We start from the raw sequence: 72,089 nt of genomic DNA on the forward strand, positions 1-72,089 counted from the left end.
ATCCACATTCCAGTAGAGACAGTTGCGCTTGCAGCTAATCCGGAAGCGATGTTGAAATCGAGGGGGGTACGAAGACAGACGACAGTAGGCCCAGTAATGCCAGTCTGGTTTTAAGTGCTGCATTGCAACCATACGCGTGCTAAGAGGAGTTTTGTTGTCGGCCGCGATTGTTTTCTTTCCAGTTTTTTTAAATGCCGTTAGTTAAAGACAACTGACACATAATTTCGGCGAGGATATTTTTATCACCGATGGTGTAACGTGGAGTGAGGTAAGTCTGTATAGCCTGTCATATATTTTAGGTACACATTTTTCTTATTACCGGTACCTCTAATTCGCGTGCCTAACGGCAAAATTCTCTCTTTTTTCGTTTTCAAGTGTTGCAGCGATCACTCGCGCTAAGAGGTTCAGTCTAACATTTTTACAAATTTTGCTACAATTCGTTTGTCCTGAGCTTTGCATCAATGTCCGTTTGAAGATGCCTTCGAGCACGCCATGATGTATCTGTGTAGTAGCTGTGATATTTTAGAGTGGAGGAAAGAGCGCGCCACGCGTTGTGTTAGTTACTATCAAATAGCTTAATATAATAATATTAGTGATCGTATCTTAATAAAAATTGTAGACAAATTCGGGGAATAAGTCGCTATAATCAAGGCCATAAATAATTTTATTTACTCTGCGTTAAATGGTACTTTAGAGGAAGGCCTAAAATTTAATTCTCAAATATTTGTTATTAGTGGTCGTATCGATAAATAAATTTCCGATCATTTATGTCTTAGACAGTACATTGTTACCGTACCGGCGATTATCACAGACGTATTCATGATTTTGGATATTTGTTATTAAGTCCATATCAGCGCCGAATGAAGAGATGACGGGACGAGAAGTGGATAAACAGAATTGAACGAAAATCGGTAGTATGTAAAGTCGGAGAATAATTCTACGCTATAAATGATTTTATAAGACGCACTAATATGTCAGAGTCGAAAGAAAATTAAATGTGAAGGCCTACAATATAAATAAGCTCATAAGATTGATCAACAATAACATTACATTGACCATTGTTTGTTGTAATGTGGTATGTGTCTTCTGTTGCCACTCATCTCTGATAAACAGGATTACGGCTGCGTACCGAGTCTTTTTTATTCTACGTCGCACCGACACAGATAGGTGTTACGGCGACGTTGGGATAGGAAAGGGCAAGGAGTGTAAAGGAAGCGGCCTAAGGTACAGCACAATGCTCATTCCAATCAGTGCCTCAGAATAGGGATTGAATAGTTCGAATGTTATGATGAACCAGTGTGTGGCGTGCCTGGTGTGAAAATGGGAAACCGCGGAATACCATCTTCAGGGCTGCCAACAGTGGGCTTTTGAATCCACCATCTCCCGAATGCAACCTCACCGCTTCGTTCCACTAACCACACGGCCAACACGCCCGGTAGTACCGTGTGTAACAGCCTGCCTGAATGTTGGCGGAAGTCGTTGGGGAATTAGATAACTTACTTCTTAAACATGCCATTTCTGTGGTTCATACATTTTCTGATACTACTGGTACGACATACAGTGTTTCATCATAGCATTCGAACTATTCAATCCCTATTCTGAGGCACTGATTAGAATGAGCAGTGTGCATATTTAACGCAATAATGGCAGAGGAGTGTTTACGGCAGTCTGCGGCCTGACCATTCCAGCTCTAGAACTTTGAAATGTTAGATCGGCACCGTTCATTAAAATTGAGAAAATATGCGGTTTTTAATTTGATTGTGTATTGTATATGATAAAATTGCTTTTAATCGCTACATTCCTACTGAAGTATGGGCGCCCTCGTTCAGTTAGGGAAACCACGAAGTTAGTATTTCCTAGAACCCGTAGCGAAGCACAGGTACGCTAGTTCAATTATATTATACGAATTTTTTATTATTTATTCGAAACCCGCTTTCCGCTCTTTGTTTCGATTAACAAAGTTTCTACTGTGCCTCGTTTTCAAACTCACTGAAATGACAGCTGACTACGCCAGTAATAGATCCCGCAACCTTGAGCACTGGTAACGAGTCCCTGACAAAGTACGCTACAAAACCAGTCGAAAAGGAGCGAGTGAGGTAACTTTCCTTACACCGCAGGAACCCCTAGCACACTAGTACAGTGGTATTCAAACTTTTTGTTTGGTATACGCCCACAATACGAGTTTAATGGGATTATACCGGATTGCGCTGGATGCCAAATAATATTTTAATAATATTGAAAATGAAAATCCTCAGCCTGTTTCCAGTCATTCGACCGCATCAGGAATGGAATGTATGAAGCCCCCATCTAGCGGCGAAGATATGATTTTTTGCCCGCTGCCGAAGCCTGTCGCACTCCTCTGGGGCAATGATTAACGAATGACAGATGAAATGAAATGATAATGGAGAGTGATGCTAGAATGAAATATGACGGGGATAACCGGAGTACCCGGAGAAAAATCTGTCCGCCTATGTTTTGTCCAGCACAAATCTCATATATAGTACCGGGATTTGAACCACGGAACCCAGCAGTGAGAGCTCGGTCGCATTTTTAATAATAATAATAAAGAAATGAAAAATGAAATGGCTTTTAGTGGCGGGAGTGACCGAGGACAAGTTCGGCTCGCCAGATGCAGGTTTTTTTATTTAACGCCCGTAGGCGATGGCGGTGGTGGTGATTATTGTTTTAAGAGGAAGTACAACTAGGCATCCATCCTCAATATAACACTAATCAGGGGGGAAATTTGGAAGGGATCCGACACTTCGAAAAATGAGGATATCGGCCAAAGGAAGACAAGGGCCACGAAGGGCGTGAAAATGAATGACTCCCTAGCCCACGCAAACCTAGAAGCGTCGGGGTCAGAAAAGAACAAGAGTTGACCAAGAGAGGTCGGATAGGATAGATGAAAGTGAGGAGCCTGGCACAAGTATGTTGAAACAATGCCAGGACTCAGCTAAGGACCCCGTGGTCGCCAACCCACGCTCCAAAGTTCAGAGCCCCTGGGGCCCCTTTTAGTGGCCTCCTACGACAGGAGGGGATACCATGTGTGTTATTCAACCGTCCCCACCTGTAGGAAACCATAGGCGACCTGCGCGTCGTGATGAGGATGAAGACGACACATAAGCTACACCCAGCTCCTGTGCCAGCGATATTAACCAATTATGGTTAAAATTCACGACCCTTCGGGGAATGAACACGGGGCCCCTGTGACCAAAGACCCGCACGCTAATCATTCAGCCATGGAAGCGTAAATAATAATAATAATAATAATGGAAGTCGTAAAATTTAAAAAACGAGATTTCTACGTCCGGAGGTGCATATGGTCCTGAGGTTCACTCAGCCTGCACCAAAAATGAGTACCAGGTTAATTCCTGGCGGCTAACCACTCTACCCCATCAAGTGCCGGGTTGCGGATAGTGCAAGCCTTTACCTTCTACCCTCTCCAAGGGCCTTCATGGCCTGTACGGAGAGGACTTTTTTTTAAATTAATGTTATTATTATTATTATCTAGACATTCTAGATCGTTAAGGCGTCAAGTCTATATGTTGGGTTTATTTGGGTTGCTTTATTTGTATTTAAATTTTTTTGATTATGAATTGTATTTTAGTATAGTTTTTTTAACATTTTCTGTTTGTGAGGGGGCTTTGGGATTATCTGTGTTTGTTTCTATAATTCGAACTCATGGTAATGGTTTTTTTCAAACATTTAGAGTTTTACAATGTTAAAGTTTATAAGTTCTGACCCCGTGGTAAGCCGGTTCGAGACCCATTGGTCGAATAAATTTTCACCATCAGAATGGTGGCCGGCGGGATAGAAGAAGTGGTGGTATACAATTTCTAATCACTAGATTGCGTGCCAAAAGTCTGGATTAATTTCCAAATCTCTCCGCGGTGCTCGTATGGAGTGGGGTCATATGACGCTGTTGATGGTGATTCGTCCGTCGGATGGCGACGTCAAGCTTTGAGCGGAACCCTTGGTGCTATTCCACAGGAGTAGGCTATGTGCTGGCACCGGATTTCACCCTCTCCTTCCTACTCTCATATATCACGTAATTCATCTCATTAATTTCTCTGGTGAGATTGGCGTCAGGAAGCGCACCCGGTCGTAAAAAATCGCCACGAACTTTCGTTTCACTTCATACCCGACCCAGCAGAGAAATGGAACAAGGCTTGAACATGTACATACATGATAATTAAAAATGAGGCACATGATCTTGATGTTAAGGCCCTAACACATCGTAACCAGTTAATATCACATTTATAATTAGTTATAAATTAACTTCATGTTTAACGGAAATAATTACGACGTGTGTGGTGTTTCAAAACCACAGAAAAGAATTTTTAGAGTACATACCTTTTTAATGGTTAGAGCACATGTTTCAACCAATCAGGTTAACCGTTGCCTACGAGAAACATAAGTCCGGGATATACAGCACACAATCGCCGCTAGAGTTCTCTTTACTGAGCTTTCGCCCGCACATTGCAACACGTTCCAGTAGGAACACCTATAAAATTCATTGAAACTAGCAATTTTAGAAGACATCGAACAGATGTGAGATAAAACAATAGCCAAGAGCAGTTGTCCCACTATCGGCAGCCCTGAAGATGGTTTTCCGTGGTTTCCCATTTTCACACCAGGCAAATGCTGGGGCTGTACCTTAATTAAGGCCACGGCCGCTTCCTTCCAACTCCTAGGCCTTTCCTATCCCATCGTCGCCATAAGACCTATCTGTGTCGGTGCGACGTAAAGCCCCTAGCAAAAAAAAAAAAAAAAAAGAGCAGTTGTATGACTTGTTTCCTACAACGTATTTCTTACACTTTGCTTAAACGAAATAAGTACTTCACGAAATAAGATGAGAAGTCCATTAGCGAGTTTGTCACTTCTTCCCGATTTCTCTAATTCTGCCTCAGTTTATCCGATAAATTGATCGAGATTGCGCTCATAAATAAGTTTGGGTTTAATCACAATCTTATAAATTATCGGCTATCCAACCTTTTCCTCCACACCTCTGATGTTGTGACATTCGTATCGAAGCCGCTGTTTGAAGAGCGATGTTATGCCCGTTTCGCCGTTAGAAAATCCTATATAATTTTTCAGCTTCTTCTTATGTGGTACAGTTAGGCATTGCAAGGATCTCATATCTGTAGTCGGTAGGTGCTTTCCTATGCCAGAGGACGCAAACTTTGTGTCGTTTCTCCGTATTTCACTTTTTCTTCCCCTAAGATTCAGTTTTTTCTAACAGGAATTAAGCTCCTAAATGATAGTTTGTACCAATATTTTTAAAATCGTTTACTTTTTGGTCAAGTTCAGATACCTTAAATATTTTTTCTGATTTCATTACCGTATTCTGCTTCTCAATTTAAAGACTGTTTTCCGTAATCTGGCATTTGAAATCTCATCATCATCAGTATATATTTAGATTTAACATTGATACTCGTAGCCTTTCCTTCACATAGAAACGAGACTTGTAGGTACTTTTTTGTTTGTGGGTGACGTAGATCAGTTATATGCTGAAGGTATGGTATATTCATCATTATCTGAATAAGAAATTTTACTAAACTTTAATGGCAATACGTCATTTCTTGGAGCTGGAGCTTTCCTGCGTTTGACGCTTGTGTGTTGTGAACAGGATAAACACTAAAAACAGAAATAACTTCGTTGGGGATAATTCGCTTGATTGATGTGCTTACACAGAAATCTGATGTATTAAAATGCAAGCTCCATACTCGTGCCTCGAAATAGCTTGCCTGCATTTCTCTCTTAAACCTCACTCCGAAGGAAAATTATGGAACGTCATATTTTCTTGCTTTTTAGCGGTATCCGATGTACGTAGAGGTACACAACAGTGCACCATGCCTTAACCTCACGGACACTCACCGACAGAAACAATACGCACAATAAATTGCTTAAAATCAACACATCACAATTACTCCGTACATCAGAATGTTAAAGTTCGCCAAGAGCCAAGGTCTGTCTAGGGAGGTCAAGTCACGAATGCTACTTATGGAGCCGCCATATTGGGTCTTTATGTGAACGTAACCAATGGCAAGTGTATTCGAATTTAGAGGATTTATGCATCAAATACTGAACAAAAAACAAACGAACAACTAATTCTCATCAGAATTTAACTGGGCATCTATTTTTCATGTACAGTGGTGGAAATATTTATTGCATCACCTTCTATAACTGACAATTTTTGTTATAATCATTGAATAACTGAGCTGAATTGGCCTTATTTCTGTCTATTTCTATCAGAATTGAATATATGATATAATTTTTGTCAATTATATTTTGTTCTTCATGTTTGTTTTTATAAAAAGGTTTGTTTTTTATAATTTAACACTTTCCTGAAAAATGGATGTAAGTGGATATGTGAGCTATTCTGTTTGCTCTTCTGAATATGAATACTAATTTCGAAAGAAACACTGCATATTAATGTTGTAACATAACAACGATTGATTTTAGTGTTTGTAAATGTACAGTTGCCTCATATGAATGCACTGTTGCCATTTAATACTTTGTTGTTCCACCACGCACTTTAATCACCGCTTGGCATCGTGAAGGCATTGAAAGGATTAACTTATTAATGTAATCCTCATTCAGTTCATGAAACCACGCACGCACAAGGGTCTCCAGCAGTTCCCATTTATTCCGTGGCTTCTTTTTGATGACAGCATCTGCCATCACCTACCAAAAGTTCTCTATAGGATTGAGATCAGGGCTATCTTCAGGCTACTCTAACACTCTAATCCCATTTTGTTTAAGGAGGGATTTTACCTGAAATGTAGAAATACGATGTAATTAACCCCGTACGTCATCTGCTGCGTGCTTGATACAAATATGCATCACAGGACTCTGTGGCAAGGAGCGGAGTCATCCTGAAAAATGTGAGTGGAAACATCTCCAAATTGGTCTCTTTTTATTGGCATTAGCTTCCTTTCTAGAGTCCTCACGTTGACAGTGCCATTTATGAAGTCCATATGACCTACACCGTGACTGGAAATGCACCCCGAGACCATCCGTCCGTGTGTGTGTGTGTGTGTGTGTGTGTGTGTGTGTGTGTGTGTGTGTGTGTTATACATGATGGCAAAAATCCTTCACCATTCCTTCAATGCACAAACAATTTTCCTTCTGAGCCATGCAGGTCAAATTTGAACTCGTCTGAAAATATTACTCTGTTCACATCTCTGGTGTTCATGTCGCATGTGCTTTTGCCCATTTTAGCCGCTGTTGTTGCATTGTCTTGGTAAATAAGGGCTTCTTTCTAGGATAACGGGCTGATAGTCCAGCTCCAGGTAGTCTATTCCTTACAGTTATAGTGGTTAGTAAGATGTCGCATATTTCTTCCCAGTCTCACTTTAGTTCAGCTTATGACAGGCGACGATCCTTGAGCGAAAACCCTTTCAATACCCTGTCCTGATTGGCAGTAAACGCCCTTATCCGACCTCTTCCTTTCTCAATATCAGCATTTCCTTTCTCCCTGCATTTTTAATAACCTCAAAATCGTAGACTGATTAAAACCTTTCTTAGAGGCTATCTTTCGGCTGCTGAGACCAATAGACGAATAAGGAAGTACAGCAGCTTTCATTTCTGGCGTTAATTCAGCTGACCTACCCATCTTGTCGCTGCAGTGACTCAACTCAAAATGACTGTATAAACGCTGGCTTCATTGTAAAAACAAACAAAAACAACAAAGAGTTGTATATTGTTGGAAAAAACATGAGAATAAGTCAAACTATCAAGGTAAGAATATGTGAACAAAGTTTAACAAAAAAGGGACTGGTATAAACTGAAGCAAACAGCGGTCAAAGACAAAAGTACAAAGTATTTAATGGTGATGCAATAAATATTTCCACCACTGTATATATAACTGTACAACTCGTAAATGACATGAATGCATTCACATCTATTTGAATAGGAAGATAATTGAAACTAAATTTCGTTGTTTTTTTTTTTTTTTTTTGAGAAACATGAATCAGGAGAAGTGCTCATGTATGCTTTTTCTCTGCTACATTACTCGATGTTACCGTGTTTCTAATCAATATCGTCTGTCAAAATACGTAACCTCATTGACAGAAACATATAAATCTGTACAGTACCTCTATTATATCATGAATAGATGAAATATTGAACTTAAGTGTATTTAAATACAGTTGTAGTAAATTTCCTTGAGCATTTCCTTTATTATTATTATTATTATTATTATTATTATTATTATTATTGCTATTTGCTTTACGTCGTGCGGCTATTTCTAGCCGAGTGCAGCCCTTGTAAGGCAGACCCTCCGATGAGAGCGGGCGGCATCTGCCATGTGAAGGCAACTGCCTGTTATTGTGGTGGAGGATAGCCCAGCCCCCGGGCCAATGAAATTAACCAATGAAGATTAAATCTCCGACCCGGCCGGGAATCGAACCCGTGACCCTCTGAACCGAAGGCCAGTACGCTGACCATTCAGTCAACGAGTCGGACAACGATTATGATGAACCGGCACAGAAGAATACTTAAAATGAAATGGGTAAATCGTATAGCAAGTAATTATTATTATTATTATTATTATTATTATTATTATTATTATTATTATTATTACAACTTCCCCCATGCGCAGGCTGCCACAAGGACAAAGTATGTCGACTACACAGTATTTTGTCTTCTAAGTTACTGTTGACTTTGCTAGTGTGCCAGGTAGAAGATTCCCCAAAAGGCTCAGGAATAGATTTGCAATACGGTTCGTCAGATGTTATATAGATGATTGCGGAGTATGGTCACTGAACCTCGTATTGCGGCGATAGCGATGTCGTGGAGTCGTGTCCGGCTGAGACCGAGAGAATCCCATAGCTGTACAAGAAATTTAGGGATTGTGCCTCGAGCTCCGATCATGAGTCCATGGACGGAAATATTGTCTAGGTGATATTTATCTTTATAGTAGTTTACAGTTGGCTGGTAAATTGACTTCTTTTCGGCGTCCACCTCTTCGGCCTGGCCAACGTGCGACTCGAAGCGTATTGTGGGATCTAAGATTAGTCCTTGCTTGCTAGCTGGTTGAAAGGCTATCATGTCAATACGTCTGTTACTCCCGTCGGTAGCTAGGCCAGAGACCTCTTCGTGCACCGTGAAACCGTGATCCCTCAGCGAGGTCGCAATCATGTGTCGTATTGTATGATGGCGGGAATTTCTCAATACCTCCCCGTGAGGGCAGGCTCCCAGGACGTGGGCAAGGGTTTCGTGCTCTCTGTGGCAACGCCGACAGAGGGTGTTGTCCTGGGACCTTCCTGGCACGCAGCGAACGGCGCACACGTTCGCTGTCATCTTGATGGCCTCTCTCCATTCCGCACAGGATAAGCCTCGGTGATCTCTTATCCATTTGTTCGCTGGCGTGTATTCCTGGAAGAGTCCGACGCCCTTTCCTTTGTGCGGCAACTTCGTCCATGACTGAACTTCTGTCTCGTAGTATCTGTCGGACCTTCCTTACGTTGGGAAGATGGCTATTTTTGGACATAACTCGATCATTCATTTCTATGCCTAGATCTTGCAAACAAATTGTACGCTCTTGTTCAAAGTTTCTAGTTGCATTAATGTAGCCGTTATTTGCAAGCGATAATTTATTACAGATGTTAATATGCTGTAGTTTGGCTTCCCAAGTTGCGCGAAACAAACCGAGGCCTCAATACTTCCTTTCGGAGTATACCATGTGATCCGGAACGTCTGCTGGTAGTTGTAATAATTCTTTAGTTCCACTCGTTAATATTTTATCCGCATCTGATAGAAAAGATTGAGGTATCTTGTTTAGGGGAGTAACTTGGAGTGGATAAATAAGAGTAGGTGATATTGAACTGTTTAAAATTGAAAATTTCTGGTCAGATTGCAGCAATGGTGAGCTAAAAAGGGTGTCAATCTTGTTTCGCGTCTTTTCAAGTACGGCTTGTGGATCCAGTTTAATTTCATTGATGAAATTCACACCTAAGTAACGAATTGCACTTCCGTTGCACTGTGATTTAATTTCACAGTCGTCATTAATGATGATGTTCTCCTCCGTTAGCCGACCTTTCTTGATAGAAAGACAAGCTGATTTTGAAGCGCTGATGTGCAGGCCGAGTTCCTTAAATCTTTCTATGGCGATCCTGGCTAGTTCGGCAGCAGATTCAGTGTTTTTCCCAAATATTACCGTATCGTCGGCGAAACACATTATAGTGAGGTTAGGCTCCTCGTTTGCAATCGAGTAACCGTAATTCCTTGCTAAAGAAACTTCAGAAAGTTCTTCCACAATATGATTGGTAGCGATATTAAATAATGCCGGTGACAAAGGGGAGCCTTGTTTAAGTTGGTCACAGGGGAATTTGAACTGAAGAATATTGAATTATTCGGGGTTTTTTTACGGAAGTGTAGGTTTGTATGAATGGTGTGTGTAAGCCAGGACATGAATGTGATGAAGAGATTAGCGTAGATATATGACGCAGTAGTTCAGTAGAAATGAAAATTAAGCCTAGTGTAGCGTGGCATGGAAGGCTGCATCCGACAAACCTATTTAACGATAATTCAAACAATACCTTATTCTTATTATTCTATCGCCGCTTTTCCCACACCCTAGTGGGGTCGCGGGCGCGGACTGTGTCACACATGTGGAGTTGACCGAATTCTGCGGTCGGCTGCTCTTTCTGACGCCGACGACATGTGAGGGACGTATCCATTATGACGTGTTCTTGTAGTGACTGGTAGTGTGATGTGTTGTGTGTATACGATGATGAATATATTGGAACAAATACGAACACCCAGTCCGCAAATAGGTGGAATTAATGAAATGTGGTTAGAATCCCATACCTGGCCGTGAATCGAACACAAGGCCCTACAATAGAATAGAATATATATTTATCACCTACAGGATGTCCCAATTACAGATGAAGTAATAGAAAATTAAATAAAATATTTAATTAAATAATTAAATAAAATAAAATTATATATATAATCTTCACGTGTTTTCTACAGATTATTGTCCGGCTCCATATCTAAATGGTTAGCGTGCTGGCCTTTGGTCACAGGGGTCCCGGGTTCGATTCCCGGCAGGGTTGGGAATTTTAACCTTAATTGGTTTATTTCGCTGGCTCGGGGGCTGGGTGTATGTATCGTCTTCATCATCATTTAATCCTCATCATGACGCGCAGGTCGCCTACGGGAGTCAAATCAAAAGACCTGCATCTGGCGAGCCGAACTTGTCCTCGGACACTCCCGGCACTAAAAGCCATACGCCATTTCATTTTTTTACAGATTATTTACATAATTTACAAAGTTATCACGTTCCACCCTTCAGAAGAACTTTCCGAATTGCAGTGGGTGGGTGGTGAAAGATGTCGAGTGACCCTTCCAGCTGATTTATGGTCCTAAGGGCTTGCAGGAACCAAGAATTTTCATGTGCAACCGTCCTGCATTTGGGCAGGTGGAATGTACATTTCTGCCTTGTTCTTCTGCTTGGAACATGAAGTGGGATCAACCCCAGTATAGCCGGACAGTCCACTTTACTCTTGTGATCAGCACGGCGAATCCCCTCGGCCGTTATTTTTGGCTTCTTAGACCGGGTAGGCTGTGTCCCATTTGCCATCACTTTAAAATTATCAGCAGCCTGTTGGGGTTTTCCAACGGCCATGCAGCCAAAGAAGTATTAAAATTTACATATGATAACAATGACATTTACAATAAGATACAAAAGTTGAAAACTAGAAAAGCGGCTGGAATTGATCAGATTTCTGGAGATATACTAAAGACAATGGGTTGGGATATAGTACCATATCTGAGGTACCTATTTGATTATTGTTTGGTCAGAGGAGCTATACCAGATGAATGGAGAGTTGCTATTGTAGCCCCTGTGTATAAAGGAAAGGGTGATAGACATAAAGCTGAAAATTACAGGCCAGTAAGTTTGACATACGTTGCATGTAAGCTTTGGGAAGGCATTCTTTCCGATTATATTAGACATGTTTGTGAAATTAATAACTGGTTCGATAGAAGGCAGTTCGGTTTTAGGAAAGGTTATTCCACTGAAGCTCAACTTGTAGGATTCCAACTAGATATAGCAGATATCTTGGATTCTGGAGGTCAAATGGACTGTATCGCGATTGTCCTTTTTAAAGCATTTGATAGGGTGGATCGTGGGAGACTACTGGCAAAAATGAGTGCAATTGGACTAGACAAAAGATTGACTGAATGGATTGCTATATTTCTAGAAAATACATCTCAGAGAATTAGAGTAGGTGAAGCTCTATCTGACCCTGTAATAATTAAGAGGGGAATTCCTCAAGGCAGTATTATCGGACCTTTATGTTTTCTTATACAGGGTGGCCCACTTAAACTTTTCACCGCAGATATATCTGGAACAACAAGATATATTGAAAAATGACTTTCACAGGCATGAAGGCAGGGAAGGGGCTAATTAAAGTAAATACTATGAGCCAGTCAAAAACGCAGGAAAATAGTATTTTCAACATCAACTTACGTTGTTTTAAGTGGACACTCTGTATTATTTCGTAAGCAATCGTTAACATGAAAAATCACATAAGTAATGGCGCTTGTTTCATCGCAATAGGTAAATTACATCCCGAGATATTGCAACGTGAAGTTGACGCTTGAGATAAACGAAACGCGCAGCAGTTGCACATCGCGAGATTCCAGCAGGAATCTCACGGTCCTCTTACTCGCGATATGATTGCCGTACTACAATGCGACAGGCGCTATACTTAATGCTATTTGCACTGTAATCAAGAGGGATGAAAATAAGAGAAGGGTTTCCTGCCACAGCAAAACGATATGTAAATAACGGTTTCTCTTGCGTGTTTTATTTACCTACACAGTACATTGCAGTACTCTGTACTGTACTACTTCAGAATGTACATAATTCGTACAGCAAAGTTACTGTTACAAAATTCTCTTATTTTCATCCCTCTTGATAGCAGTGCAAATACCGGGCGAGTTGGCCGTGCGCGTAGAGGAACGCGGCTGTGAGCTTGCATCCGGGAGATAGTGGGTTCGAATCCCACTATCGGCAGCCCTGAAGATGGTTTTGCGTGGTTTCCCATTTTCACACCAGGCAAATGCTGGGGCTGTACCTTAATTAAGGCCACGGCCGCTTCCTTCCAACACCTAGGCCTTTCCTATCCCATCGTCGCCATAAGACCTATCTGTGTCGGTGCGACGTAAAGCCCCTAGCAAAAAAAATGTTATGGAGGGCAAGAGAAGTATAGGTATACCAAGATGACGGCGATTAGACTCAGTTCCTAACAGTTTAAAGATAAAATGTATAGAATTAAACGAGGCCACCGAACTAGTTTCATATAGAGGACTGTGACAGCGGTTAGTAAGTTCACAGAGGCTTGCAGACTGAAGGCCGAAGGGCATGACATCTATAATGAAGATGTATGTATAAATTAATATTTCATACGAAAATATTCTGTGTAATATACATAACAGTCTATTCGATACTTACCAGTATCTGCATCCATTAAAACATTAATAATCACAAGAAAGGGGAAGTCGATATGAAACACAGCTTTGGTTCTAGGGGATACCCAAATCACAGTGGTCGCATGGATATGCGCATATTATATAATCCGACATGTTTTATTAATGGAAAAAATACCACGTCGTAAAGTGCAAGTTTCACTCATATTGTTCTGATATTCTAGCCTGAGCATTTGCTCAAAGCCAACAACATATCATTTCCAATAGGAATTAATAGAATATGTGGGAAAGAGGGGATAATAATAATAATAATAATAATAATAATAATAATAATAATAATAATAATAAACATCGAGCTCGATAGCTGCAGTCGCTTTAGTGCGGCAAGTATCCAGTATTCGGTAGACAGTGGGTTCGAACCCCACTGTCGGCAGCCCTGAAGGTGGTTTTCCGTGGTTTCCCATTTTCACACCAGGCAAATGCTGGGGCTGTACCTTAATTAAGGGGCGACATAAAACATTTAACAAATAATAATAATAATAATAGTTAACGCATCAGTCTCAAACGGTACATGTAAGTAATTTAATGAGTTTCAAAATTCGATTCATAAAAACCCTGTACGAATTCTTCAGTTGGGAATTGCCCCACAGCAAACTGACCCTTTGTATGTCAAGAGTAGCTGCGTTTCATTTCGTAATTAGTTTACATTGCAGTAAGGTTTTCAGTGTGGACCTGACAAACATTAGAGTGTGATAAGACAACTTGTACCATAGGATAACATCACTCCAGAAGAGGGAAGTTTAGCACTAGAGTATCAGCTAATATGAAGGGTACAGAGAACCCACAGACTCAAGGAAACCACATTTTCAAGGAGATCATTTTTTAAATTTGAAACGCTTTTATGATTGTAGTTTTGAATATATCACAGTTTTAAACATTTCGTTGGGTGTGTGAACTTGTTGGTGATAAGCTTTTAGTAAAACACATCATTATTGGAAGTTCATACAGTACAAAATAATTTTTTATCCATCTCTACATTGACTCTGATCGTTCTTTCTCTGTATCACTAGGTATAGAGATTGTAGATCACTCAAAATACTAGCAATAATTTCTGTTATTATGTTAATGATAGCAGTTATAAACTGAGGATTGAACTACATCTATATATATAAAATAAGAGTTTTGCCTGTACATTGCTCAGAATTTGAAAAGAATGGTATTTCTGTATCGGTCATGTCCACAGTAACAAGAAAATGCATTTTTTACTTTTCCGTAATTTCTGTCTGTCTGTATGCATGTATGTACACGCATCACGAGAAAACGGCTGAAGAGAATTTTATGAAAATCGGAATGTAAAGTCGGGTGATGAACCGCTACAATCTACGCTAAAAATTATTTTAATCACTCTGAGTGAAATGGTATTTTTTTGGGAAGGCCTGAAATTTAATCTCAAATATTTATGTTATTAGTGGTCGTGTATTAATGATAATCGCTAGAAAAAGATGGAAAATAAGTCGCTACAATATAGGCTATACACGCTGAGAGAAATGGTAGTTTAGGGGAAGGCGTAAAATTTAATTGTCAAATATTTATTTTATTAGTGGTCGTATCTTCACGAAAATTGGTACGCAAAGTCGGGGAATAGGTCGCTATAATCTAGGCTATCAATAATGTTATTCGCACTGAGTAAAATGGCAGTTTAGGGGAAGGTCTGAAATGTAATCTATACATAAAATAAGTGTTTTGCCTGTACATTGCTCAGAATTTGAAATGAATGGTATTTCTGTATCTGTCATGTCCACAGTAACAAAGAAATGCATTTTTTTACCTTTCCGCAATGACTGTCTGTATGTATGTATGTACGTATGATTCTACACGCATCACGATAAAACGGCTGAAGAGAATTTAATGAAAATCGGTATGTAATGACGGGTGATGAACCACTTCAATCTAGGCTACAAATTATTTTATTCACGCTGAGTGAAATGGTAGTTTAGGAGAAGGTCTGAAATGTAATTCTCAAATAAGTTATTTATGTTATTAGTGGTCGTATCGATAAATACTACATAACTAACCTAACTTTATTTATGTCGTATGTTAGTAGTCGTAGTAGTAGTAGTAGTAGTTATGTAAGAAGTTATTCAATTTCCGATCATTTATGTCTTATACATTGTTACTGTACCGCATATAATCGGAGATATTCATGAATTTGGATTTTTGTTACTGAGTCCATATCAGCGCCGAGTCACGAGAAAATGGGTAAACAGAATTTAGTGAAAATCGGTGTGTAAAGTCTGAGAATAAGGAACTACAGTCTACGATATAAATAATTTTGTAAGACACCCTAATATCACAGAGTCGAAAGAAAACTAATGTGAAGGCCTGCAATATAGAAAGCTCATAAACTTTATCAACAATAACACTACATTGACCATTGTTTGTTGTGATGTGCTTTTTGTCTTCTCCTTCCTCTCATCCCCGATAGATAGCATTACTGCAGCGTACCGAGGTTTTTTTTAAATTTGCTTGACGTCGCACCGACACAGGTAGGACTTATGGCGACGATGGGATAGGAAATGAAATAGTGGTGTGAAGGAAGCGGTTTTGGCTTTAAGGTACAGCCTTGTGTGACTGGTGTGAAAATGGGAAACCACGGAATACCATCTTTTTCTTTTTTTGCTTAGCGTCGCACCGACACAGATATGTCTTATGTGACGCATGGGATAGGAAAGGTCTAGGAAGTGGAAGGAAGCGGCCGTGGCTTTAATTAAGGTACAGTCCCGGCATTTGCCTGGTGTGAAAATGGGAAACCACGGAGAACCATCGTCAGGGATGCCGACAGTGGGGCTCGAACGCACCATCTCCCGAATACCATCTTCAGGGTTGCCGGCAGTGGGGTTCGAATCCGCTATTTCCCGGATGCAATCTCACAACTGCGCGCCCCTAAGCACTCGGCCAACTCGCTTGGTCGTACCGACTGTAACAGCCTTCCTGTATATTGGTGGGAAGTAGCTGGGGTGTAAGATAACTTTCTTCTTTAGCATGCGATTCCTCTGGTTCATACATTTTCTGATATATCTGGTACGTAACACACTGGTTCATAATAGTATTCGAGCTATACAATCCGTACTCTGAGCCACTGATTGGAATGAGTAGTGTGCATATTTAACGGAATAATGGCAGAGGAGTGTTCACGGCAGTCTGCGACCTGGTTATTCCAGCTCTGGAACTTTGGACTCATAGAACGGCACCGTAGTACTGTTCGTTGAATGTGAGAAAGTGTGCGGTTTTTCATTTGATCGAGTATTTTATATCATAACATTGCTTTCAATCGCTACATTCCTACTGACGTTTTTTGTAATGACCTATGTTGAATTCAGTTAGGAAAACCACCAAGTCAGTCTTTCTGAGAATCCCGTAGCGAAGCACGGGTACATCAGCTATGATATTATAACTTGAATGTTAAATTTTCCTTTAATGTCCATGTGTTCTTTCTATCTTACTACTGTTTTAGAAGAGACGTCTTGATTTTTGTGTCTGAAATGGAAAAAAAAAATTAATATTACTTTTTAGTCTGAGAAGTTCCGAGTGATGAAGAAGCGAAGAGTGACGTAAAATTTCATACCTCTAGTAATCGCTGTCCCTCTCCTCTGGGTGGTTCTTCTCAGTTCCGACATGTGTCGAAAAAATGGTGTGCTTTGTATATGCAGAATTTATTCAAGGATTTAATGTCTCTGTATTTTGCTGCATTCAAAGGAATACGTTCTTTATATAACATTTCGGGTTCTATGTGCCGAACGTGATCAGGCTGTTTGTTACTTTGTTTACCTGTTTTTTTACAATGACTATCGATCTCTATGCACTTGTCCCGATGCTGAATCGTTTGAGTATTTTCAGCTGTAACCACAATCTACATTATAGGGCGTGTAGCAACTGCAAACTTCTTGCTGTAGGTTTGTTGAAAGGCATTTCCTCAAGCTTTGAACATTTCCGAAGCACATTCCACGACCCCAAAGGGTGTTGGTTTGACCCTGGCAATAGAAATTGCGCCCGCCAGTCTGCTGGAGTTTTCTGGGGCGGGGGGAAGGTGTAATTTACTTACTGGGGAATTATATGAGTCCTCCCCCGCCGGGTACTGCTAAAGTGAACAAAGACTAGTAGTTAAGCCCTATGTTTCGTACCCTGATTTCATGTCACCAGAAACATTTGCACGACCTGAGGAACCATAACTGATTTAATGAGCCATTCGCGGTTTCACCTTAATTTGGCTTGCGCTGAGACATGCATGGCTTAATCTTTGAGACAAGCATATGACTACTGGCAGGATCAACCAGGGAGCTGGCTGGCTCGAGAGTCGAAACTGACGTCGTGGCCATAGACTTGCTTTGCTTCTTTCCCTCGCCCTGGTCTATCCTTTCCAACCTTCCCGTCCATATTTCATTAATGTTCCTTCTTTATAATCATGTAATATTAATTTCATTTGAATTTATTATAATTTGTGGCAATTATTGTACATTATGCCCCACAAACACCTAAGTTGTAAGTTATTCATTATCTAAGGAGTAAGTTCATACGAATTCGCATAAAATATCAGGGTCATTTGCCGGGGCTGACTAGCTCAGCTGTATAGTAGAGCGCTGGCCTTCTCAGTTCAATTGGTGGCTTCGGTACCGGCTCAGACCGGTGGTATTTGAAGGTGCTCAAAAACATCAGCCTCGTTCCAGTAGATTTTACGGCACGTAAAAGAACTCCTGCGGGAAAGTTTGACAGTGCTTGAAGTGAAACCACTCTCGTAACTATCTGATTGTTTGAATGTTCGTATGTGGTCTTCAGAACAAGTGTCCGGCTCGATTGTTAAATAGTTTGCGTGTTGGCCAGTCCAATGGATCCCGAGTTCAATTCCCGGTCCGGTCGGGGATTTCAACGATTGGCTTCGTGGTCCTGTAGGCCGGGAGTTTGTTCCGTCTTCAATATTAAAATTCATCAAGGTAGGGCTAGGCCCATATCCTCAGAGACGCGCAGGTCGCCTCGAAGGTGTCCACCAGAACTTTCTGGAGGCCGTACGCAATATTACATTATCAGAAGAAGTGTACGTCAGATTACGCATCCACTGTAACCGTAGCCTTAGCTAAATGAAGAACCTGGCGAGTTGGCCGCGCGGTTAGGTGCACTGAGCTGTGAAGTTGCATTCGGGGGATAGTGGATTCGAACCCCAATGTAGACAATAGGAAGATTGGAAGGGATAGACAGGGAAGAGGGAACGAAGTGGCCATGGCACTTTGAGGATGGTTGAGGTGGAAATCCAATCTCCCTGTATCAGTTGACCTCCCAATGCTGAGTTGACCCAGTTCCAGTCCTCGTACCACTTTTCAAACTTTCATGGCAGAGCCGAGAATCGAACGCGGGCCTTCGGGGTGGCAGCTAATGACACTAAAAACTACACGAGCCACTTAAATCCACGGAGTCTCCTTCCCACGTCGACGTAAAAACTATCGGGGTCGGTGCGACGTAAAGTAAAATTGTTAAACAATGTAATTTAAAATTGTAGTTATTCGCTCTGAATGTACTCAAACCGCCTGTGTGGTGTAGTGCTTGGTGTGAAAGCTGCCACCTCCGAGGTCCGGGTTCGATTTCCGTCTCTGCCGTGAAATTTGAAAAGTGGAACGGGGTCCACTCAACCTCTGGGGTCAAACGAGAAGAGGGGGGGGGGGGGGGGGTTCGATTCCCACATCAGCCATCCTTGAAGTGGTCCACTGGAGGAGGAGGAGGAGGTGATCGACTCGAGTTCCCTACTCGTAGAAAGAATCCTGTTTCGCTAATATCGTGTAAGCCAATGAGCATTCCACTTTCAAATGCACTGAAATTTGGCGCTCTAGTTCGCCCTTCCTTTTCCATTTCGCTGATACTGCTAACCTAAACTAACCTAACGAAACAAAATGAATTAATCTTACAAATGAGCGGCTGTAATATAAGTTCTGATTAAAATGACCACAGTGATTGAGGGAAGGAAGAATGTTTATAGGCCTACAACTTTGTTTATACAAGTGAAAAATAATTAAAATATTATTCGACCTAGTTCCGGACAAAACGTAAACAGCTCGAGTTAGGAACACGTGACGGTGGAAATTGTCACTGCCTTTTGGATAAATTAAGGACAAGTGCCTGTCGAACTGATCACTGTCCTCTGAATACTACTTTGAATTGCTTGAGGGGAATAATAGCGAGGAAAACGATCACCAAGGAACCGTTGTTTCGAAGACAAGGATTAGCAATGGTCCAACAGGTTAATGACTCGGATGTTTAAGACCTAAAAATAGCCCAAATATGACCTCAAAAATGAGGAAATATGACCTCAAAAGTGACGAAATATGATGTAAAAATGACAAAATATGACCCGAAAATGATTAATCAAAATGAGGTCATTTTAAAATAAAGTATAAATCGGAACGGCAATTCCTCTGATACATATTTGTTAACTAAATTCTTTATTCTTATTTTAATACTTTAATATTAATATTATAAACTAACCGCCTGTACAGGAATATTCTTCTCCAAATTCCTTAAGAAAGCTTCGTAAATTAACACTTGCAGAGGACTTTTCCCAGGGTGCGAAATCGGAAAATAGTGGTGGGCGGGGGCAGAAGGATCATTGGACTTAATACTAGTGTTTATTTCAAGCAGTACCCGGCCTGGGAAGGGTAAAGCTGTATAATTCCCTTGTAAGTAAATTACCACCTACCTCTGAAAAATATAAATTTAAAATATTTCTGTTTGAATTCTGTTGTTATAGTAAGAATGATATTCAATGTAAATTATTTCCAGGTTTCAGATGGACTTGCCAGAGTTAAATATGAAAAATAGGCTGTATGTGCGGAGTTGCCACCTCTACTTTGTTTAATTACTCAAAGTGTGGCAGTCATCCTGTTATTGCTATCTTATGTGTACTGGTATTATTGTTGTTTTTATGAAAATATTCACAGTAAAAACACTGATTTCAGTGATATACCGGCATGTTAAATATTTTCCACATTTTAAAACGAAGAATCCCCCATGGGCAATTTTAGTGGTGGGGGATCTTTGTGATAAAATCATTGGGGGTGAAAACCCTCCCTCCCCACCGCCCCCTCCGATATTTCGCACCCTGGCTTATCCTTAAGCATACTGGAATGTGTGCTGCCATACGGTTTACTATAAACTAAGGCTTCTGTAAGTGAAAGGAGGTGAAGGTTCTAATATCTGAACAAAGACAAGTGAGCGATTACCAGAAGTAATTAGCTCACTCCTGGGACGGGATTTTCCGCATTATTTCTGTCGCTACCTGGGAGACCGGGTTGTCGAGTACAGCGGGTTGGTTATTCGACTTGTATCGACAGGGTCATACCGAGAAGCAGTTTTGTAAACACTAGTTCGCATTCGCTAAGTTGAAGATGATTTCGCACAACTACAGCTGTCGTCAAATCGCCGAAATATGATGTTTCTAGTAAAATAGCTCAAAATATGATCTTATGGCAAAAAATAGCCAAAACATGCATTTATATGACAAATGAAAATCACTTAATTCTGACGATAATCACCTGATTTACACCGAAATCCAATCAGGCGAGAAAATAGAGTCAAAGCAAAAAAAAAAAACTTTTACCAAGATTTCGTAAAGCCTGATATTTACCGAGAATGGTGCACCCGGGCATGAATAATTTATAATACATTTTATGTTTAAACTTAAATACGCCGCAAAAATATATGTTTCTAACTTTTGTTTTTTAATTATTAACACTCTACTGTACTCTTGTTAGAGGCTAAAGAAACTGGACCGCGCGGCGTAATTTCTGGGATGCAAGGGCATTGAAGATTTCAATGGCATCAGTGGATGTCATATTCAATGCTGAAGGGGCTGAGTTCGTTGAATCTCTCTTGGGTCATACCATTTCGCAAGTAGCTCTTTATAAGTCTGCGTTTCGAATTTTATCATTTTCCTGAAGAAACTTTCATTTTTTATTCTTTACGTCACACCGACAGAGATGGGTCTTAGGGGGACATGGGACGGGAAAGGGGAAGCGTGGGAAGGAATCGACTGTGGCCTTGATTAACGAGGGAAACCACGGAAAACCATTTTCAGGTCTGCCGACAGTGGGGTTCGAACCTACTATCTCCCGATTACTGGATACTGGCCGCACTTAAGCGACTACAGCTATCGAGCTCGGTGATAATAATAATAAGGAAATGAAAAATGAAATGGCGTATGGCTTTTAGTGCCGGGAGTGTCCGAGGACAAGTTCGGCTCGCCAGATGCAGGTATTTTTATTTAACGCCCGTAGGCGATGGCGGTGGTGGTGATTATTGTTTTAAGAGTAAGTACAACTAGGCATCCATCCTCAATATAACACTAATCAGAGGGAAAATTTCGAAGGGATCCGACACTTCGATAAATGGAGATATCGGCCAAAGGAAGACAAGGACCACGAAGGACGCGAAAATGAATGACTTCCTAGCTCACGCAAACCTAGAAGCGTCGGGGTCAGAAAAGAACAAGAGTTGACCAAGAGAGCTAGTATAGGATAGATGAAAGTGAGGAGCCTGGCACAAGTAAGTTGAAACAATGCCAGGACTCAGCTAAGGCCCCCGTGTTCGCCAACCCACGCTCCAAAGTTCAGAGCCCCTGGGGCCCCTTTTAGTGGCCTCTTACGACAGGAGGGTGATACCGTGTGTGTTATTCAACCGTCCCCACCTGTAGGAGACCGTAGGCGACCTGCGCGTCGTGATGAGGATGAAGACGACACATAAGCTACACCCAGCTCCTGTGCCAGCGATATCAACCAATTATGGTTAAAATTCACGACCCTTCGGGGAATGAACACGGGGCTCCTGTGACCAAAGACCCGCACGCTAACCATTCAGCCATGGAGGCGTATATAATAATAATAATGGAAGTCGTAAAATTTAAAAAACGAGATTTCTACGTCCGGAGGTGCATATGGCCTTGAGGTTCACACAGCCTGCACCAAAAATGAGTACCAGGTTAATTCCTGGCGGCTAACCACTCTACCCCATCAAGTGCCGGGTTGCGGATAGTGCAAGCCTTTACCTTCTACCCTCTCCAAGGGCCTTCATGGCCTGTACGGAGAGGACTTTTTTTAAATTAATGTTATTATTATTATTATCTAGACATTCTAGATCGTTAAGGCGTCAAGTCTATAAGTTCTGACCCCGTAGTAAGCCGGTTCGAGACCCATTGGTCGAATAAATTTTCACCATCAGAATGTTGGCCGGCGGGATAGAAGTGGTGGTATACAATTTCTAATCACTAGATTGCGTGCCAAAAGTCTGGATTAATTTCCAAATCTCTCCGCAGTGCTCGTATGGAGTGGGGTCATATGACGCTGTTGATGGTGATTCGTCCGTCGGATGGCGACGTCAAGCTTTGAGCAGAACCCTTGGTGCTATTCAACAGGAGTAGGCTATGTGCTGGCACCGGATTTCACCCTTTCCTTCCTACTCTCATATATCACGTAATTCATCTCATTAATTCCTCTGGTGAGATTGGCGTCAGGAAGGGCACCCGGTCGTAAAAAATCACCACGAACTTTCGTTTCACTTCATACCCGACCCGGCAGAGAAATGGAACAAGGCTTGAACATGTACATACATGATAATTAAAAATGAGGCACATGATCTTGATGTTAAGGCCCTAACACATCGTAACCAGTTAATATCACATTTATAATTAGTTATAAATTAACTTCATGTTTAACGGAAAAAATTAGCGTCGTGTGTGGTGTTTCAAAACCACAGAAAATAATTTTTAGAGTACATACCTTTTTAATGGTTAGAGCACATGTTTCGACCAATCAGGTTAACCGTTGTCTACGAGAAACATAAGTCCGGGATATACAGCACACAATCGCCGCTAGAGTTCTCTTTACTGAGCTTTCGCCCGCACATTGCAACACGTTCCAGTAGGAACACCTATAAAATTCATTGAAACTAGCAATTTTAGAAGACATCGAACAGATGTGAGATAAAACAATAGCCAAGAGCAGTTGTATGACTTGCTTCCTACAACGTATTTCTTACACTTTGCTTAAACGAAATAAGTACTTCACGAAATAAGATGAGAAGTCCATTAGCGAGTTTGTCACTTCTTCCCGATTTCTCTAATTCTGCCTCAGTTTATCCGATAAATTGATCGAGATTGCGCTCATAAATAAGCTGGGTTTAATCACAATCTTATAAATTATCGGCTATCCAACCATTTCCTCCACACCTCTGATGTTGTGACATTCGTATCGAAGTAATAATAATAATAATAATAACTTAAATGTTTCCACCTTTTCAATACAATATATTCACAAAATTACAAAATTATACGGTACTAGTTTCGACCCATTATACAATATTATTGTCTTAGGATTTCGCCACAAATGATCTTTGCTCCAATACGGCTGATGATGACCCCTAGATGGGTCGAAACTAGTACCGTATAATTTTGTATTTTGTGAATATTTTGTATTGAAAAGGTGGAAACATTTAAGTTATTATTATTATTATTACTTATATATTGTTCAATACGGACCAAAAACATGAAATTCGTATCGAAGCCGCTGTTTGAAGAGCGATGTTATGCCCGTTTCGCCGTTAGAAAATCCTATATAATTTTTCAGCTTCTTCTTATGTGGTACAGTTAGGCATTGCAAGGATCTCAAATCTGTAGTCGGTAGGTGCTTTCCTATGCCAGAGGACGCAAACTTTTAGTGTCGTTTCTCCGTATTTCACTTTTTCCTCCCCTAAGATTCAGTTTTTTCTAACATGAATTAAGCTCCTAAATGATAGTTTGTACCAATATTTTCAATTTCGTTTACTTTTTGGTCAAGTTCAGATACCCTAAATATTTTTTTCTGATTTCATTACCGTGTTCTACTTCTCAATTTAAAGACTGTTTTCCGTAATCTGGCATTTGAAATCTCATCATCATCAGTATATATTAAGATTTAACATTGATACTCGTAGCCTTTCCTTCACATAGAAACGAGACTTGTAGGTACTTTTTTGTTTGTGGGTGACGTAGATCAGTTATATGCTGGAGGTATGGTATATTCATCATTATCTGAATCAGAAATTTTACTAAATTTTAATGGCATTACGTCATTTCTTGGAGCTGGAGGCTTCCTGCGTTTGACGATTTTGTGTTGTGAACAGGATTAACACTAAAAACAAAAAGAACTTCGTTGGGGATAATTCGCTTGATTGATATGCTTACACAGAAATCTGATGTATTAAAATGCAAGCAGCATACCCGTGCCTCGAAATAGCTTGCCTGCATTTCTCTCTTAAACCTCACTCCGAAGGAAAATTATGGAACGTCATATTTTCTTGCTTTTTAGCGGTATCCGATGTACGTAGAGGTACACAACAGTGCACCATGCCTTAACCTCACGGACACTCACCGACAGAAACAATACGCACAATAAATTGCTTAAAATCAACACATCACAATTACTCCGTACATCAGAATGTTAAAGTTCGCCAAGAGCCAAGGTCTGTCTAGGGAGTCAAGTCACGAATGCTACTTATGGAGCCGCCATATTGGGTCTTTAAGTGAACGTAACCAATGGCAAGTGTATTCGAATTTAGAGGATTTATGCACCAAATACTGAACAAAAAACAAACGAACAACTAATTCTCATCAGAATTTAACTGGGCATCTATTTTTCATGTATATATAACCGTACAACTTGTAAATGACATGAATGCATTCACAGCTATTTGAATAGGAAGATAATTGAAACTAAATTTCGTTTTTTTTTTTTTTTTTTTTTTTTTTTGAGAAACATGAATCAGGAGAAGTGCTCATGTATGCTTTTTCTCTGCTATATACTCGATGTTACCGTGTTTCTAATCAATATCGTCTGTCAAAATACGTAACCTCATTGACAGAAACACACAAATCTGTACAGTACCTCTATTATATCATGAATAGATGAAATATTGAACTTAAATGTATTTAAATACAGTTGTAGTAAATTTCCTTGAGCCTTTCCTTTATTATTATTATTATTATTATTATTATTATTATTATTATTATTATTATTATTATTATTATTATTATTCCTATTTGCTTTACGTCGCACCGACACAGATATGTCTTATGGCTTCGTTGGGGGAGGAAAGGCCTAGGAATGGGAAGGAAGAGGCCGTGGCCTTAATTAAGGTACAGCCCCAGCATTTGCTTGGTGTGAAACTGCGAAATCACGGAAAACCATCTTCAGGGCTGCCGACAGTGAGGTTCGAACCCACTATCTCCCGGATGCAAGCTGAGAGCTTCGCGCCCCTAAGGGCACATCCAACTTGCCCGATGATTTTCCTTCGGGCATTGCCACAGACACCCTTCATCTTCACAATAAATCACCACACGTTCTGAAGATAAAGCGTACGCGTACAACAGTTCACATCGAGGAGGAGGTATAAGGGTTCGACGTTGATTGGTTCTCGCATATGTCTTCGAAAGTTTGAGGGGTTGAAGGCTTCGAGGTCAAATTGTTCCTTGTTTCTCCTGACGGAAATTTCCTAAGTACCATTTCTGGTGACTTCCAAGAATTCCCATTTTCGTTCGTGGGGTAAACAGATCTTGAGAAATGGGAAGATAATACTGTCGAGCATACCAGTAACAATATAATGCACAGGAAGAAAATTGGCTTCTTTAAAATAGATTAAAAAGGCATCAAGTAGGCAATTATACTCCAAATAGGCACAAAACCCTGAAATAGGCATTTATAGGCACAATAACACCAAATAAATCTAGCTTAAAGGAACCTTAAAGGAACCTAAAACGGATCTCCTTGATATATCGAGTTTGTGCATTCTGTTTAAATTCGTTATAGGCAATTGTGACTCAATCAATCAATCACTACTGATCTGCATTTAGGGCAGTCGCCCAGGTTGCAGATTCCCTATCTGTTGTTTTCCTAGCCTTTTCTCAAATGATTGCAAAGAAATTGGAAATTTATTGAACATTTCCCTTGATAAGTTATTCCAATCCCTAACTCCCCTTCCTATAAACAAATATTTGCCCCAATTTGTCCTCTTGAATTCCAACTTGTATCTTCATATTGTGATCTTTCCTACTTTTACAGGCACCATCCAAACTTATTCGTCTACTGATGTCCTCCCACGCCATCTCTCCACTGACAGCTCGGAACATACCACTTAAATACAAAGTACAAGTGTTTATTTATATATCCACCTATTCATTGAATATATGGATATATATGGATATATAAATAAACACTTGTAACATACTTTGTATTTACGTACATTTCAATACGGACCTAACATGAGAATTATAACATGTAACATACCACTTAGTCGAGCAGCTCGTCTCCTTTCTCCCAAGTCTTCCCATCCCAAACTTTGCAACATTTTTGTAACGCTACTCTTTTGTCAGAAATTGCACAGAACAAACTGAGCTGCTTTTCTTTGGAATTTTTCCAGTTCCTGAATCAAGTAATCCTGGTAAGGGTCCCATACACTGGAACCATACTCTAGTTGGGGTCTCACCAGAGACAAATATGCTCTCTCCTTTACATCCTTACTACAACCCCTAAATACTCTCATAACCATGTGCAGAGATTTGTACCCTTTATTTACAATCATATTTATGTGATTACCCCAATGAAGATTTTTCCTTATATTAATACCTAGATATTTACAATGATCCCCAAAGGGAACCTTCACCCCATCAACGCAGTAATTAAAACTAAGAGGACTTTTCCTATTTGTGAAACTCACAACCTAACTTTTATTCCCGTTTATCATCATACCATTGCCTACTGTCCATCTCACAACATTATCGAGGTCATTTTGCAGTTGCTCACAATCTTGTAACTTATTTATTACTCTGTACAGAATAACATCATCTTTCAAAAGCCTTATCCCTGATTCAACTTCTTTACACATATCATTGATATATATAACAAAACATAAAGGTCCAATAATACTGTCATGAGGAATTCCCCTCTTAATTTTTACAGGGACAGATAAAGCTTCACCTACTCTAATTCTCTGAGATCTATTTTCTGGAAATATAGCAACCCATTCGGTCACTCTTTTGTCTAGTCCAATTGCACTCATTTTTGCCAGTAGTCTCCCATGATCCACCCTACCAAATGCTTTAGACAGGCCAATCGCGATACAGTCCATTTGACCTCCAGAATCCAAAATATCTGCTATATCTTGTTGGAATAATACAAGTTGAGCTTCAGTGGAATAACCTTTCCTAAAACCGAACTGCCTTCTATCGAACCAGTTATAAATTTCACAAACATGTCTAATATAATCAGAAAGAATGCCTTCCCAAAGCTTACATACAATGCATGTCAAACTGACTGGCCTGTAATTTTCAGCTTTATGTTTATCACCCTTTCCTATATATACAGGGGCTACTATAGCAGCTCTCCATTCATTTGGTAAAGTTCCTTCATGCAAACAATAATCAAACAAGTACTTCAGATATGGTACTACAGGGAGAATAATTTAAGTGTTCCGACTTCTTCTCGCATGCCGGGGAAGTCCTGAGCCACCAGCAGTGCCTATGCAGTGGCCTCCACAGTATGCACTAGCCTTGCTTCTTGGGTGGTGTTCTAAGTCCCAACTGATGAGCCTAACTTAGCACACGAGGGCGAAACGCAGGCAACCAAGAATGAGTTAGCTGGAAAATTTATAATGTCCAATAACGGACCATTATATTGGTATTATAAATTTACTCATTAGGGACAAATATTTTGAATTCCCTATGGGAATCAACATCTGTATTATGTGACTCTGAAGTCGAAAATTCTCATCTGCAGCAATAGAGTGGCTGGGACATAAGTATCATAATAACAGTACCGGAACTATTACTGTCATTCTCTTTCATAATATTGATCAAGGCCCAATACTGCCATCAAACTTTGATACTGAAGCACACCCTATAGATTATTTATTTATGTAATTTGTGGTGAGCGAGGATTCAACTTCTACGACCATTCTTTGACTAATTTTTCCACTTTTTGACAAGCAAAGTCACAAAGCGAAACCAAGTCACTGAAAGAAGCTATCTGTACATATATTTCATAATAGTGGACTAATGTGTAATGAGTGCAGTAGCCGAGACACGAGTTCTTGAGAACAATTTTTCGAGATTTCCCATTCTCACTCCCAGGCAAATGACCCCACAACAGCAACGTGTAAGGCTGGCCTGGAGTCGAGAAAGATCGACGTGGATCGACGGATGGCATAGGGTCGTCTTTAGTGATGAATCACCCTTCTGTCTTGCCCGCCGTGATCACCAGAATCATGTGCGCTGACGTACCGGGGAGAGGGGCCGCCCAGATCAGTCACTATCAGTCACTAATGATCTGCATTTAGGGTAGTCGCCCAGGTGGCAGATTACCTATCTGTTGTTTTCCTAGCCTTTTCTTAAATGATTGCATAGAAATTGGAAATTTATTGAACATCTCCCTTGGTAAGTTATTCCAATCCCTAACTCCCCTTCCTATAAATGAATATTTGCCCCAATTTGTCCTCTTGAATTCCAACTTGTATCTTCATATTGTGATCTTTCCTACTTTTAAAAACACCATTCAAACTTTTACATCTACTGATGTCCTCCCACGCCATCTCTCCACTGACAGCTAGGAACATACCACTTAGTCGAGCAGCTCGTCTCCTTTCTCCCAAGTCTTCCCAGCCCAAACTTTGCAACATTTTTGTAATGCTACTCTTTTGTCGGAAATCGCCCAGAACAAATCGAGCTGCTTTTCGTTGGATTTTTTCCAGTTCCTGGATCAAGTAATCCTGGTAAGGGTGCCATACACTGGAACCATACTGTAATGGTCATAGCGTCCACCATGTCAACTGGCAGTGGGCCCGGCCCCATATAATCCCACCCCTTACGCTTCAACTGCGCCAATCACTAGCAGTGCTAAGTGCTAGGCCATCCTCACTCGCTTCTGCTCGTGGTCCCATAGCAGAGAAGTATGGAAATGACTCCACGATTAATCTGGAGTGTTCCATCTCGCGATGTTCCTGGATCCATCCAGCATCCGGACGATTCTAGAAGAGCCAGCGCAGGTATATAAGAGAGGAACGACCTGCCTGGAATTAGTGAGAGACTGAGTTAGAAGTTGGTGTGGTTCAGTCATGAGCGACTGCCAGTATAGTGAAGTATGTGAACTGCCGTGATAATCGGACTAGTGTGTTACAGTGCGGACTGTCGGCGAAGGAGAGAACGTGTAGCCGAGCAACGCGGGACCTTGTGTGTGGGTGTAAAACTGTGTAGTGTGAGAACAAGTGAGAAACGAAGGGAGAGAGAGCCTATGAACTGCGTACGTGTGTGTTGTGAACAACAGTTGTGTGTAGTTTTAGTGCCTAGCTAATAAATCTTAGTATTGAAGCTACCAGTCTAGTGTTAATTGTTCCTACTACCCTGCCAACTCGTTACAATACTCTAGTTGGCATCTCACCAGAGACAAATATACTCTCTCCTTTACATTGTTACTACAACCCGTAAATATTCTCATAACCATGTGCAGAGATCTATACCCTTTGTTTACAATCATATTTATGTGATTACCCCAATGAAGATCTTTCCTCATATTAATGCCTAGGTATTTACAATGATCACCAAAGGGAACTTTCACCCCATCAACGCAGTAATTAAAACTGAGAGGACATTTCCTATTTGTGAAACTCACAACCTGACTTTTTCCCCGTTTATCATCATACCATTGCCTACTGTCCACCTCACAACATTATAGAGATCATTTTGCAGTTGCTTACAATCTTGTAACTTATTTATTACTCTGTACAGAATAACATCATCTGCGAAAAGCCTTATCTCTGATTCCACTTCTTTACACATATCATTCATATATATATATAAAACATAAACATCCAATAATACTGCCTTGAGGAATTCCCCTCTTAATTTTTACAGGGACAGATAAAGCTTCCCCTACTCTAAATCTCTGAGTTCTATTTTCTAGAAACAGAGCCACCCATTCAGTCACTCTTTTGTCAAGTCCAATTGCACTCATTTTTGCCAGTAGTCTCCCGTGATCTACCCTATCAAATGCCTTAGACAGGTCAATCGCGATTCAGTCCAATTGACCTCCTGAATCCAGAATATCTGCTATATCTTGCTGGAATCCTACAAGTTGGGCTTCAGTAGAATAACCTTTCCTAAACCCAAACTGCCTTCTTTCAAACCAGTTATTAATTTTGCAACCATGTCTTATATAATCAGATAGAATGCTTTCCCAAAGCATACATACAATGCATGTCAAACTGACTGGTCTGTAATTTTCAGCTTTATGTTTATCACCCTTTCCTATATATACAGGGGCTACTGTAGCAGCTCTCCATTCATTTGGTAAAGTTCCTTCATGCAAACAATAATCAAACAAGTACTTCAGATATGGTACTACAGGGAGAATAATTTAAGTGTTCCGACTTCTTCTCGCATGCCGGGGAAGTCCCGAGCGAGCGCCATATAGCTTCTGTCAACACGGCGAGATAAGAAGTGTTCACTGCAATGCACAGCTGTTTAGCACTCTGTCCCTCAGTTAGTTAGAAAATATTGGACTTTTAAGGTGTGTTGTGAAGTTATTATCACAATGGTTAAATACACTATAGAGCAAAGAATATTTTTGGTCGAGTGTTATTTGCACAAGAAGAAGAAACCAGTTAAAATGTACCTTCGGAAATTCCGTAGACAATTTCCCGGTGCGACAGTACCATCAAAACATTATGTGCATCAGCTCGTTTACAAGTGCCGTAGTACTGGTTCCGTAAGCAACAAGAAAAAGAAGCGAAAGAGAACAGCCCTCACACAAGAGAGGTTAGAAGATATACAGGCAAGACTCCAGGTCAGTCCACATAAGTTGCTTAGGAGATTAGCTCAGGAAAGTGGTATTTCACCTTCTTCAGCAGGTAATGCAACAAAATTGTTATGTTTATGATCTTATCGGACTCATTCAGTCCATAACATACTGCCTACAGATATCAATGCAGGAATACGATTTTGCAATTGGCTAATAAATAGTGTCCACGACGGTGTTGTGGATCCAAACTTTCTTTTTATGAGCGACGAAGCCTGATTTCATTTGAGTGGATATGTCAATTCACAGAACAATAGAATCTGGGATACAGACAACCCGCACATTTTACAGCCGAGACCTCTGCACGATGTGAAGGTGGGTGTGTGGTGCGCTATCAGTGCCCGACGAATTATCGGTCCGATAATTTTTCAGGACACGATTACTTCTGACGTTATATTCACAACGTTCTGGATCCATTCTTTTTGCTGAACTGACTGAAGAAGAGAAAAGGTACAGCTATTTCCAGCAGGGCCGGGCTGAGTGGCTCAGACGGTTAAGGCGCTGGCCTTCTAACCCCAACTTGGCAGGTTCGATCCTGGCTCAGTCCGGTGGTATTTGAAGGTGCTCAAATACGACAGCCCCGTGTCGGTAGATTTACTGGCACGTAAAAGAATTCCTGCAGGACTAAATTCCAGCATCTCGGCGTCTCCGAAGACCGTAAAAAGTAGTTAGTGGGACGTTAAGCAAAATAACATTATTATTCCCAGCAGGATAATGCAACGGCCCATACGGCACGTAGCTCTATGCGACGGTTACGGGAAATATTCGATGATGATCACATCATCAGTAAAGGCTTATGGCCCCCTCGGTTGCCTGATTTAAGCACATGTGATATTTATCGATGGGGAAATCTTAAAGGTAAAGTTTACGGGATAATCCTAGAACTGAAGAAGAATTAAAAACTGAAATTAGGAACATTGTGCGTTCTATCTGTGTCCATGAACTACAAACTGTGTTTTGAAATCTCGTTACAAGATGTGAAGCTTGCATTGCAGCTGAAGGAGATCACTTTCAGCATCGTCTGTAAATACTGGTGAGTTCAGTTTAATTTCCTAGGATTTATTTATTTATTTATTTATTACTGGCGAATTCAGTTTAATTTCCTAGTTGATTTATTTGTTTATTCATTTACTTATTTGTCCAGAGCATCTATGTAGCCGGCGAGTTCTGTTTCGTTTAGTTTCTATAGGCATAATTATGCCGCTTCTTTGAGCCGACTATGTCTACTTGTCATGGCGGGCACTCTCTCCTCTTCCCAGCGCGCCTAATCCTCGGCACTCCGCTCTGTACTTTCAAATTAATCACCCTGTACATCCCAACCCATTGTCTTTAGTATATGCCCCGAAACCTTATCAATTACAGCTGCTATTCTAGTTTTTAACTTTTGTATCTTACTGCAAATGTCATTGCTGTCATAGGTAAATTTTAATACTTCTTTAGTATCAGTCACCTCCTCTATCTGGACATTATCCTTGTAACCAACAACCTTTACATACTGCTGACTGAATACTTCTGCCTTTTGAAGATCCTCTCATACACACTCCCCTTGTTCATTAATGATTCCTGGAATGTCCTTCTTGGAACCTGTCTCTGCCTTAAAGTACCTATACATACTCTTCCATTTTTCACTAAAATTAGTTTGGCCACCAATTATGCTTGCCATCATGTTATCCTTCGCTGACTTCTTTGCTGGATTCAATTTTGTAGTAAGTCAAGGTAACTGGAATATAAGGTAAGCTACTCCGGCGGTTGAAGCTTCCATTGGCTCGAGCGCTCTGACGTCACACGGTATGAACGACAGCGAGTAAGGAACGCAGTCGCAGTACAGCAAGCCTGTGCATTCTCATGCCTGTGAAACATCTTCTCAATCTTTCATCAAAGGCAAATAAGACTGCCAAACCTTCGAGCTCATAGATGGAATACTTGGCTTCTTGAGCCGATAGAGTCCTAGATGCATAGGCGATGGGTCGCCTCCCTAGTTCAGTCTCTTGAAGAAGGACTGCAGCTACCGCCGACGACGCGTCGGTTTGGACGATGAATTTCTTCGAGAAATCGGGCATAGCAAGGACAGGGGCATTACAGAGAGCTAATTTAAGATCTTCAAAAGCAGCTTGTTGAGAAGGTCCCCACTCAAATTTGATGCCTTTCCTACGAAGAAGGTTCAAGGGCGCCGCTCTATTAGCGAAGTTAGGAATAAACTTCCTGAAGAAATTCACCATACCAATAAACCTGGCGATACCTTTGATGTCCTTGGGAGGTTTAAAATCACGGATGGCCTGTGTTCTAAAATGATCGACTGCAACACCATCAGGTGACACAATATGCCCTAGGAATGACATGGAGGGTTTAGCGAAGGCAACCTTGGACAACTTAACAGTTAACCCAGCCTTACGAAGGCGATTGAGAACTTCTCGCAGATGATCTAGATGTTCTTCAAAAGTCTCCGAAAATACGACGACATCATCAAGGTAGTGATACAAGTACTCGAATTTGATGTCAGAGAAGACCCTATCTAGCAGCCTAGTGAGTACAGCTGCTTTCGTGGGGAGCCCGAAAGGCACGCGGTTGTATTCATACAAGTTCCAATCTGTGGCAAACGCTGTAAGGTGTTTAGACTCTTCCGCAAGGGGAATTTGATTATAAGCCTGATTCAAATCCAAGATGGTGAAGAACTTGGCCTTACGAAACCATGAAAAACAAGAATGAAGATCAGGAAGGGGCACAGATTGTAACACCACCTTCCGATTGAGAGCCCTATAATCAATGACAGGCCTGAAGCCACCTTGGGGTTTCGGGACTAGAAAAATAGGCGAAGAATACGCCGACTTAGAGGGCCTAATAATACCATCCTTCAACATTTGATCAATAATTTCTTTCAGAGCCTTCATTTTAGGTGGAGACAGCCTATATGGTGTAAAACGGATAGGAATCGAATCCGTGACCTCAATTTTGTATTCAATAAGGTCAGTAACACCAAGAGTATCAGAGAACACCTCTGGAAACGACTGACACAACTTACGAATACTATCAGCCTGCTCCTCAGGTAGATGTCTAAGGTCTAACAACATCTCATCCTGGGTAGGCGAAATAGAGGAACATGGTACAGAATTACACTTTAACCTCTTCAGTGGCACGCCCGAGAAATTCTCGGGTGGCGCACGCCTGCCCATAACGTCGCCGCCCGAGAAATTCTCGTTTAGCTGCAGTGTTCATTTCGCGATCGCCCAATAATTTCTCGGATACTCTAATCGTTTGGGAAAATGTTTTCAAGTATTCTCAACAGATGGCGGGAGGATATCCAGCTCTATTCACGTAGCGTCTGGCTTAAAATATGCCTTATCTTCTCTACTTTACATACACAACCTCCAGCCAGCTGACGAGGTAAACAGAAATGGCGAGCGCGAAACGGAAGAGAAGTTTGTCTGGAGACAAAATAAGGAACTACATCAAAGATGAATCACTAAGTGACATTAGTATTTCTGATAGTAGCTATAATGATTCTATTGATTCTTCAGATGATGACCTTAGTAATTCTAGTGAAAGTGAAGAAGATATTACGTCAGGCGCTAAGGTGATGGTAGATGTTGAATATACATTCGTTTGGAAAAAGTGTAAACCTGGGGATAGTGTGCGACCTAATATTATTCCATTTACGGAAAATCCTGGTGTGAGGCTTAGCTTATTACCAGAGGTGAGTGCGATTGACTGTTTTGAACTGATTCTAACAGATGTTGTAAATTTGACAGTGACTGAAAAAAATTCGTTGGCCCTATGCTAAAAGTGCATTGAAAAGCTTGTAAATAAATCTCCGCATGGAAGGGTACAGTTTTGGAAAAAAGAAGCTCTTACAAAATTTGGCAATTTATTGCGTTAGTATTGCTGATGGGAATAATACAAAAGCCTGAAATAAAAATGCATTGCTCACAGGACAGTATAGGCCCTACTCAAAACACCAATATTTTATGAAACTATGTCACAGGCCTACTCTAAAAAGTGTAAATAGAGTGTAAAGTAAGTTTTTATTAACCTTGAATAATATATGAATGTGTTCCCTTAATAATTGTTACTCATTCCTTGCTTCCTAAAAATAAATAAATTCCTCCAAAGAAACCTCACTTTTCTGGCACAGGAGGTCTGCCAAAACCCGCCACCGAAGGGGTTAACAAGGGGATTTTACAGTTGGAAGCAAATTTGAATGTGCACGACTTACTCTGAAGATCGAGCACTAGACCGGAGTGAGAAATGAAGTCAGCTCCCAATATAATGGGGCAAGACAAGTGCTTGGCCACAAACAATTTAATTTTCCATGTAAATTTAAAAATACGAATTTTGACATTTAAAGAACCTAGAATTTCTAATGGAGATGAATTAGCCGAAACATATTGGACTGCAGACAAACAATAGTCAGGAAGCTTACAAACAGATTTCAATTTTGAATACCATTCAGCCGAAATAATTGAACAAACACTGCCTGAATCTAAAAGAGCTGTTATAGGCTCATTATTTAACTCAATTTTGAGAAAAGGCACAGGTGCGGGGGTATCCGCCGCAATCCTAAGACATTCTTTGGGGCATTCAAAGGATGAATTTGAAGACTGAATTTTCCCTGAATTTTCGACCTGTTTACCAGGGGCTGACCCTTGGGAAGCTGAATTAGTCGACTCAGCCGAAGCCGCTAGTCACTTATTGTTAGTGACATTGGTGGAAGTTGCACCAGAAGTTGAGCAGGAGGGGGTGCTATTCGAATTTGGGCAATTCTTGGCGATATGTGAGAAAGCCCCACATTTAAAACAGCCTTGAGATGACCCTGCTCCATACCTTGTCCCACTAGACTTGAATGATGGGCACTTGTTCCGAAGATGGTCCGGCGACCCGCAAGCATAACATTTACGGGGTGTGACTGGTCGGCGAGGTGGAGGCCGAGGATTACTAAAAGAAGGAGGGGGTTCTTTCGCGACACGCAAGGAATCGGCGTATCTAACTCCTTCCGCTGAGACGGCCAATGCTTCAAGTTCAGAGAAGGTTTTCGGGCACGCCGCGAAACACAAATATGACCTATAGGATGGTGAAATGCCTTCCACAATAGCCTGTACAATCTGATCTTCAGGGAAGTGAAGAGCAAACACCCTAGTATAGAACTTAATATCTTGGATGAAATCTGCCAAGTTTTCATCCAACCGCTGTACACGATAATAGTACTTCTGAATAAGTGAGGACCTTGCCCTAGCCGGGATGAAGTTCGCTAGCAAGTGGGCGTGGAAGTCTTCAATAGATGATTGCTCGGCAATGGCCCTTACTATTTTGTCTGAGAGAATACCAATTGCATAGGGATAGATGATTTGCAAAATCTGACATGGAGAAAGAGAAAAAACAAGAGCATGGTCCTGAAACTCAACTAAAAACCTTAAGAATGTAATTACTTCACTGGTGGTATTAACAGAAAACTTCGAGATACCTCTGAGCAACATTGCTAATGGATGAGGCAAGCTGCTGAACCCAGGTGACATAGTAGGTAAAGGTTTAAGTGGCAAAGAAGTTAATTCAGAACGTACATTATTCAACGAGGTACGGCGTTCAGACTCGTTGTCCAATGGGGCAGAGGTTGTTTGAGCAGCAACGGTTTTCCTATTGACTTCTCCCTTAGGAGGCTCTTCCTCGCTACCTACATTCACCGTGGTGGGATGATCAGTTTTGGGAGGAACTTCCCCAGTTAACAATTGCGTAACCTTACTGGACAATTCAGAAAGATTTTCAAGAACCACACTAGCTTCCTTCCTCTGAACGTCATTCAACTTCAGAGACAACAGATCGTTAACTCTATTAGAGAAATGCAATAACCTGGCTTGCACATGTTTAATTTGATTAGGAGAAGGATCATTTTCTTCAAAAAAACTAACTACAGATGCTAGCTCAGTAGTATTGTCAGTGATCGTGGAAAGAGAGTCATCAATTTCTTTCTCTCCCAAAGTGGGGATGGAAATGGGCAAATCAAGGGACTCTCTAAGCTTATTTGTGTCTATCGCAACCGTGCCTCCAGATTGCACATTTCTAATAGATAATTCATAGATCAACTCCTCCTTGTGCAAATAGTTAAGATGGAGAACATAGCGAGGGTGGGGCATTATGACAAAACAATTTTGAAAAAGGAAAAATTAAAAATTCCAGCAACTGAGAAAATAGTTAGAGTTGTAATCAAAGCAATGTTTAGCCGTCAAAAGGGGCTAAATTTGACCCATTCAACCACGCTCTGCTACCACTTGTTCCGAGGAATCAGTGGAACAGCAGAGGTGAAAGAAGGTGCGGGGGTGAACAGGTCTCAAAATACGAAATTAAAGTTAAGATAAAATTTAACACGGTTATATTTTCTTTGCAAAATCAAGAAATAACAAGAATGGCAGGTACAGAGTAGCAAGGCAACAAAGTACAATTACAGTATTTACAGGATTTGGGCTTCGAGCCCCGGACTCACAATTCTTGGGCAATTAGCCCAACTTTACCCAAAACAAGATTCAACAGAGGGGCAGAAAACCCCAATCATGCCCAGGAGCACTTGCTCCAAATTACACAGTAAAGCCTCCTCGAGGCACGCAGAACCAAACTCAATTTCAAAAGAGCAATCCGCTCTCAAAATTTAAACCTATCAAAGGCCACACCAAACTCGACTTTCAAGCTGTCCTCCAAGGACTTATACACAGGGGTAAAAATACCCAACCTACTGAGGCCTATTCAGTGAAGAAACAAAAATATTACATGGCCTCGACCATACCAATTGAGAGGAGGCGAAGCTGCACTCCTAATACACTTTATATAAAACCTACTTGGCACTAGGCCGTTACTTCAAGGGCTAGTCCCATACTAAAGAGGTGACTTTTAGAAGGAAACAATTTACATTACGTTAAGAAAGAAACGGTTGTGAAAATAAGTTCACCTCAATGCAATATGAGTGGGAGCTCGAGAGGGTTAAGCACTCTCTATCCCAATTTGTAGTTTAAAAAGATAGAAAAGATACCAAGTGTTTTTACATTTTAGGGGGAAGTTACATGGTGAAAGGCTTCGGACCTGCCCCGAGAGTTAAACTGCTGAGCTAGCAAGAAAGTTATTAAACGGCCATTACCTGGTGGTTGAACTGCTGCCCGAAGAAAGAGGCGCTTCCCGCCCCCTGCTACGTACTTTACACACTAAAAGATGTTACTGAAGTGGCGCAAAGACCCGAAAATCAGCAGTTTATATACCCTCGTGGAAGGTTCGAGGCGTTTCAGGAATAAGAACACCCGCCCACAATCATTTTATTGGTTACCGAACACAGTTACAGAGCAGGTTGGGGAAGAAGGCCCCGATTGGCCGAAAATTAATTTAAGAAATTCGGGATTGGCTAATTCAAAACAAGGGGAAAGGGCAGGGTTATACAGCCAACTTAAACAATAACAGAAGGAAATTTAACAAGAAACAAACTTTAGAAATCAAAATTTCTCCAAAAAAACAGTTCTTTCACTTCGCACTAGGGTGCACCATTGTAGTTCTTCAGTAGTGTCCTCTAGAAGAGAATGTTCACACTTCTTACTACAGGCAAAACAAAAATACATCGAAAACACCCCGTTTCAGAAACTTCAAAATTTCCAAGTAGTGACATCTTCTGAGAAACTTGAAAATCAACACATTAGATAAAGTTCAGACTTCCTCCAGTAGAGGAGTTTCAACAGGCGCAAGGTTTGAATTAGCGGTGTGGAGTTGTACCGCCCGGTACAATTATTATTGAATGTGCTAGATTTTCAAAGTATATTTTCAATATAATGTTAATGTAAACAGTGGCAGAAATTTGAAGATTTCAAAAATGTTACCAAAAATGTTGAAGTTTGTCATATTTTAATACATTTATGTCATAAATGCTTACATATTTTAAACATTTTTATGTCATAAACATCTGGGCGTGGTTCATGTTTGTGGGTTACTGTAGTCACGTCCTAGTTCGTGAACCATGGGCAACGGCTGAGTGGTCTAGTAAGTGGTCCTGAGAGTCGGGATACCAGTTGCTATGGAATGGGAGTGGGCATCTCGGACGTATTCTGAGTCCTGGCCCTCCTTGTGCTCAGGCGGCTAGGACTATACAATTCACCGGTGGTCCATAACCCGTTAGAGGAGAGATCCTCACTTGGACTATGTGCAAGTAGGGCAGCATCCTGCTTCATGAATTAACCGAGCTCAGAACACTTTAAGCAAGCCTCGGACCTATGGGAGTAATGGAGTCCCACTCCCATTTGACAGGCGAGGGACTCCTTGGAAACAACTTGGCGAACGAAATGGAATTCGATGGGGAGCTATCAATATTAATGGGGCTTATGGAAGAAAGAAGGTAGAACTGGCTGAGTCAGCAAAGAGGATGCATCTGGATGTGCTAGGAGTAAGTGATATTCGGGTAAGGGGAGATAACGAGGAAGAGATAGGAGATTATAAAGTGTACTTGACAGGTGTTAGAAAGGGAAGGGCAGAGTCTGGGGTAGGGCTCTTTATCAGGAATACCATTGCACGCAACATAGTTTCTGTTAGGCACGTAAATGAGCGAATGATGTGGGTAGATTTGTCAGTGGGAGGATTTAGGACAAGAATTGTGTCCGTGTATTCACCATGTGAGGGTGCAGATGAGGATGAAGTTGACAAGTTTTATGAAGCATTGAGTGACATCGTGGTCAGGGTCAACAGCAAGGATAGAATAGTGCTCATGGGCGATTTCAATGCGAGAGTTGGGAATAGAACTGAAGGATACGAAAGGGTGATTGGTAAATGTGGGGAAGATATGGAAGCTAAAAGGGAATGGGAAGCGTTTGCTGGACTTCTGTGCTAGTATGGGTTTAGCTGTTACGAATACATTCTTCAAGCATAAGGCTATTCACCGCTACACATGGGAGGCTAGGGGCACCAGATCAATAATAGACTACATCTTAACAGACTTCGAATTCAGGAAATCTGTTAGGAATGTATGAATTTTTCGTGCATTTTTCGATGATACAGACCACTATCTGATCTGTAGTGAACTAAGTATCTCTAGGCCTAGGGTAGAGAAAGTGACATCTGTCTGCAAACGAATAAGGGTAGAAAATCTCCAGGACGAGGAAATTAGACAGAAGTACATGGATATGATTAGTGAGAAGTTTCGAACAGTAGACAGTAAGCAGGTTCAGGATATAGAAAGTGAATGGGTGGCACACAGGGATGCTGTAGTAGAAACAGCAAGGGAATGCCTAGGAACAACTGTGTGTAAAGATGGGAAAAGGTGAACATCTTGGTGGAATGATGAAGTGAGAGCAGCCTGTAAACATAAAAAGAAGGCTTATCAGAAATGGCTCCAAACAAGGACCGAGGCAGACAGGGATTTGTACCTAGATGAAAGAAACAGAGCGAAACAAATAGTTGTTGAATCCAAAAAGAAGTCATGGGAAGATTTTGGTAATAACCTGGAAAGGCTAGGTCAAGCAGCAGGGAAACCTTTCTGGACAGTAATAAAGAATCTTAGGAAGGGAGGGAAAAAGGAAATGAACAGTGTTTTGAGTAATTCAGGTGAACTCATAATAGATCCCAGGGAATCACTGGAGAGGTGGAGGGAATATTTTGAACATCTTCTCAATGTAAAAGGAAATCATCATGGTGGTGTTGCAAACGGCAAAGCTCATCGGGAGGAGGAAAATTACGTTGGTGAAATTATGGTTGAGGAAGTGGAAAGGATAGTAAATAAACTCCATTGTCATAAGGCAGCAGGAATAGATGAAATTAGACCTGAAATGGTGAAGTATAGTGGGAAGGCAGGTATGCAATGGCTTCATAGAGTAGTAAAATTAGCGTGGAGTGTTGGTAAGGTACCTTCAGATTGGACAAAAGCAGTAATTGCACCTATCTATAAGCAAGGGAACAGGAAGGATTGCAACAACTATCGAGGTATCTCATTGATTAGTATACCAGGCAAAGTATTCACTGGCATCTTGGAAGGGAGGGTGCGATCAGTGGTTGAGAGGAAGTTGGATGAAAACCAGTGTGGTTTCAGACCACAAAGAGGTTGTCAGGATCAGATTTTCAGTATGCGCCAGGTAATTGAAAAATGCTACGAGAGGAATAGGCAGTTGTGTTTATGTTTCGTAGATCTAGAGAAAGCATATGACAGGGTACCGAGGGAAAAGATGTTCGCCATACTCGGGGACTATGGAATTAAAGGTAGATTATTAAAATCAATCAAAGGCATTTATGTTGACAATTGGGCTTCAGTGAGAATTGATGGTAGAATGAGTTCTTGGTTCAGGGTACTTACAGGAGTTAGACAAGGCTGTAATCTTTCACCTTTGCTGTTCGTAGTTTACATGGATCATCTGCTGAAAGGTATAAAATGGCAGGGAGGGATTCAGTTAGGTGGAAATGTAGTAAGCAGTTTGGCCTATGCTGACGACTTGGTCTTAATGGCAGACTGTGCCGAAAGCCTGTAGTCTAATATCTTGGAACTTGAAAATAGGTGCAATGAGTATGGTATGAAAATTAGCCTCTCGAAGACTAAATTGATGTCAGTAGGTAAGAAATTCAACAGAATTGAATGTCAGATTGGTGATACAAAGCTAGAGCAGGTCGATAATTTCAAGTATTTAGGTTTTGTGTTCTCCCAGGATGGTAATATAGTAAGTGAGATTGAATCAAGGTGTCGTAAAGCTAATGCAGTGAGCTCGCAGTTGCGATCAGCAGTATTCTGTAAGAAGGAAGTCAGCTCCCAGACGAAACTATCTTTACATCGGTCTGTTTTCAGACCATCTTTGCTTTACGGGAGCGAAAGCTGGGTGGACTCAGGATATCTTATTCATAAGGCCTTTCCTATCCCATCGTCGCCATAAGACCTATCTGTGTCGGTGCGATGTAAAGCCCCTAGCAAAAAAAAAAAAAAAAAAAAAAGTTAGAAGTAACAGACATGAAAGTAGCAAGAATGACTGTTGGTACAAACAGGTGGGAACAATGGCAGGAGGGTACTCGGAATGAAGAGATAAAGGCTAATTTAGGAATGAACTCGATGGATGAAGCTGTACGCATAAACCGGCTTCGGTGGTGGGGTCATGTGAGGCGAATGGAGGAGGATAGGTTACCTAGGAGAATAATGCACTCTGTTATGGAGGGTAAGAGAAGTAGAGGGAGACCAAGACGACGATGGTTAGACTCGGTTTCTAACGATTTAAAGATAAGAGGCATAGAACTAAATGAGGCCACAACACTAGTTGCAAATCGAGGATTGTGGCGACGTTTAGTAAATTCTCAGAGGCTTGCAGACTGAACGCTGAAAGGCATAACAGTCTATAATGATAATGTATGTATGTATGTAAACATCTGGGCTCCTAGTAATAGCACAATTTGTAAAGGTTTCTTATTTATAGGTGGACAGATTAGAAGGAATGTAATGTGTAATTGTATATTAACCATAGCTCTAATTATTACAATTCTGCAATGTGTGTTCTATCAACGTTGGATGTTTCATTATTGGGAAGAAATGTTAATTATCTTTTCCTGAAACAATTTTGGGTACAGTTTGCTGGTGTGATTTTTGAGCATCACACAGCAGGGAAAGCTCTTGTTTCCCCACAGTCTCCCTGATTTTTGGTTTTTACATTTTGGCAGATATATATTGATATGCATACACCAACCAACCCTATGGCCCGGTTTCTTCAACTCTATGTTAAATTTTGCTTAACAAATGTTAACTAACAATTGTTATTAATTTAACACTGCGTTTAAAAGTACCCTGTTTCACAAACATATTTCCTACATTTGTTACGAAACTATTGTTAAAGACAAATTAACACATTTCCGTAAGATTTCTGAACGCGTTTGGTAGTGAGCGTCTTTTGTTTCTTTACATACAGCTCTCCTAGTGGCGTGTTGAAATAGTATTTTGTCACACAGACACACGGTTGACATTATTATAGGTTATGGTTAGCGGAGACCGCTAAGAAGTAAACATGTCAAGTAAGAGGCAACAACAGCGTTATTATGATGAATGCGAGACAAATGTTGTTATAGTTTTAATTTAAAATATTGCGAGTGTGCTTAAAAATGAAATAACGGACTGTTATATCACAACATTCTATATAGCCTATTCTTGTAGGAGTGCAATCTAAGGTTCCTACATCACCGGGAAAATGTGATAATTGATATGTTTTGAATGATTTTCGGGAATTCTTTTATTGCGGGGAAAATAATGTAGTGCCTTGTTAATGCTGCAATGGCAGCAAGAATTCCTTGTAGAATTCTACACATGCTTTTCTTGCCCTCGTGAACATAGTCGCCTACAATTAGGCCTTTTTTTCTATTTTTTCGGGACGTCGACCTATGAAGATCTTTTGCCCCTACAATTAGGCCTACATGGAAATTGTCTCGAGGTCAGATGTCATCACTAACCTCCGCTTCGGACGAAGTGGAGGTGATATAACACTAAAGGCGAACAAATTTTACTTAAACATGTCAGGTCCGCAACCTAATAACTTCTGAAAAATTGATGAAACCCTGATTCCAATGCAAGGCGTATATATTTAGGAGTTGTGGCATAGTGGTCATCGCACTTGTCTGCGAGCGTCATAGACGTGAGTTTGAGTCTCGTTTCAGGGAACGTTATTTAAAAATTGGAACAAAAATATTACGCAAATTGCAGTACCAGTACACTTTGTTTTCTACCTGAAATTAATATACGTCTAAACGTTCTCACAGTTACTGCTGGATCTCTTCTTAATCTGTGTATCCTCCAGGGTCGGTTTTCCCCTCGGAATCAGTGAGGGATCCCACTTCTACCGCCTCAAGGGCAGTGTCCTGGAGCTTCAGACTTTGGGTCGGGGATACAATTGGGGAGAATGATCAGTACCCCCCCAGGCGGCCTCACCTGCTATGCTGAACAGGGGCCTTGTGGAGGGATGGAAAGAAGATTGGATGGGACAGGGAAGGAAGCGGCCGTGGCCTTAAGTAAGGTACCATCCCGGCATTTGCCTGGAGGAGAAGTGGGAACCCACGGAAAACCACTTCGAGGATGGCTGAGGTGGGAATCGAACCCTCCTCTACTCAGTTGACCTCCTGAGGCTGAGTGGACCCTGTTCCAGCCCTCATACCACTTTTCAAATTTCGTGGCAGAGCCAGAAATCGAACCCGCACCTCTGGGGGTGGCAGCTAATCACGCTAACCACTACACCACAGAGGCGGACTATATTAATTTGAGGTAGGAAATAAAGTTCCACTGCAATTTGATCATTACTTTTATTCGCATTTTTACTTTCACATTCCCTGAAATAATTAATTAAATTTGTATTTTGAAAAAGGTAATCCAACGCAGGACTCGAACTCTCATCATCGTCGTTCGTAGACAAGTACGATGACCACTCGGCCACTGCTGCACTTGACTAGTGTGCAACTTTTCAAGTATATACGCGGTGCTTTACAATCGGGAATTCGTAATTTTTTCGGATATTATTAGGTTGCGGACCTAACAAGTTCAAGTTAAATGTGTTCGCATTTTAGTGTTCTATCCCCTCCACGTGGTCCGAAGCGGATCCTGCCTCATGACATTTTTCCTCATTTATTTCGAAAACGAAACTGTATGGTATTGACCCAAACCCTTCTACACGAGTTACTGTTGAGTATCCCCCAGCAAGTACATTAAGCTAGTTTAAATCGATTGGACGCAGGGTCTGACCCATCCTTGTAAAATCTATAAGCAACTGCTGCACTGGAGAGATTGGTAAGTTGCAATCTGTAGGAAAAACTAACCTATATCGTCTAGTAGGTACCATGTTCATTATGGCTTCGGTAATTAGAAATCTTTATTCTGACAACTCTAAAAGGTCGTTATTTCTTAGTATGGGTCGTCCTTTGCCTTCTTCAGTTTATAAATAGTCCTCATACAGCAGTAAAGCTTCAAACTTACGTCTTCTACATGTCTCCATTTTGAAATTTTAGCAACTGTTAAGAGGTTTAACACAGGGGTGCTGCTAGGTTAATTTAACACAAGATTTAACAATTGTTAGAGTTAACAATTCTTGATGAGACAACCATTTTGCTAAATTGTGTGTTAAGTCTCCTTAACAGCAGTGTTAACACTTAACATTCGTTGAAGAAACCGGGCCTATGAGCAACACTTTAGCACAGTTCATATCAAGGACTAGCTGGGTAAGGAATGATGATTTTAACATTTCTCATACCTCAGTTTCATCCATTTTGCCAAAGCTGTGCATGAAACTGAGACACATTAATGAAAGTAACAAATTCATTGTAGTTCGTACTGGACAAATGGTACACTGCGAACACTATGTGGACCTGGGCTTATAAGAAACAGTATTATTACTGCATCAATACAGTATTATAAGATAGAAATTTCATGACAGTTGATCATTTATTGAATTGTGATTACAATAATAGTTGAGTATTTTATTTATGGTTCCACCTTTTCAATATAAAGTTGTGCAATATGTCACATTACATTTCCTTTGGGACTAGTTTCAACCTAACTGTAGGCCATCATCAGCCAAGACACAAATCACACAATTAATTACATCAAATGATCCAAAACAATGTACAAGCACAGTGTCGTTATAATGTGTGTAACCCTTGGGAATTAAAATTAAGACTAGTTATTTGAATGCATTCTGTTAAAAGTACAAATGATTTAAGACTTAAGGTAATGATAATACATTAAAAATGCTTAAACTATATACATAGCATGTGTGCCTCTAGGCACTAGAATGTAATACGTTTCAGTACAGTCTGCTGCCTTACCGACTTTCAGCAGCAGAAGTTAAACATAGGCAAGAAAATTAAAGGCAACAGCAAAAATAATTCATTAACATCAAACACTTACTGCTACATTAGTTAAATCCAACAGTTACCCAGAGACCATGAACCCAAATAACCCCTGGTGTGGCAATAAGTTGTTTTAACTCTACCAAGGAAAACAAGAAGTTCATTGAGAACAAGGTACATATTATTTTATTCAATAAATAAGAGTGAAAAGGGAGACGTAATTAGTATAAAATTAAAGGAATGAACGTCCTCGAAATGAAACCAAAAAGTATTGAAAATCAAATAGTGATGTATTAATTTAAAGTGTTCGGCTAAACGAAAAGGAAAAAATAAAAGAAATAATAGTTTTTCTATATTTTTAAACATCTCCAAGAAATTGAGCACTTATTAACCTGTTTTACAATCCACCAGAAACCATTTCTTTGCTTAAGTTATTCTCTTCCATAGTTTCAAGCAATTTAATTTTCTTTCTTTATTATTATTATTATACTTGAACAGCACCAACAACCATCACAGAGATTCCACCAGAATTCAGTTTGTATCTTACTGCCGGAAAACGTAGTATAACATACAACCCAACAGGAGGGCAGAATAAAACCAACCCCAGCAAAATAAAGAAGGGAAAAAAGAAGGAAAAGGCAACAAAAACAAGTTAATACAGCACCGAAATGTAGGGACCACCAAACATGAAATAAAAACCAAATGCAAAGACCGAGAGCCACCCCAATAATAATAATAATAATCATCATCAACCAACTGGTTGCTATGGTCACGTAAACACGCCATGAGTCCATAGCAACCACCAATATCAAAACAAGTACAACAATGGTACATATACAGGAGGAAAAGAAACCCCAAAAACATAATGAAAAATGAACACTACAAGGTAAAATTAATTAACTGGATTTAGAATGTGACAGAAAAACATTTCACTGAAATTCAAGTGAAACCTCTTGTGCTCTATAATTTATAAACAGAGTAGTTACCTTTCCAATTATGCACACCAAAAATGTTAGAGAAGTATAAACCAATTTGCCTTTTCAAGCAAGAAGAAATACGAAATCATAATCCTTATTTGGAAGTAACCGTCTTAAAATTCACTACCCTCACTTTTCAGAAACAGTTAGGCGATATTATCAAGATACAATAAAGGAACCCGATTTAATGAATACCATAACTAAAATTAAAAGAATGCGAAGATGGACGCTTTTAGAAATTCACACGCCCGAAATCTTGAGACACGAAGTATTGTACACCATCTTCCATAGAATCCAGAGGCCAAAAGAAATAGAATTGTGAAGAGACTTACATGTTGGCTCAAGCTGCAGAAACACATTACCACAGTCTACTCACGTAGAAGCACTAGTACTTTACCATATCCAGAAGATAATTAAAAAAATAAGAGGACGTTCTGATTACACCGGTCTCGGTCCGCATGAAGCCTCTCGACTCCAAGTTAACTTGATGCGCATTGCGGGGCGCACGGTCGCTTTGCATGAAGCCTCGCGACTCCAAGCGATTTTGACTCTCATTGCGGGGCCGCTTGCACGTCGAGGCGTGGGAAATAACATGGAATATCATAAATGTTGGTGCTCATTTGCCCATTGGGTTTTTAAGAGTATTGTAGAGTGAAGTACGATTTTGTTAATGAAGACGAGCATAATAGTGTAGTTGAAATAAAATTAAACGTGTCATGTCAGAAAGTATCGGCATAGCAGACCACGGACATTTTATTTCATGTCTTTATTTGTCGTGATCAGAAAACTGATAAACAGATATCGATGGTAAATCATTATGAATTGCACATGAACGATGAAAACAAATCTAATATGGGTAAATCGTCTAACATAATTCGAACATAGACTACACCATCAAAAGCCTCCGTGGCTCAGGGGGCAACGCGTTGCCCTCTCACCGCTGGAGCCCGTGGTTCAAATCCCGGTCACTACACGTGAGATTTGTTTTTCTCTGGTTACTACGGTTTTCCCTGTCATCTTCCATTCTAGCAACACTCTCCAACATCATTTCATTTTATCTGTCAGTCATTCATCATTGGCCCAGAGGAGTGCAACAGGCCTCGGCAACCGGTACAATTCCTATCATTACAAACCATTATTGCCGCAACAGTCCAACGTATAAAGCCTCCAGGTACATCCATGGCTTCCTTAAGAGACATTACGTGTTTAATAACAAGCAGCCCTTAAGGAATTCAATAGATTTTTGTGAGATTTTAAGCAAATTTAATCTTCAATCAAATCAAGCAATATGCTCTTTCGATGTGATTAACATGTACCCAAACATTCCGACTGGTGACACAGTTAACATCATCTATGATAACATCTGTAAACATAGTGACCTCAGTAGAAAGGAGATCGATGAATTCATGAAACTATTGAACTTTGTTCTGGACAACAGTTATTTTACATTTAACAAAAAAATTACAAACAGAACGGTTTAGCAATGGGTGATCCAATATCGGGCATCCTGGCTGACATTTACATGGACTCAATTGAACACACTAAAATAAAAACTAATATTAAAGGGATTTGCTTATGGTTGAGATATGTGGACGACACATTTGTAATAATTGATAAAGATGTTACCAATAGCAGGGAAAGTTTGGAAAAATTAAACAGTATCGACCCTAACCTGAGTTTTACTAAGGAAGATGAAGACAAGGGTTCCTTGAATTTTCTGGACATAACAGTGACACGAACCAATAACACTTTTGAATTTCAAATATATAGAAAGCCTACACATTCTCCAATAACTAAAAATAATTCCCCATTACATCCTGGCTCTCATAAACAGGCATCTTTTCATAGTTTAATTTATAGAGCACTAAGAATCCCTCTTTCCTCTACTAACTTAAGGAATGAATTGAACTACATAAGAAACCTAGCCAGACTTAATGGGTTTAAGGTCGACATGATAAACCGCTTAATTCACAAAATCAAAAATAAGTTATCCACAAATCTCATACCCGACAAACCAAAAAGAACTAAGTACGCCACTTTCACTTATAGTAGCCCAGTAGTCCACCAAATTGCAAATACTTTCAGTAAACATAATATGAACGTAGCCTTTCGAACAATCAACACAACTCAAAACACCTTTTCTAATCATAATAAGATTAACTACGACAGAAATAGATATTCAGGTTCAGGAGTTTATAGATTAACATGTTCTCAGTGCGGAAAATCCTACGTTGGACAGACTGGGCGCAGCTTTTATATAAGGTACATGGAACATTTCAATGCCGAAAAACACAATAAATACTCGGCAATGAGCACCCACATGAAGGAAACTGGACACCGGTTCACTACAATAGAAAAAGATCTCACAATAATTAGGAATACAGGCATAGGTAAACTTTTGAATGAATTAGAGAGTATTTACATTTTCTTGGACAGGACATATAATAAAGATCATAATCTTAATGATGACATGAAAGTCAGAAGTCCGCTACATATTTTAATGCCTAAGTTATTAAACACGGTCAACCCAAACCATAATAAAGTCCCTCAGATATTTAAATCCTTAGAAATAAAGACTCCCTCTAATTCGTTAAATACCGCCGCCATACTTGCTCCTTCAAGTAACGCCCCTCCTGTACTGGCTATAACACGTGATGCTCCGCATACCGATACTCCCTTTTCCTCTCAGCATTCCCCTACACCTCCACAGCGTCGATACTTCACTAGAAGTAGGAACCTCAAACAGACTAACGCTGCAGACACATTCAGACATACATTACATCTTGAGAATAAGTAAGTACATATTATTCAACATATCGTTTTTAGTGATATATCTTCGGCCTAATTTCCCATCGTCAATTTAGCCTTCCGTTTCATTTCAGATTGACAACATTGTTTACTACTGACATCCACGTCTACAAGAGGCATTTTCTGTTACACGAATTTGTCGTCCAGCCTACCTTCTTTTATTCAATATTTTAGCAGCGTTTTACGGCAAATTCTTCGATGTTTTTCAGAACTTCATGGCATACCACTATTTTAATCCAACTTTCCAAGACGTCATAAACTACACTGCCTTCAATTCAACTACTTCTGTCCATCCTTATTTTAAATTTTGACTTCAAATACGAACTTTTACTGCATCTTTTAACCGTCTTGTTCTTATCCTCTTGACGCCTTATTTTTGATATTCTGTTTTCCTAATGTAATATATATTGCTTAAGCTTCTCATCAAGAAGATCCATTTCAGTGTCAGACATGAACTACTTTTTAAAAATAATATATGTCTATTACTTTTAGATGAACGCATCATTTTTTCAGTGATTTTAGTGTAAGTTCTGTTTTAATAGCAATTTTTTTACTGTAAACATTTTGCATCCACAGTATTAATACTTGTAAATATTCATCAATATTTTTTACGTAAGTTATTATGACTCCTTAGACCATATGTGTTTTAAGATTGATTGAAGCTGATGATGCCCAATAAATAGTGGGCGAAACATGTACTTCAAATTTCTGATAATTTCCATGTACATTTAACCACACTATAGTGGAATAAATTTGTACTGAATAGGTGGTATTAAAATTACTCCTTGTATAAACTTTGTGATCAACAATTCCTATCCTCGCCGCAGGATGGGGGCTTCATTCATTCCATTCCAGACCCGGTAACTGACCGGAAAACAGGTTGTAGGTTATCATTATAATTCAAGGACCACGTTAAGTCTCGTTGCACTATTATTATTATCATTATTATTATTATTATTATTATTATTATTAGTAGTAGTAGTAGTAGTATACACTAAAGCCCCTTTTCGCGACAGCCCCCAAGTGACCTCTGCCCAGCTCAAAGGCCAGCAGATTACGAGGTGATGTGTGTTTAGCACGACGAATCCTCTCGACCATTATTCTTGGCTTTCTAGACCCGGTCTCTACCTCAACGTGATCGCGAAACCTGAGATACAGGTAAAAATCCCTGACTTGGCTGGAATCGATCCTGGGGCCTCCCTAGACTGCGGAGGCGGCTATTATGATGCACAATGTTTGGTAAAATCATACTCTAAGCACTCGCTTCTTTTTTTTCTGTTTTATGCCCCAGGCCAGGGGTATTAATCCTTTACAATTAAAAAACCTAACCCGGCCGAGTATCGAACCCGGGATCGCCGGGTGACAGGCACGCGCGTTGCCCCCTACACCGCAGAGCTGAACTCTTTGAAGTCAATATTGGCGAGTATGTAAACGTATACTGTCAGATTATTATTACCACTACAATTATCCTCATCATTATTATCATCCTTGCCAAAATAGACCTACAACATTAACACTAACGATAATAAAATCCCGAAACAATATTTAATGTTTGCTGTCTAATAATCATGTTGTATTTATCGTATCACGAGTTACCAAGGGAGGAACGTGGAACTATAATTCCAAGCAGTTCTGACAATGTTTGATAGATGGCGTTACTGCATCAGTGGAGTCGACACTGGAGTCGAGTGGGTCGGTTCCAGAGGTAGCAGCCTCGACTCTTCCCGACTCCGCTCGCAGCCCATCCCTAGCAAACACACGTCCTTCCTCTATCTTACACAAGGCACAACTCATGGTGACACACACCAATAATCAGCATGGCCCCACCGAGCAGAAAGAGAAAGTAATAGACTCGCTCTCAAGGAGACACTACAACTTAGGGCACGTAATAGTACCAGACCAAGTTTAAGGATTCCAAGAGAAAACATTAAAGCAATATAATCTCATGGTTACAATGTCGAAGATGGTATCAAATAAAAAATGTGGCAAGACCACATAGAAAGTACAAGTTGAATACAAGACAGAAAAAATTTCCGAATGACACCAATTTCTATTGCAAGAATGCAGTTTCGAAATATGGTTGGGGAGAGCTAAAACTCATCACCAACGTGACAACAGGCACAATTCCAGGTTCGATCCTGGCTCAGTCTGGTGGTATTTGAAGGTTCTCAAATACGTGAGCCTCGTGTCTGTAAATTTTTTCACATAAATAAACTCTCCCTGCACAATATTCGGGCACTTTGGCATCTCTAAAAACTGTAAAAAAAAAGTAATTAATGCGACGTAGAACCAAAAACATTATTTCCACCAAGAAGTAATCTGTTGTTACACTCTTGTCCTTCTGTTTCTCCATCCATATCTTGTAACCTATTTATTATTCTTCTGCTGAACCAGGTATTGCCCATACTTAACCCAATTCTCACACATTATCTCTCCTGCCATATCCAAAACGTCCAATTACTTCTTCCATTCCTTCTCTGTCAAATAAAAACCATTGCAGTCACATTCACATCCCCTATTTCTCTCTCCTGTGTCTCCAGGAATTTGCCCATATCTTTTTCTTTGCAACCAGTGCATACACTTTGATGAAATACATTCTCTGTATTTATCTGTATCTTCATTATTTATCACTCATGTAGTCCACTTTATCTACATGCTCATCTAAGATCTTGTTGGTTACCAGCCTCACTCCATTCTTTGCCGTATCTCTTCCACTCCAGTAAAGAACATGTCTCTTCCTCAACTTCTTTCCTTTTGCTCTCCAAATAATCTCACTCAATCCTATCGTAACTACATTCTCCTTAATCATTCACCTCTTCTGACTTCAGGTTCTCTTCTCTTTGCCCACTTCTCACAGTTCCCCGGCGAATGTCCTGGCCTTTTCTGAGGCTGATTTTAAGGTGACATCTCTTTTAAGGCTTTTACTATGATGGAGTCGCCACTGCCAAAGGTACCTTAGTGATCCATTTACACACAAGTATAAAATATATATATATATATAAAATAAGAGTTTTGTCTGTACCATGTTCAGAATTTGAAAAGGATGGTATTTCTGTATTAGTCATGTACACAGCAACAAGGAAATGCACTTTTTACTTTTCCATAATTTCTGTCTGTCAGTATGTATGTACACGCATCATTAGAAAACGGCTAAAGAGAATTTAATGAAAATCGGTGTGCAAAGTCAGTAAATAAGTTGCTACAATCTAAGATATAAATAAGTTTATTCACGCTGATAGAAATGGTAGTTTAGGGGAAGGTCTAAAATTTAATTCTTAAATTTTTACATCGCTAGTGGTCCTATCTCATTGAAAACTGGTATACATACTCAGAGAATGAGCCACTATAATCTAGGCTATAAATTATTTTATTCACACTGAATGAAATGGTAGTTTAGGGGAAGACCTAAAATTTAATTCTCTTATATTTATAATATTAATGTTTGTATCGATTAATACGACATAACCAATGTTATATAGAATTAAATTTCTCACCATTTATGTCGTATACATTTTTACTGTACAGGCTATGAAAACACAGATATTCATGAATTTGTGTTTTTGTTGTTAAGTTCATATCGACGCCGAGCCACGAGAAAATGGGTTAATAGAATTTAATGAAAATCGGTATATAGAGTCAGGGAAAAGAAACTACAGTCTAAGAAACAAACAATTGTATTCACCCTGTAGGAAATTTTAGTTTAGGGGAAGGCGCCTAAAAATTTAAGATTTAAATACCTTTGTTTCTGGTCCCATCGAAAAGTACTACATAACAAAAGTTACAGAGAATACAATTTCCGATCATTTATGTTTTATTCAGTTTTCCTGTACCGACTATGATGAGTGGTATTTCAAAGTAAAAAAAAAATTAAATGTGAAGGCCTAAATTGACCATTGTTGGTTATGATGTTATAATGTCTCTTATGCTGCCTCTCTACTCCGATAGATGGGATTACTGCTGCGTACCGAGTATAATAACCTGACTGAATATTGGAGGGAAATAGCTTGGGAGTTAGAAAACTTTCTTCTTTAGCATTCCATTTCCTCTGGTTCATACTTTTTCTGATACAGCTGTTAGGTAACACACTGGTTCTTCATAGTATTCCAGTTATTTAATCCCTACTCTGATGCGCTGTTTTGAATGAGCAGTGTGCTTACTTAAGGCAGACGTTGATTTAGTAGTAGTAGTAGTAGTAGTAGTAGTAGTAGTAGTAGTAGTAGTAGTAGTAGTAGTAGTAGCGGTGGTGGTGGTAGTAGTAGTATGGCCTGGTCTAGAATAATAATTTTTTTTGCTAGTTGCTTTACGTCGTGCCGACACAGATAGGTCTTATGGCGAAGATGGGACAGGGAAGAGCTAGGAGTGGGAAGGAAGCGGCCGTGGCCTTAATTAAGGTACAGCCCCAGCATTTGCCTGGTGTGAAAATGGTGCAACGCCCCTACAAAATGAGGAATAAATGACAAGGGTCATAGGGACGTGCATGTATAAGATAAATATCAAAAGAGCAAATAATTCATAAGAAACAAGGAAGAGTACAGGAGCCAACCCAAAATGTAATGGCGCTGAGAGCTAGACGCGTGTAAGTGTGCTCCGCAACTCACCTGCCTAAATCGCAAGACAGCTAGCAAGTCGTAATCGCGAGTGAGTGTAATTCGAATGTTTAGGATACCATCTCATCGTGTGTGCAACTATGACCGTCAAAGAAGTGAAGGAAAGAATTACAGGCTTCGAAAAGCAAATGGCTCAATTCCAAGCCCACCTGGAGGGAGCCATGTCTGCTCCCACCGGCAGTGCTACCAACCCCAGCGATTTTCTGACTGTGCTTCAAGCGGACTTCCGAACTTTTAGAAATTCCATCTGTGCTGAACTCTCTGTTCTGAAAGACAATGTCGTAGATATCGAGAAACGACTGGAAATTCAGGAGGCTCGGAGTGACGAAGCGGAACAGTACAGTAGGCGTAATTGTCTCCTTCTGCATGGAGTGAGTGAGACGCCTAATGAGGATATCTATGGAAAGGTGATTGAAACTTTCCGTGATAACCTGAAAATCGAACTGTCCATTGACGCCATCGATCGCTGTCATCGACTGGGACGACAGCGTAGATCGACTGCGGACGTAGTGACCGAGGGTAATTGTCCTATCATAATAAAATTCCTCCGCTACCACCAGCGGGATAAAGTTTGGCGCGCTAAGCGACAGCTGAAAGGCTCCAAACTACTTATAACTGAATCCCTTACTAGGCTGAGAAAGGACATCTTGAATAAGGCACGAGACACTTTTGGAATGCGCAACACATACAGCCAAGACGGAAGGATAATCATTCACGAATCCGGCAAGAAAGAAAGAACGAGACTCACTACACCGACGCTATAAGCAGACTCAACTAGCTGATGTACATGAGCAGTACCGTGTTCTTCGAAACCGAATTAAGCTTGTAATTCGTAATAAGAAATTTAATTATTTCCAGCATTTAAACAAAAACATTAACACTGGTTCCACATGGTGACAACTTCGGTCACTGGGTATTGGCAAACCACTTGCGAAGCATACTGATCCCGCGGTGTCCCTTGATGAGTTAAATACATATTTCTCCACGGAATGTCTCACTCCTGACACAACGACAGTACAAAACACCACTGACAATATATTAAGGCAACAATCCCCAGTCCGTCCTGTATTTGAATTTGATACCGTTACAGAACATGAAGTAAGAAGGGAAGTTAATTCAATAAAATCTCACGGAACAGGAGCTGATGAAATTCCCATTTCATTTGTGACTTACATAATCGACATAATACTGCCCATTTTTACGCATTTACTTAATACCTGTCTTACTTCAGCAAAATCCCAATTAAATGGAAAGATGCACTCATTGTCCCTGTTCCAAAAATCTCTCCTGCAAGCAATACATCTGACTACCGACTTGTCTGCATCCTCACAGCACTTTCTAAAGTTCTGGAGAAGATAATGCATAAATAAATTGTTAAATACTTGGAAAAACATTCTGTACTTGATCCCTTACAGTCTGGTTTTAAGAAAGGACACAGTACTGCAACTACACTAATCAAAATCACGGATGACATTAGATGGGCCATGGACAAACGAAAACTGACTATACTTATCCTTCTAGACTTTAGCAGTGCGTTTGACACTGTAAATATAGACATATTGTTAGCTAAGTTACAAAAACTTCACATGGCTCATTCTGCTATTCTGCATACCTCATACCTCAAAAACAGACGACAGCGAGTTGTATCAAACATGAAGACTACAGAATGGAGGACTAAGCTATCTGGCATTCCCCAAGGGTCTATTCTTGGACCTCTGTTGTTCTTAATCTATATTAATGACATTTCTTCTCATCTGAATAACTGCAACTATCATCTTTATGCCGACGATCTTCAGATATACTCACACTTTAAGGTCCCCGACATTGACAAAGCAATCCACCATATGAACTCGACTTTAAATTCAATTAGCTCGTATGCTAAAGAGAACTGCCTATTAATTAACCCGAAGAAAACGCAAGCAATCATTATAGGACAATCTAGACTTTTAAATACGCTAAACATCATACAACAGCCTAACCTCATGCTCTGTGGAGAAGCTATACCTTTTCAGAAGTCTGTAAAAAACCTAGGCGTTGTCATGAATGACACTTTAAACTGGAATGACCATATAACAAGTGTCTGCAGAAAAGTATATGCATCTCTTCACCCCCTAAAAATGAAACAATCCATCCTTCCACACAGCATGAAAATAAAACTTATTCAAACCCTCATTTTCCCAATAATTTATTACTGTGATGTCGTATTAACCGATGCAACTGCAGAACAAACTATGAAACTTCAATGGGCAATGAACTCTTGCATACGATTTATATTTTCTTTGAACTTTAGGACACATATTTCCCCTTATTATGAGAAGCTATCCTGACTGAAAATTGATCAAATAAGGAATTTACATACTGAGACACTAATTTTTTGACTTCTGAATGAATCTACACCGGAATACCTATCCTCACATTTTAACTTCCTCTTATCTTTCCATGGACATAATACCAGATCGACTTCTACCCTTATGATACCGGTTAATCATTCATCTGTATACAGTCACTCTTTCCAAGTGTCTGGGGCAAGGCTATGGAACACACTCCCTGTCAGTATACGTAATAGCACTTCAGCAGTCTCATTCAAACGGTCTTGTCGAGATTTCCTCTTAAATACGTGACCAGCTTGTATGAATGTTAGCGTGTATGATTGCAAGCGTGATTTAGAACTATTGTTAGGTGATGTAGATGTAGATAGGCTAGATAATATTAATCATTAAAAATAACAATTATAATCTGTTATAATATTACTCCATAAATTTAGGTAGCTCCTAGGGTCTGCTAATGTTATTTTACCAAAGTATGTGATTATGTACTGTACGTAGTGGTTAAGTGTAAGAGAGGGCCGTGAGTCCTAACTTTGCCACATACAAAGGCATAAAATAAATGAATAAATAAATAAATAAAATGGAAGGAGAGGAGGGGATTGGGGAACTATGAGGCAAATTCAATATCAAAATGACACCAATATTTTCAAAAAATAAAATAAAAATATAAGTAATAAATAATAATTTACATTACACTAAATTATGAAAAGAAAGAAAAATTTTGAAAATAATGATAAGGTGATAGGAGAAGTAAAAAAATTCACATTAAATAAATAATCTACATGTAAATAAGGTCGATTCTGAAGTATAAATTCATTATTCCCCCAAGCTACACTGGTGCACCAGCCCCTTTATCTTACACACTTCGAAAATATCTACATAAAATAAAATTTAATATTAACACCAGAAAATTGGGTTGTATGGCAAATCAAGGGCCTCTGACAGCACCCAACAGAGGTTAAGTCCCCACAATACCCACGTAAATAAGGACACCCGACACATCACGTTAAAACACAAGGGAACACACATCTCAGCCCAATGTCACCCCACAAGGTCCTCATAATAGGGAGAATTGACCCATTTAAAAAAATAAAAATCGCAGAAGCAGTAGAAAGCTAGGGTGATAAATAAGACCCCCAAAACAAATTAAAATAGAAAGAGCAAGTTAACTTCACAACACCGAGATCGAAAAACAAAAGATGACATGAGAAGAAAAACAATGCATTGGGATGGAGCACGAACAAGTGCCAATACCAGACACAATAATCATCAGTCACATAATGGCCAGCACCAGAGATAAGACAACAATGGGAAATAAGAGATAAGACAGACCCCACACATCTCACGCTAGGGCTGCCCAAAACCCTTGACTTAAACCAGCAGACGTTACAGTCATTGTTGAAATATAATGTTAATATTACGCGGGATTACACACCTCTAATTAAGTAAATATCACCTAAACACCCGCAATAGAAATAAACAAGGAATAGCAACCCAATCCAAGAAATAATTACCCATGAGAAAATAAAATTTATAAGGTTGAAAATCATTAAAATACAGTAGAAGTCAGCTATAGCGAGTACGGCATATAACGAGAACTCCGTTATAGCGACGACATTTTTCCGTCCCTTCAAAATTCCTATCTTAAACTGTGTATCGTCCTTCGGTTACACCGAGAACCCTATCACTGGCGCATCCGTTATTACGAGCGATTAAGCGCGCACAATTTTTTCCGTTACCGATATTTATGCACCCCAGCGATGATATTGCATGCGATCGATTACCTTCGGCACCGTTTCCTCGCTATGTGCACTAGCGATTTCTCTCGTTGGTATTCGAAGGCGATGTCGGAGTCGATTAGTAATATCCGTCGACAGTTGTTCCGTAAAGAAAATTCGAAATGAAAGAGAACATACTTTCGTAACAAATGCGTAAATAACGTGTCCGATAACGGTTGTAAACTCATTAAATATAAGGCTGACTAAACCGCCGCTTAATTTTGAGGCTAAATACTGCAATTAAGTAAGAATGGGATACACATTGAGATATGGCAGAGTGCTTAATTGATTCCAGAGGTTAGTTTATATATTGTCGCGTCTGGTTAAATTATGGAAAGGCTATAATGAAAATTTATAGCAAGAAAGGTATAATTTCCCTACTGGAGCTTGAAGTGTGTTTTCATCATACGTATAGTACGGTTAAGTTAGGTTACGTGACGCTGTTTGAATAAGAAAACTGAAACGTTTGCAACAAAATGCTATCGATCATCATCAGTACGGTATAGTTTTCTCACTTTGTGCATTTGCGAGCTCTCTCGTTGACATTCAAAGGCGATGTTGGAGTTTATTAGTAATACCCATTGACTGCTGTTCTCTAAAGAAAATTCAAAATGAAAGAAGAAAACACATTCTCGTAATAAATGCATAAATAACGTGGCCGATAGCAGTTGTTAACTTGTTAAAAATAAAAACTGAAGTAAACAATATCTTAATTTTAATGTTATATACAGAAATTAAGTAATAATGTGATGCACCTCAAGATATGGCAGAGTACATCACTGATTTCAGAGGATATTTCAAATCTTCTCGCGTCTAGTTACGTCTATTTACATGTAAATTTTTCGCAAGGATACCGTATTACTCCGAATCTCATGCGCAAACTCAAGGGTTGTTGCATTCGCGACCTAACAGTAAGTTAATGGATACCACTGGCAACTATCGCGGTAACCGCGCTGCTTCTTTTCACACGCGCACAGAACTCATTGATAATAAACGACTTCCTCTTTACTACACATTGCTAGCCGCGACAACCGGTTGTACAGAGCCTGTGTGTTTCTCAAATCTGTAGAATGGCATCAAAGCGTGCGACCCTTCGAATTCTTAGAAAAGCCATGGCTACTCAGTGGCAGAGTCATAACGCGTCTATTGTACTTGACGCTCAGTAAAATTAAGGTTTATAGACAGCAGGAATATTTTCGTGATGGATAGTCGTATTGTAAAGATACGTGGAAAAGGTATTGCCGGCAAATTTTCAACGGGTTCTAGTTGATATTATGATGCCAATTATAAGTTAATGTTTATTAAACACACGATAATGTAGAATAATTGTGCAGCCGCAAGTAAATACGGCATAGGCCTAACTAAAGCCAGTATTTGGCGTTGGCGTGAAGACAAAGAGCTAAAAAAATGCATACTGTACAAAAAATACATTCAGTGGTCCGCAACAAGGACGCTTTAAAGAAGTCGAAGATGAAATTGTGAGGCATGTGCACAAAAAACGCAAGGGCGGAATGGCCACACCATGGCGCAATAAACTCGTTCGTTGACTTTCAACGTTCGCGATTAGGGCAACAGTAACAGTTTTATAGACAGCAAGAATAATTTCCTGATGGATCGTTGTATTGTAAAGACACAATGGTGCCAATGTTGAATTAATGGTCCTTAAACCAGCAGAAGTAAATAATTGTGCAGCCGCCAAAAATAAAGAAATACGGCGTGATGAAAGTCAATGTTTGGCGTCTAAAAATAGTAAAAAAATGCGTAGGCCTACTGTAAGAGAAGGCATTCATATAATTTTACAAACTTCTTTTTGAGCCTGATTTAAATTTTTTGAAGGAAAAAGTGGGGTTCATCTTGGATTCGGAGATATACGGTACTATATTTTTTTCAGAATGAAATTAAACATTCACTTTCACGTAGTATCGGATTACGAAAAATAACAAACAAGTAAGCTGTAGTGTGGATATCATCTACGGAAACACAAGTTTTGAACAAACTGATTGCCGTTTCGTACTGATTTTAAAGTGCATGAAGGGTTTTCTGACTTTTATACAAAATTTAAAATTCGTCCACCGTTTTGATACTCTTTTTTGCCTTTTGGCAAATTTTTTATTTGTCAACAGTACATGTTTTGTTCCTTATTTAGGAACATCCTCAGCTGTTATTGTAGCTTAGGTGAATTGCTAAGATTTTAAACACGTTAATTTGCAGGTACATTGATTCACTTAAAAACTACTAAAAATACCAATTAAATTAAATGATATTGAAAAAATGTAGGGGTTAGTGTGTTAATGATATGAGAACGGATGATTACATAGTTGGTCAGCTTAAAAACTATGTCTATTCATTTGAATAGTTGTTAAAAATTTCATTTTCTTACATTAAAATGTCTGTTTGCGGTTAAAAGTTTTAAAAAATGTTTGACTTCGTAACACTGTTCAAATTATTAAATGTTTTATCTTCTGTTCCTTCCAGGTAAGTTGTTATATATTATGAGTTTGCTTGTGGTGCCTTTGATTGAGTCTAATGTGGAACTTTGAAGTTGATTGCTGATCAATTTTTGTGAAGGGAGCTTCGTTTCAATTTCTGAAATGAAATAAAATAAGGAAATGGGAATTTGTTTAAAAAACATGTGTCTTAGCGTAATAACTAAATGTATAAAAAAGTTATTTACCTTGCTGTTGTTAGACTCCAATTTTACTGTGACCCTGGAGGGATGTTTGTTGCTGCTTTGCGTCTTGTATAGTAATGGTGTGTGCGTTCCGTTGTAAGCTCCTCCTTACGGGGAGGCAAGTTTGCGGAGAGGGGAGGGGGCGTGTCGGTTACTGTCACGGCATCAACTTTAGAAGGGCTAGGGAGAGGGGATGTACAAAATGGCGGAGGTTCGGTCTTATTTATCCTTTTACTATTTGTATTGCGTCTTTTGCCTAAAATTTCAAGACTTGATAGTGTCCCTTCAAATATAGGGTTTCTAATGTCAATAGTTTCATTTAGGTTATTGTCCTGATTGATTTTTTGTTCTAAATAAATGTATAGATTTTCTAATGTATTAAGGAGAGCTCCTTTGTTTATTTAATGCAATATAGTTAAATCCTGCTCTATGGTTGTGAATTGATGTCCGGTGGAACTCATGTGTTGGCCCATCGCGGAAATTTTTTTATGTCTTTCAGCGTTGACATACGCCTGGTATCTTACAGTAAAACTGCGCCCTGTTTGTCCGACATAACTTTTTTTGCATTGGTGACACTTCAATTTATAAACTCCTGATTCAGAATGTTTGTTTTTTTCCTAGGGAATTAACACTATTGTAATTAAATAATTTATGCTTTGTGTTATTGCTGGTTGAATATGCGATCTTATAATTATATTTTCTAAACAAATTGGTTACTGTGTATAAGTTAGGGTTATTGAACATGAACTTGGCGTATTTGTCTTTGTTTTTTGTTTCGGGTTTTAGGTTGGTTTGTAATTTCTGTTTGAATTTACCGATTATTTTGTTTATTATTTTTGGTTCAAAACTGTTGTATTGGGCTTGTTTGTGAATAAAGCGCAGTTCTTTTTCTCTTTCTGTGTGTGTAAGGGGTATATTAAACGCTCTATATATGTAACTGTAATAAGCTGACCTTTTTTGCGATTCTGGGTGCAATGAGTAGTTCTTTATTGTAATGGGAGTAAAAGTGGGTTTTCTGTGTATCTTGAAGACAAACTCTTCCTTTTTCCGTGTTACATTTGTGTCTAAAAAGTTAATGGATCTTTCTTTTTCTCTATCTAATGTAAACTTTATTCTGGAATCAAGTGTATTTAATTTATTGAGGATATCGTCACTGTTATTCTCTCTTCGATCTATTACGGCAAAAGTGTCGTCCACAAAGCATATCCATAAATTGAGACCTTCTATTTGTCCTATTATTTTGGTATGTTCGAGGTAATCAAGATAAATATTGGCTAAAATGCCCGAAGCGGGTGCAGCCATTGGGAGGCCTTCTTGTCTACGTATTTTTTTATTGAAAGTGAAGTAATTGTGTTTAGTAACGAATTTAAGTATATTAATGAAATCTTCTACTCCTGGTATGCCGAGTTGTTTATGTTCTATAAGATTCTTCTTGATAATTTTTATTGTTTCGTCCACTGGAATATTTGTATACATGTCCTTGATATCAAAGGAACATGTTACTTGATGTGGTGTTAATTTAAAGTTTTTGAGTACTTTGCAAAAGTCTACTGAATTTTTTATTGGTGTCTTGTTGTGAAAAACGTATAGTTAGGAATGTGTGTACGTATTGTGATGTTTTATAAGTAGGGCTATTGCGGAAGTTTATTATAGGTCTTATGGGAATTCCTTCATTATGTAACTTTGGTAAGGCTCTTTCTGTTGGAAGGCCAGGATTCATGTTTATCAGTTTTTGGACATCTTGTTCACTTAAAATAAAGGTTGTGGAGTTTTAGTTGTAGGGTCTCGATCTATTTCCGAAAAAGTGCTATTATTGAAGAAAGTTTGTTTTTTGATGTATTCCTCCTTATCTAAAACTACTGTTGTCCCTCTTTTGTCCGCTTTGGTAATTACTATTTCCTCTTGTTTTATTTTATGTGATAAACATGAAGTAGGTTTATTTCTGTTATGGGAAAATATTAAGCCTTTACTAGGTTCGGAATTTTCTTTTTTACCATGTGTCTGACGTCATTCTGAACTTCGTTAGGGAGTTTTTGTATAGCTGTTTCTACTTCTGCAATAGTACTTGTTAGCTCTTTTTCTTTGTTTCTACCTATCCAATTGAAATTAGGGCCTTGACTTAGGGTTTTCATTTCCTCCTCAGTGAGATTAACCTTAGAAATATTCTTAAAGGGGCAAAGGGTATTCTTCCAATTCATTTTCTGAATTTGAAGAGTAAGCTTTGCCATTTTCATTTTTTATCTTGGCATTTTTTAACGATGTTAATTTGTTATTAAGGGTTTCCTGTTTGTTACTTAAAATGATATCCATTTTTTCATGGGTGTAACTTAGTGATTAAATTTTGATACGGAAAATGAAGTTGATTACTTGAAATTTTATACAAATATCGGATATAACAACAATCCGTTATAGTGAGTAAATATTCCGCTGTTATGAATTCTCGCTATAACGGACTTCTATTGTAATAATAATAATAATAATAATAATAATAATAATAAAAAATTTTTTTTTTTGAAAACTTAGTGCAGTATAGCATTAGTTTGAAACAAGGACAAGAAGGCCGAAAAACATGAAAGGATGCCTGGAAACCAAACAGAGAATCACAACACCAAACACCGGAGCAAACACGAATACCGCAACATCAGCGATACATACAAAATTTTAAAAAATGGTAACCGCACTCGCCTCCAGGAAATAACACAGAAAACTTACACATATATGCAGGTAAACCAAGAATACCAGGGAAAACAAAGTTACACAAAGGCAAGGGCGAAATTTTCAAAGTTACGCAGAAAATAATGACCTTCCGAGCAACACATGACGTTCACTTGAAACTAGAACGCAATAACACCAACTTAAATAAAATTCAAATCATAGTTAAAAACACAACCTATAATATAAATAACATACCCCAAGAACATAACATTAACACAAATAAATTAAAACAGCGTACTTATAAGGAGGTCATATGACTGAGTAACCGACGTGTTTCGAACCAACACTAATACACTCACTAGAAATTATGTAATAAACTTACATGCTACACCACACAACTATACTAAAATAAAATAAGAATATTAAAACAAGCACAATCCCTGCTGAGGCAGTTACATGTCCTTAGCCAATACCCGAAGGTAAAATCATAGTTTTATGTGCCGGTAAGCACGCCATTATTGAGCACTCAACCTTTCACACTCGTTGAAGTCAAACCGTCAAGAGAGACACTCCGATCAAGGCCACATGGGGCGACACTGTCCAACCACACAGCACGCTCTGGTGGGCTCCGTCAAAACACACCTAGTAATACTGCTCGCACATAGATAGCGCAGGAGTACTTATTGCTATCCACAATAAAATTGACCACACCAGATATAACTTGCAGAAACGTTACACGCTGTCATGTCCCAATAGTCGTACATCCAAAGAGTAGTATTACCATCCGCTACTCACATAGTATTAAATTTGAGTTCCAAATAGATAATGGCAATATTATGAATGATGATATCGGCACATTATCAATAACATAAAAATAATATAGAAGCCTCCACCTTATCAATACAATGCTTATTTACAAGATGCAGTAAATTCAGTACCGGTTTCGACCCCTATGGGGTCATCCTCAGCTGTTATACATTAAATCGGTTTCAAAAACATCACATAAGGACTAATGTCTTTATATCACTGACCCAATTTGACAGATCATGAAAAAGTAAATATGACAGTAGTATGATGGATCTTTTCTCATTGACTAGAAAGTTGCTTATTATGTGAAGCGTCATCTCATTGTAACCTGAGTGGTAAACATCAAATAAAGTTTACAACGGTATATGTGGAATTATTACATATTTACATATATCTTATTGGAACATACATTGTCTATTAAAAAGGAATATATATAGACATAAAATTTGACCCGCTATAACAGGCCGTTTAAAAGTGGATGAAATGATAAAAACAAGGTAAAATGGGTCCACATTTAACTCTAGTTTGTACTAGTTTGTTGTTGCTGCATTATTCTTATATTATGGTAAGTACACAGTGTTTGTATTCTAATGTTTAAACTTATTCTGCAACATCACTAAAAATATAAAAATAGAAAAGTACCACAGATTAGCATCATAATAAATATGTACCCCAACATACCTACACAGAAAACCATAGAAATCATAGAATCCAATCTCATAAATCATAGCAAACTTAGTAAGCTAGAAATAGAGGAATTCATAAAATTATTACACTTTGCCATCAATAATATTTACTTTAAATTTCACGATACCATATATCACCAGAAAGGACTACCCATGGGATCTCCAACATCAGGTATACTGGCAGAAATATATATAGACTACTTGGAACACCAAGAAATCCAAAAACTAGAATATCCCCTTTTGGTGCAGATTTGTTGACGATGTATTTGTTATAATAGACAATAGGCATACCGATGAAGACAAAATCCTGGAACAATTAACTGGAATAGATCCTCATATAAAATTCACTATGGAAACGGAAAACAACAATACCATAAATTACCTAGACATATCTATAATTAGACATAATGACCACTTAATATATAAAATATACAGAAAACCTACCCATGCATCCAATACAATAAAAATAGACTCTACCCACCCACACACACACACACACACACACACACACAAAATAGCCGCATACTACAGTATGATTTACCGAGCATACAACATACCACTTACAAAAGAAGATCTAAATAAAGAATTAAATTTAATCCATGATATAGCCAGACAAAATGGATACAAAAAAGAAATGATTAACAAGATTATTAATAAAATAAAAACCCAACCAAAAACCAAGTTAATCAGAACAGAGAAAGATAAAAAAAAGACTACATACTATTCACCTACAACAATACACATATACATACCATAACAAACGTTCTTAGAAATCAAGGCCTAAAAATAGCCTACAAAACTACACATAGCAACGCCAACATCTTACACAATTCTAAATCCGTTAACAATAAAAATCAATACAATCACTCAGGTGTCTAGCGCTTGAAATGTAATGACTGCGAGGCCAGCTACATAGGGCATACCAGAAGAAACTTTCAGATACGATATAACGAACACATAAATGCAGTAAAGCACAGACATTTTTCAGCTATGGGACAACATATCGATGACCAAAAACATAGATTTACAAATATTAACCATGACATGCAAATTCAAAATACAAACCCCAAAAGCCCCTTGCTCAGCATCTTGGAAAAATTTTACATTAATTTCGATCAATACGTCAACCCAAATTTCAATCCAAATGAAATCACAGGAAAAACTAACATTCTTTTCGATACAGTCATTCCCTTTCTAAAAAAATCATTATCTGAAAAGAATTAAAAAACAACAGCCTATACATACAAATGAACCACCTAAAGACTCTCCCTACCCTAGTTCCGCTCTCTCCACAGATGCCCCTCCCATCCCTCCAAACTTCCCCTCCGTAACCGCGAACTACAGCCCCAGAATAACACGTAACAGATCTTGACGTGCAGCCGTGCAGCACACACAGTGCCAACACTCAACGTAAGTATACCATACATATATTACACTTTTCTTAGCCCATTACACGCCGTTTCTTACACAGTCTATCTCTAATTTCAGATATTACAATCTACAATATAAACAAAGCCCTCACGTTATCACCTAGAACTTATGTATATTGGTTGACATCGACATAGTTTGAATCCCAAGATTCACGGCATTACTTAATACTCCAGTTTATAATAGGCACTACCTTAACTTAGCAATGGTGCACGCAATTTCTCATAATAATTTAGTACATCAAGACAACTGTAATATATTATACGAGCATTGATCAAGAAAACATCGGAATGAACAAAAACTATCACAAGTTTAAACATTAGAATACAAACACTGTGTATTTACCATAATATAAGAATAATGCAGCAACAACACTCAGTCACAGAGTACCAGAGCGTCCAAAGAGTTTGACGTAAGTCCACCAGTTAAGTTCATTAATCAGTTAGACATAACCACCATTGAATCACGACGAGTACATCTCATTTCATGCCAAGAAAACAAGCTTCAGGAACAGTCTTACTTGGTAATGGGTGCCATCGAAGAAACAACACAGGGCCCACATGGACTGTTCAATGTGCAGGAAGATGGAGTACCAATGGCCAGTCAGCACAGCGTACAACACACGAGGTGGTAAACAGACTCATGACTTGCAAGCTTTCAGCACCACATGTTGAGCTCCAATGACACAGGTTTTTAGATGCCCGAGTCCAGCTTAGCTTCTTGCAACGGCAGCATCAAAGGGGCGCGTGTATAGCTGCAACAGGAACAAGAAAGCAACAGCAATGGAACAAGTACAGTTCAAAAACAATCAGGCATCACTTTGGTCTTCACACACTCATTAGGGATTTCATTAGTTCCGAACCGGGTTTCAATGACTCACTTGAAATAATGTTTTTGAAAGTTCATGGGGCAGTAGTAAGCACAAACACTTACAGTGACAAGAGTATCATCTCCAATATTATCTTCAAGTTTGAACACCGGTAACACCCATTACTTGACTACAGTTCATTTGCCACTACTGGCAATGACATTTCCTAACATTTATGGTTATTGTTACTGAACATTACACTAGTGGAAGTAAATTATTATAATCTATTTTTAAAGAAATTAGATTAGGACTAACAAATCAAAATAATCTTACAATATTAGAATAAAGCAACCCATATATACAAAGAAAGAGGGCCTAACCTAACTGAATGTTCCCAAAAATTTAATTTTCAAAGGGAAATAAAATATCAGAGACAAGAGCAATAATTTGGAATACAGATGCTGGATCATGAAATACCCGGGTAAGAAACGTAAATTTTAACCACAACAGGACCAAATATATGTAACAAGCCAAACCAAGGCCATCAAACTCCCAACTACCAGGTCGAATACCATTATTAAGTAATTTTCCACATTCATTTTACAAGAAACTACTTAGCATTCTTCCACACCTTACATAATTTTACAGAAGAGAGCAGCAGTACAGAAGGGAGGCACAATATACACCGGAAATAAATAAACTACAGAGGATACAGGGAGGGAGATAAAGATGGATTATCACACAGCGAAACGAACAGAATTCACCACAACGATCAACTCATTTACATGACACAAGGTACATGATAATCCGATAACTCAGAAGAAAATGAACGGCAGAACAATCACCACCAAGACTTATAAAATACAGTACCCCAAATCATCCATAACCATAACGCTAAGATCCCATGGCGATCGACCCAGAGAAAAGAAGGCAATGGCAAAAACTGGAGACTTCGCTAGCATAATAACCGATGGAGGGGAGATCCAAATTGTGTCTGTATGAGATTACCACGCAACAGATACCCAGGTCAACAACCACACGACAGTCAACATCTACAGAAAGGATAATAAGGAACACCACAACGAGAAAAGAAAGTCATGTTTTAGCACCAGGCAGAACCAACTCAAAGCAGCAATAAATAAGGGCCAAAATTCAAGAAAATTCCACACCATATAAATTATCTTCGAATACAACGAGCGCAGGTGTTCTACCAAGACCATCAAGTGTTCAGAGAACCTCTGGATAACCCAGGACTAAAAATATGGTGGCGTAAAGACAGTCCACCCTGTGGAATTAGGCCAATCCACAGACTCCCTTCCAGCCAGTCGGAATTCACGGGATATAATAATACATAAACGATGCAGAATTGATAGGTGACACGATGACAAAGCTCATGAGTTGATGGAGAAGAACCTTCAATCAGTCAACTGGGTCCCATACCTCCAATGACAGACCAAGAATTTCAGCGACTGCCCACGAACTATTCCACAAGACCCCATACTCATAGGAACAGACCCCAGAACAGTCAGGTGACAAGCAAGCGACAATATAAAATTGCAAAAACATGCCGGTTTGAGCAAGAAGCAACCGAATTACAAGAGGAGGTAAATCAGATGATAGACAGACCACAGTGTAAAATAAGAAGCAGATAATGCAAATAAACTTGATCGAATGAGACTACATATAAACAGCCCTAGGGTGCAAGGGAAATACTTCTCCGTACACAAATTTTTCTCACATCTGATCTACAGAGATCATGTTGAAGAAACATAAGTTCTCATATCACACAATATCCACCTAAACATGGTCGAAGCCAGTGTACATCCATGAAATGACCACAAATGCCCCGACGGACCTCAAGAAAAATCTTGGGCTAATAATAGTGTGAACTGAATCACCTGCAAGACATCCCATACTGACTCGCAAATTCCTTGCCTACACAAGGACTCAAGGATTAATAAATTTACCATGGACATACGGTAACAGATAGGCTCATGGTTACACTAGAGAAGACTTCACATCAATTTCAACAACACCTCACTCAACTAACTTAACAGCCCCCACTAGACTGACTATGATGATACAATGCACTCCCATAATCCTCAGCAAAATAAACAGGAAGGAAATACTAAAACAAATGAGAATATGGAGCAAATTCCAAAATTATCAGCAAAATGAGTGTGTACCAATAACCACACGACAACTGCGAGACCCACAACCAAAATCCTAAGATGAACACACGGTAAAAAAACGAAAGATTGCTTTAGCAGTAAGCCAGCCACGATCCACACCGAGACTCCAGCAATGGACCCACACAACCACCAAGTAGCACCAGTACCAGGATACGGATTTTACATTTACAGGAAGGAATGAGTAAGCACCAATACATACAGTAACCAACCAGCACCAGAAAATGAAATATCAGGAAGAATGAAAATTTACATTCAAGCACAAGGCTAAAACAGACACTCATCAACCAGAACTAGCAGATACACCACATGCACAGCACTAGTCATCCGAAGCGAGTAACAAAAAATACAATAGACAAGGAGATTCAATACACAAATGACCGAAAAAATGAATGTGAGGGGGAAGATGCTAGTAAGCAGTAACTACCCTTAACCAGTCCCACGGACCAACAGGCGTTAAGAAGGAAAACAAGACCAATAAATTCAAAACCCACCTAGTTACAACTTGACCACATGCACCAAGTGCCAGAAACAACAGGAAGGTAAGCAACACCAGAACAGAACACCACGTGGTAAACGTTACCCGTAGAAATGGATCAGCACATGAGAGAATTGACAGCACTGCCTGACATGGACACATCAAATTAAATTAAATTAAATTAAAAGGTCAATATAACCTTCGACGGACCATACAGCCGTAGCCTATCAGCATTCAACCAACGAAAACACCGCAAAATACACCAGAACAAGAACACAGCCCATGGTTACCATCATGACATAAAATCCACGGGAGATACGCCTCAATATATCACCATTACATTATATATTCATACAAGTATACCACACAAGGCCATAATAACAACACAATATCATCCAGGGAACATGTACAAGACACCCATAAGCCAAATAGGAACAACTTCCCATAGCACAAGTCCCAGGTAAGTATCCATAATACCAACACCATTATTACCAACTGACATCTCACTATGTCAACAAATCTCACTATCACCACATAAGACATGTAGTAACCAGGGCGGAGCAGGACCACAAACAGGCATTAGCTGCAAGAAAAGGTCAGCATGGGTCAAGATTGCACACAAAATTTCATACACACTCTCCAAACCGTCAGGCGGGAACAGAGTCACTGGGAAGAAGAAGAAGAATAATAATAACAAATTTTTCAACACATGATCTGGACCACAGGCTAAGCTGAAACAAAGGTAAAATTTTACACACTAAACAATAGTTACCAATCAATTTAACACAAGCCCTCAGATCTTCACAGGGAGTCGGTGAGCCACCAGCTTAGCAACTCCTTCACTAGAAACAAAACATACTAAAAGAAAAATAATTAATGACAACAAACACAATTTTGTTTCAGTAAAATGTGGGAGAATATTTTGTAAAATTTAATTTTTGATCCAATCACAAAAAAAAATAATGCAATTCCATTTATCACTAATAAACAATAATGGTCAACGACTCACCAAGCCATCGCTAGTCCAGAATAAGAACAGCACGAGGAAAGGAACCAGATTCCATGACCCAACATGCAGCATCAATCGGAACAGGGTAAAAACAACAGAATAAGGCCTCGAACATAAGCACCACAAGGGCAAGACAACAGCAAACCAGTAAGGACTCGGTAACACATGAAAACAATGAGAAAAACACAAATTATTTAGGAATATATCAGTTTTATAAAATTTAAGACAAGCCTTAAGTTTCCTATTATTTGGTGCCATTTTGGTTGCCTGCCAGGCAATTTTAAAATGAGCCATTCGCGTAGTTTCAACATAAAACCACGCGACGATGCTACCAGCTGCAACGCCCCTACATATAGTAGGAATAAAAGACATAAGTCATAGGGACATGCACGTTCAAGAAAAATATCTAAAGAGCAAATAATTCATAAGAAACAAGGAAGAGTACGGGAGCCAACCCAAAATGGAAGGAGAGGAGGGGATCGAGGAACTACGAGGCAAATTCAATATCAAAATGACACAAATATTTTCAAAAAGTAAAAAAAAAAATATAAGTAATAAATAATCATTTACATTACACTAAATTATGAAAAGAAAGAAAAATTTTGAAAATAATGATAAGGTGATAGGAGAAATAAAAAATTCACATTAAATAAATAATCTACATGTAAATAAGGTCGATTCTGAAGTATAAATTCATTACATTCCCCCAA

This window comes from Anabrus simplex, chromosome 10 (assembly GCF_040414725.1).
Source record: "Anabrus simplex isolate iqAnaSimp1 chromosome 10, ASM4041472v1, whole genome shotgun sequence".
In the NCBI taxonomy this organism is placed as follows: domain Eukaryota; kingdom Metazoa; phylum Arthropoda; class Insecta; order Orthoptera; family Tettigoniidae; genus Anabrus; species Anabrus simplex.